The following is a 72,089-nucleotide window of genomic DNA, read 5'->3' as shown; positions in this document are numbered from 1 at the left end:
AAAGTGAAGGAATTGTCTGTTCGCGTTCCAACAATGCAGTGTGCTCAACGCGCTCGTCATTCGAAACAAGGTAGAGAGAAAGGCGTGATACGCATTAGTTCCGAATTTTCCTAAATTTCCCAAAGCCGATCCGAAGGCTCAAGCGCTGACCAGTGCAAACAACCAAAATGCTCTAACAAAATTGAACTTTTGAGGCCAAACGCAACAAATTACGAACTTAAACGGACGAGTTATAGAGGGTGATTATTTTCGAACTGACCTGCTTCATTGGGCTGTAGTTTTGCCACAACTTATTCGATTTTAATGCGATTTGCGGCAAAGCATTCGGGAAGAATGAATGTTTAATGGACCTCCCATTTTTTGATGTGCAACGCCAAAAAAAAAAAAAAAAACGACAACCGCGACATTCCGCTAAATTCTGTACAAGAGGGACGCCGGGCGCGCGAGTGCGCATACGTCAGGGCGACGCGGCGCAGAGCATGCGTGGGAGCATAGAGTGCTCGGTTTTCGCGTCAACGTAACGTGATGAACCTGGCTTCGGCAACTTCCGCCGCCGCTGGCTGGCGCGAACGCTGCGCCGGACTAGCCATCGCTCCTTGTATAGCATTTCGCTGTTTTCGTTATTTCTTATTTAGGACCTTTTTCGCGATTGCACATCATACAACGGGACGGGTTACTAAATTTTCATCCTTCCTGAATATTTTGCTGCACACCGCATTAAAATCGGATATTTTTTTACAAAACTACAGCCCAAGAAATAGGTCAGTTCTAAAAGGATCACCCAGTATAATCTCTGTGCGCAACGAATAATGACAGGTTGTCCAATGCGGCGCCTATGATTGGTTTACTTTTAGAGGCCATTTTATGATAGTGTATGCATTTATTATCAAAATGAATATTAAAGAAAGATATTAGGTCACCTAACACGTTGACCACAACTTCTTTTCGCGACGCCGTTGTAATGCTACGAAAATATGATACAATAAACACAGTAATGTTGCTAGCACAGAATGTATTTATTGAATCTTAGGGGAAGAAAATATGGAGCCTAACAACTAAGAAAATTATGATTGCTGATAAGTTTTCTAAAAAGAAAGGTAAAATTCGAAACCTGCTTGTCATGTGCCTCCTGATGAAAAACGTCCACGTAAGTAAAAGGCGAAAAAAAAAGTAACATGTGTAACGAAGAAGATGACGCAATACTTACGGCACAAATGCCCCAGGATGAGGAGAGCCAAGATGGCGTAGGCCTTCATAGCGAATAATCTGTGGCAATAAGTATCGTGTTACACCGTGTAGAAAATCAAGCGTAAGAAAAAGAAAATACAGCAAACGCGTTAAAGTTTTTTTTCTGGAATCTGTAGTTCTTACACACTTAGTGCGGTGACTTAATGTAAAAGACGAATCGGCCACATCTTTTGTAAATTTTTATTTTCTAGATTAGGAAACATATTGTTTTTGTGTACCGCACTGAGAATTCTATGTCATATAAAGTGGTCGCTCTTTGCAGACTAAATTTCAGTCTTGTTGCGAGCATTGTAGCACCACTGTAATACATGGTACATACATACGATCCAAAGAATGAGTTCAGTAATATCGTTTGGTAAGTGCATGCCCGCGACACTGTCACATAATAATATATCTGGGGCTTAACGTCCCAAAACCACGATATGATTATGACGGACGCCGTAATGGAGGGCTCCGGAAATTTCGACAACCTGGGGTTCCTTAACGTGCACTTAAATATAAGTACACGGGCCTCAAACATTTTCGACTCCATCGAAAATGCAGCCGCCGCTGCCAGGATGACACAGTCACCTACCACGCCTTCTACCGCTGAACATTTTTTCCTGGATACACAGAGGAATTTTCTGGTCTTGATCTCTACAGATGCATTTTGTGCGATTTAGTCACAACGTAACAGTATGTAACAGTAAATACTTACCTCACCTGTGGTTATGTCTGAAGCTAAATTGCGACGAAGATAGTGGGCCTGGTTTTTTCTTCTTTCCTGGGACCTCGAAGGCAGCTTTGTGATGTTCGGTAAACGCGCTGACTTCTTATACTTGCGAGCCACTAGAAGGTTTCTGACCCTTTATTACATGTCGGCCACGGATAACACTCAAAACAATAGCATGTGGCCATGCTCTCCCCATAATCGAGACGGAAGTCATTGGTAGAAAAAAAAAAAAAGAAATGGTGTTTACGTTAAGAGACAGCGCTGCGATAGTACTAGAACAAGAATACATGTTCTTTTTGATTGCAATGGCGGGTCAATGGCTCGGACATCTTTCAAATCAGTACAAGGGAATGAGTTTTACGTCACTGCGGTGACTGTAGCCGCATTCCGATAACGCATGTTGCAATAACGCTATTTAATGCTTTGATTAAGGTGCACATATAGGACACCGGGTACTTCTATGAATCTAAGGAGTTGCTGTTGATGAACACACTTTTTTTCAAGGTGTGGGTTCGAGCTAGTTGGTACTCCATGATCAACACTTGCGCAAAATTTGTTTAGACGACGGACGAAACAAACACGGACGGGCGCAAACTTCCAACGGAATTTATAAAGAACATGTGATATATATATATATATATATATGACTATGACAAAACAAAAACACCAATGCCACAGGTGGGCAGCGTGTCAGCGCGCATCAGCTACTCCCCCAAAATGTAGTGTTCCTTCGAAGTAGGCCATTTCCTTCTTTGTCAATGAAACTGACGTCATGCTCACGCAGTTGCTGCCCTCCCGTTGCATTTTGCCTCAACGCGCAGGTGTCTCGCCTGACGTCAGCCGGTTACCCGCAGGAGATGATAGTGGCTGTGGCTGATGCTATCAGGAGGACGCAGAAGAAAGCTGCGGCTGCTTCGCATGAAGACAATCAGGGTGACAATCAGGAGACCACGCGGCCTAGAAAGATGGCAGTGATTCCTTACTTGCACGGCATCTTGCACAATCTTAAAAAGATTGGTGCAAAAGCCGGCGTACAGGTAGTCATGTTTGCACCTGAAAAACTGTCAAAGCTATGCATCGCCACAAGCCCATTTATACCGAAAAAGGAAAAATGCGGCGTAAAACACAGAAACAAGTATGTTGACTGCACGAAGGAAGTCGTGTACAAGTTGCCACTCTCGTGTGGACGACCTTACATTGGGCAAACAGGTCGGTGTCTAAACCACCGCCTGCGTGAGCACGCGAACAGGGTGGAAGGGGGCAGGGATGGAAATTTGGCCATTCATTGCCACGAGTGTGGGTGCGAACCGTTGTATCAACAGTGTACTGCTGTTTTACATGACGGGGATCAGCGCACGCGAGAGATTGTGGAGGCAGCCAAAATGCAACGGGAGGGCAGCAAGTGCGTGAGCATGACGTCAGTTTCATTGACACAGAAGGAAATGGCCTTCTTGGAAGAATAAATTCAGTTGGAAGTTTGCGCCCGTTCGTGTCTGTTTCGTCCGTCGTCTAAAAGAATTTTGCGCAAGAAGTGTTGAACACTTTTTTCATTAACGAGAAAATTCCAGGGTAAACATTGTGAGTAATGCTGCAAGTCCCTCAATACCCTCAATTACCCTCCATTACCCTCTGATGCCATAAAGATAGATAGATAGATAGATAGATAGATAGATAGATAGATAGATAGATAGATAGATAGATAGATAGATAGATAGATAGATAGATAGATAGATAGATAGATAGATAGATAGATAGATAGATAGATAGAAGTATTATTTCAGAAAATGACAAGAAAATGTGCATTTTTCTTTTCTAGGAGGCGGACCAAAAGGCATGAGTACCTGACAGAAGGTCACACCCCTATCTAAACACTGGTCGTTCAAACAAAAGAGTTGATTACATGAGTTGAAACAGCAAAATATATGTAATACACAATACGACTGTGCAAATGTTGTCGTACAATCTTCACTCCTTCATGGTATCTGTGAATGCACGTGGGAGTAACACCATTTATCAAGCTTTGTACATGTAAAAAGATAACAAAGATGTAGTTTAAAAAAATCGTACGCTAGATAGTACAGTCAGCGGGGAAAAAGTCATTCCGGTATTGACACAAGGTACGAAATCTTTTTTTGAAGGCATTTCAGGTCAATCATTTCTTGTGCCGTATTAACAACACTAGGGTAATGGCTTAAGAAATCTGCCATTATGCCGGATTGTTAGGCGTGGATTCCCAGGTATTTGTATTTGTCCATGAGACCGTGCATATTGACCGCTACATCGCTAAGCCAGCGTGGAAGCTAATAGAGTTGACCGATGTTGCTTATCGTACGTCACCTGAGGATGTAACGTCGAGGCAACTGCGTAATGCTTGTCTCCCGCATCATATCACATACCATTTATTACTGAAGGCACGATAAATGTCATTGAACTATTTACTGCGTTAGAAAGGTTGGTACATAAGTACATCGCAGAAGAGCCAGAAATATATATATATATATATTTTTTTTTGGGGGGGGGAGGGGGTTGCGACACCGTATTTATGTGCGAACCTCTTTTCTTAAGGAGTGACACTTCCTTGCTGGAAATATAGTTAATGATGGGTGACTGATATAAGTTGACCCCTTAATGTGATTGTGAAACATCTCAGCCAGTTCCCGTGTGGTACGATCACGGTGCTTAAACCGAGTGAGTGTATCAGAAAAGCGCGCTACGCAACCACTCTGTGCAGAATGCATAGCTAAAGGCGTGAGTGGCCTTTTTTTCAGAGACGAAAGGTGCTCCCTTAAGCGTATATTTAGGCAGCTCTCTTGTGCGTGCCGCAGTTCACGCTTGAAGTTTCTAATTCACTATTTCCAACAAGGAAGTGCCACTCCTTAAGGAAAGGGGTTCTCATATAGATGCGGTGTGATAGTGCCTGGTGTTGCACCTAGAAACATTGCCCATGTGCAACGGGTGACGTGCTCTGGTTGGGTATATATGTCCGATCTTGCTTCATAAAGCTTTCAGTTGATAGTACGCGCTGGTGTCGTTCCCCCCCTCTCTTGTCCATGTCAAAGTTCGTGAAGTTTTTAATATGCATATGTACTAACTAGTTCGTCTTTAGGTCTTACTTTATGTATGTTCATGCGTACATTTGTATCTGTGCTTGTATGTACGCACATACAAAATTTAAAAAAATCGGGGAGGTGGAGTGGGTTAAAACACCCTCTTTCCCCCTAGCTACGCCAGTGGTATACCGCTTTAGAAACAGATATTACACACTGGTGCAGTGAAGTGCCTGCTTGGTAGCTTATATTCAAAGAAGATGCGGTACTTTTACACGATAGGCTTGAATATTGTAGGTAGAATCAAGCCAAAGATTACATCATCGACAACCTCAGTGCCACCAGAGTGCTAGTCTAGCTGTGACATTAAAGGAGGCCAGGGGCGTAGCCAGAAATTTTTTTCGGGGGGGGGGGGGGTTCAACCATACTTTATGTATGTTCGTGCGTGCGTTTTTATGTGCGCGTGCCTATATACGCAAGTAAAACTGAAAAATTTCGGGGGGGGGTTTGAACCCCCCCAACCCCCCCCTTGGCTACGCCCCTGAAGGAGGCCTCAACGATGTCTCTGACGAGGCGCCTTGAGGAAACTGCAAGGTGCAGACAACGAGAGAATTGCAGTAAAAGTTGGGCGAGTTGGTTCACATTCATCGCGAAATTTCAGCGCGCACGAAAGACGAAGGCACCGTGTAAGGGACAAACGTTTGTGCCCTACATTGTGTCGCTGTGTTTTGTGTTCGCTGAAATTTCTCGATGAACGAGAAAAGAGTCTAGGAGTACGTCAGAAACTTCTTTTCAACCGAAGGAAAACAGTAGGCCTTGGAATTCAGCCCAGTGACAACTCCGTAGTTCCCACAGAGAGCACATCTGAGGGATCTGTGATATCTACATTATATTTCAATATCGCAAAAGTGCACCTACTTGAAAGTCGGTGTGGTATCGCGCGACCGAGGCACGCCATTCACGTGGATGATATTACATTTTTTTGAAACGATGATATTACATGGTGCGTCAGAGTCTCATCTAAGTGTGGAACAAGACACCTTGGAGAAATAAGTGGATGGATCACCAGTGACAAGTCCGTAGTCACCGCAAAGAGCACAGCTGAGGGATCAGTGGTAATAATAATAATCGTTGGGGTTTAAGGGCACAGGGTAAGCCCTATACGTCCGATGCATTGGCCATATTGAGGTACCGTCTTCTCAGTGACTAAAAGGGATACATAGATAAGGCACATATCATTTTCTTCCAAATTTTTCGCTCTTTTAACTCAAGCAGATTTATTTAAATCTCACTAATATTAGAAGTTTGGTGAATTGTTTACGACTAGGACCTAAATGTTGAGTTAATTAGCATCATTGAAAATTTGTAACGCAAGAAGTGCAGCATTTCAATTCTGATTCAGTAGTTGTATGCATTTATGCAGAACACAAGAAAAAATAATCAACTGGTTATTTTCGAATAGATAGGAAACAATACTACCTAAGTAATAAAAAGCATGGTTTTCAGATAATCGAATTTAAAGTTAGAAAACATCTGAAAAGCGAACATACTTTGCCACAAACACTGTACAGCTTTTTTATTTGGTGGCTACAAGCTTGGCAATCACTGCCAAAGTCAATTGTTCGCTTTGGAACCTCTCGTCTTGCTTGCCTTGCTTTTTTGTGTGAGCTGTCGTGGAGCTCTATCCGCAAAGTATTGTCGATTGTGGTCAACTTCTTCCAGCAAATTGACAGTATTTTGGTCAGGCTTCAATCCTAACTATTTCAGAATATTGGCTCGTGCGATGCCGCCATCAATAAACGAAAGAACAACATCCGATGTCGCAATCCTTAAGACTCTGAAGCCAAAACAAAGACAGCAAAGACTCTGCGACGCAATTGCCATTAGCTCAACACTTGCACCGCACAGTTTGCTTGTGCAATTTGGTCTACTTGCATTACAAATTATATTCATGTCCATTAGAGCATACCCGTTGCCATCCTGCATACGATTCGCCTCGAAGGACGCTGAAAAGGCTGTGAGGTTCAACGAAGAAGAGTTTGCTGATTCAGCGTTCAGCAGCTCAGTACGCCACCGGTAGTTATTCATGTTTACAAGAGAGATGTGTTGGTTGCCAGGAAATTTACACTTGCTGAACACCTCCTTTACCCTCAACATCTCAACTTATCGACGGGCACGACAGACACAAGGTGCAATGATGCTAGGAGCTGAAAGCGTTCGAACAGACGCGCCCCGAAGAACAAGTGCGAATAAAAAGGCGCACGGCATCTTCGGACTGCCTTAGAAGCTTTACCCGACAATTTCCTATACACAGCTTACTCCAGACAAGCACTTTGGCTTTAGTACGTGAAGTTTTTTTTTTAGAATAATGGATCGTAAGCACGGAGCGCATACGAGGGGCTTGTACTACAGACGGTACGTTCCTCGTCTTACTAACAGCGTGCTATTTATATACATCGTTTGATGGTGGCGGTACTCAGAGATCGGTGGTACATCAGCGTGTTTTCGTTATCACTAGCGAGATGGCGCGAAGGGCTCGAAGGGCGCGTTTAAAGGTCGTCGCCCCACGGGTTGAGATGAGAGTGTGCCTCTACAGGGCTTGGTCGCTCGTGCGCGCGCGCTTATCTTGTACGTCTTGCGCTCTCACTGCAAGATTGCGATGAAGTTACAGAGAGCGGGAAGGTCACTTCGCTCACTGCAGCGACCGCTTTTGTGAAAGGAGCGCGCTGCTCACAAACAAATAAGTTACAACTGTGGCAGTTCGCATCCTGTGTATACTTGTGCGTTCGTTACGTGCGTCCTCCTTTGTATTTGACCAGCGCGCTCGAACTGTCGAGCTGTGACAGTTGTTAGTTCGCGCTCATCCTGTGTGTGTTCGTTCCGGGAGTCCTTTCTGCTTGAGCAGCTCGTTGCAAGTTTCGAGGTGCTTGCCGTTCTTCGCGTGACATTACAACTTGTTGCTATAGCATTCATTCCTTCGCCTTCGGGGCGAAACAATGCACAACAAACGCTCGACTACGTCTGTCAAGATACGTTTTACTTTCGTATTATACCGATTCCTATGACAGAGGGATCAGCCATGAAAGAGGAAAGCATGCTTTCCTCTTTCTCTCCTCCTATCTTCCTTTCCTCTTCCCTCCTCCCGAAAGAGTAGGCAGGCGTTGTGCCTCTCCTGGTGGCAGTTGCCAGCTTGCTCCCTCCCTCTTTTCTCTGTGTCCTTGTGTATCTATGTATGCAAAACAAATAAAATAAATGAATACCCGGTGGCCTTAACGTCCCAAAACCACGATATGATAATGAGGGACGCCGTAGTGGAGGTCTCCGGAAATTTCGACCACCTGGACTTCTTTAATGTGCACTTAAATCTAAGTGCATGAACCTCAAGGAATTGCTCCTCCACCGAAAATGCGGCCGCCGCGGCCAGGATTCGATCCCGCGACCTTTGGGTCAGCAGTCGAGTGCCATAAGCATTAGACCATGCACCGTGGCGGGTCGAGGCGCCTGTGATATCTACATTATTCGCAATGCCCATAGACTGTCGCGCCACCGAGCGGAATTCAGGAGCGTCCTCTCGAGGAGGGTTAGTAGACGACAAAATGGCGGCACTGTGCAGTCGCTCCCTTGTTCGGCTGCGCTAGCCTCAGTGTTAACGCGTTGGCAAGAAAGGAACACTACGACTTTGAATGTTCCCTGTATCAGTGAACAAACCGGGCCCTCCGTGACACGAGAAATCTGATTTGTTCTTGCGAGGCGCGAAGTTTTCGTGAAAATACGTGGCAACTCGCGCTTTCAATGCTAGCCCACAGTGTACACATACTATCAGCTTCGCGAGGCTTTCCGTAGCCACGTAGGTTAGTTAAATGTTATCGTCTGACATATTCAGTTGAAGCTCACCCTGTTTTACTTGCATATATAATTGGTCAGCAGGGGCGTAGCCAAGGGGGGGGGGGGTTGGGGGGGTTCAAACCCCCCCCGAAATTTTTGCAGTTTTGCTTGCGTATATAGGCATGCAAACATACAAACGCACGCACGAACATACATAAAGTATGGTTGAACCCCCCCCCCCCCCCCCCCGAAAAAAATTTCTGGCTACGCCCCTGTTGGTCAGTGTTTCTTGTAGTCCCTGAGTCCCATAACACTGTACGCGGGAGGGAGGTCGCGCGGGCTCGCGATGTGCTCATGTATAACTGAGCGATCTCAAGTTGGCGATAGATTAAAATAGGGCCTCTATCCTTTGTCAGCAAAGCGCTGTTACGAATAGTGCGAGCGACGTTTCAATCATTCGAGGACGCGTCTGCTCGACGCCTTTCGTGGAGCGAACGCTTTCCATCCACGCCGTCCTTCGCCAGTGTGTTGGGTTTCATAGCCACCGCTGCGCCGCTTGTTTTTGTACGTTTGTTGATAGGTGGCAGCACACTGCAAGCGATTTGCTTGTTGACCGGTCTGAGAGCAAAACGTTCTCCGCGCCCAGACGCCTCTCTAATTGTAAACGTGGTGACGCGGAGTGGTCGAAGTCGTTCGGCGGAGGAAATTCTTCAGATTGCTTTCAGCACTGATGTTGAAAGAAACCATCTTGACGACGAGGATTTTCACTGGACGTAGAAGACTGTGAAAGCACCGAGAGTGACAGCGACGATGAACCACCAGCTGCTAACTCACGAGGAGCGAGTTGCACTTCACGTCGCCTCGTGCATTAATGTTCTTTCACGCTCGTAAGTCACTTTGATTGCATTTAATGCATAGTATCCTTGAGCGAGATCAAAATAAAAGCATAGTTCCTCTTGTGCATTGCATGTATCACAATTATTGTGGATATTATGGAGCGCGCCGCATGCCGCCAACATGCTCGAGCTCGACCAGCGAAGCGAAATGGTTAGAGCGATGGAACGTGCAGTCACGGCCACAATCCACGCCTCTCGGCGAACTTCTTCGACGTTGCGAAAAGCATACGTGTGCATTCTTTTCGATATTCATGTTTCGATCGTGCTGATCGAACCTGCAACATGCGAGTGAAGTGCACACGGCTAGAGTCTCAGCATGGCTGTGACACAAGCGCTACTGAATGGCATGTTAAATGCTTGTGTTCCGTTGGAGACGTAACTACGCCTTTCCGACTGCGCAAGTAATGACGACGGGGTATTATCACAGAACACTTTTATGTTTGCAAGCCATCATCACGCGCAGCAGCGATGGCGCTGCTCGCTGGCGGCCTACTACTGCGGCAAATCTGTCAGGAACGCTCGGTACGTACTACCTCGGAGTGCCGTTCAGCTCATACGTCAATTCTAGTTCATACAGGTTTATGTAGCACGCACAGGATTTCGCAAAGCATCGTTATGCACGTACGGTAACGGAGCTGAAATATAACCTTTCACTTCGTAGCAAATAATTAGGTGGCGAGTACTTAGCACTTTCCATGGTTTGGGAAAGTATTTTAGTCTCATATCCATTTCAGCGCAGCTCATGACTTCATCCGGTGAAAATGGCACGGTCCATACGTCCGCACGTCCTATCTGTTCCTATGCTAACAAACGGGTTGACCCTCCTCCTGGCGCCATCTTGAAAAGCACGGCGCGCCACCTATAGTTCGTGGGCATTGCGAATATTTCAACATTGCAACAATGACCCTACCTGAAAGACGGCATGGCATCGCGCGAGCGAGGCACGTCATTTACGTGGATGATATAGCAACATTTTTTGAAACGATAATATTAAATTGCAGGTCACATTATTAAGGGTGGAACAAGACACCTCAGAGGAAAACATTGATCACACGGAGAGAAATGGCAAAGCGTGTGGCGTCTACTGCGCACCCGAAAATGTAGGTCTACCTGTATTGTGGAGAACAACGAGAAGACGACCATCGAAGACAAGGCGAAACGCTGAAGTCGAACTTAACAGCCACACCATCCCAACGATCGATAAAAAAGTCACAGTTTCACCGCGAGGGTGAAGCAATGAATGCGATAGCAACAAATTGTAGTGTTACACGAAGTGAGGCTGGCAGCTAACTGTTTTATATCCGATCTCGCGTAACTACAAAACGATGGTGTAAGAAAATACAGCCGCTCCAGGGAGCGATGCTCTCCGCATAGTCACTTCGCGTTGAGAGCGCAGCACGTAGAAGGGTATACGAGCCGCCCGCCCCGCTGTGATGGCTTTCGAGATAGCGCGCGCGCCAGCGATCACGACCGCGCCCTTCGATTCAAAGTTCAAAGTTGCTCCTCGCGCGACACTGCCCCCCCCCCCTCACTCGTGTCTTCACTTCTTTTAAGCCTCGTTAAAAACGGGCGCGGCGTTTCCTGTCTGCTTCGACGGCAGGCCTCTCGAGCGGGGTGATGTTATCGCATGCACCCTGGTGGTGTTCGTTTGAACTCTGCTTCAGCCGCGTTCGTCGCCGCCGCTCGCGCGCTTTTACCCACGCTAGAACATACAATTCGCGGGGGGATCTTATCAATTTGGACTTCATACCGGAAGGACATGACGGCAACAACGCCTAAGGCCCATACCAGGCGCATATTTCAGAAAAATTCCAACTTCGTGAAAACGTAATTCCTAACCCGCGTTTTCACGATTGCGCGATGGTTCTTTCGTTGGGCCTTTCTAGAGGCTGACGAACGATGGAAAGAAGCAGGACACGCGGATTAAGCCCGAACACAGCTTTTTGGAGACGACGGCTCCCTATCAAAAACTGCACGCTTAAGTTAGGTGGGAACATCGCGTAATGAGAAACAAAGAAAGACAGAAACAAAGAAAAAAAAATAGCATTGCATAATGAGAGAGAAAGAAGGAAAGAATGAAAGAAGCACCTCCGGCACGCCCACAAGCTTCGCCTGACATCGTTAGCCCGATAGGAGAGGGCGCCTGATTTTTCGTATCAATGAACTTACCCCGACTCGGAGTATTGCATGTTTACAGGCTATTGTTTCAAGTTATCCTTCGCTGAATCACATAAAGGGGTCAGAATCCTTCCACTCGCTAGCAACTATAAAAATTCAGCGCATTTCCCGAACATCATAAAGGTGCCGTCGAGGTCTCAGGGAGGAGAGGAAATCAGGCCCGCGATTTTCGTCTTCAATTTGCTTGAGACATACTCGCCGGTGAGCTGAATCTTTACTGTCTGTATTGTTACGTTGTGATTAAGTCGCACTTAGAAGCTGGTGCACAGGTCAAGGCTTGAAAAATGCTTCGTGTACTCACGAGAAATCTTTAGCGGTTAAGCGCGTTGTAGTCGCTGTGTCGGTGGCATGCACTTTTTAAACACTTTTATTGAAATCATTCTTCGAATTGAAAGTCGCCCTTGTATTACGGAGTCGCTACATTGCTTACAATTAGACTAACAATAGCGACCAGTCTATACGAATGAGAAATCTTGATGCCGCATGCAGAGAAACACAACGTGTTTACTAATCTGGTAAATGGACGTTTAAAAAAAAGGAGGGGGCGAAAAGTCTTTTACACTGATCACCACACTAATTGCGCAAGTACTACAGATTCTAGGAAAAAAACCCTTTCACGTGTACACTGCGTTTAGTTTTTCTTTCGTTTGATTTGCTACACAGCATGACATGATTTTCTTCACCACAGATTATTCGCTATGAAGGCCTACGTCGTCTTGGCACTCCTCATCCTGGGCCATTTGTGTCGTAAGTACCAACACTGTCCACTGCCTCCTCTTCTTCGTTATGCACGTTACCTTTTTGGTTACCTTTCACTCATGAGTATGTTCTGCATCAGGAGGCAGATGCCAGGCGGGTTCCAGATTTTGCCTTTGCATCTAGAAAACCTACTAATATTCGTGATTTGTCTAGTGATCAGCCCTCAGAAGTACTTCCTCTGACATTCTGTAAATACATGGCGCCCCTATCCCATAAATTTATTATTTTAAAATTTCTTATTATTATAACTTTTTCGTGAAAAGATGTTGCCATCTATGTTATAGGTGACCTAATCTATTTGTTTTATATTCAGTTTCATAGTAAAGGCATGTGCTATTTCGAAATAAGCCCAACTAGTAAGAAAATCATTGGCGTCAAATTGAATAACTTGTCATTATTCGATGGGCATAAAAATGATATTACCTGTCCGGATAAGTTTTGTAATTTCGTCTCTTTGGCTTCAGAAGTTCAACTTTGTTGAAGTATATTGCTGGCTTGTTCTGACCTGCGCACGAGTCTGCGAGTCGGCTTTGGGGAATATAAAAAAAATTCACGCAGAATATCCTTTGGTAGTTACCTCAGGGATGCGTAAGCGTAGAATTTTACTGTAGGTTGTATCATTCCCTAGAACGTTATTTTCAGGCGGCATCGACATGGCGTCTTTCAACTTCTTTGTAGCGTTCGTCAGCCTCTGGAACGGCCCCAAAGAAGGTCATCCCGTGACCACTGAAATGCTAGTTTGGCTTAAATTTCCAAGAAGTCTCAATTTTCATTGTGTGTACAATCCTCTGTGTAGGCTTTACATCCTTTGTCCTATAGAGAGGTCGTGTGTTCCATTATCACGAAAGTCAAAGGAGCCTAAAGCATTCTTTTAGATTTTTTATTGCACCGCGGGTCAAACGTATTCATATCGTTCCCATATATTCACATGTATTCACATTGGTTCACACACAGTGGTTAAGACAGTGCCTTTCGTAACCAGGGTGCTTCGTTTCCAACCCTAAACCGCCAAGGCAGCTCATTGCGTTTTACAGATTTTTTTTTAGAGCAGCGATCGTTTAACGTGACTGTTGGACGGACGGACAGTTTTTCTGTTAAGTCCGCATTGAAATACGTACTATTTAGAATTTGGAAATAATATGTATCCAGCCATTGTCTCCACCCTATTTCGTATGAAGAGCGTATTCAGCACATTGGATTGTTGAAACGTGAGAAGACTATCTCATTGCCAATCGTGCACGCAGACCCCTGTCGAAGGCAATTAATCAGGCTATCTAACGCGATCAAAGTACAGTGCGTTATTTTGCGCCAGTGTTTTGTGTAGCGGAGAATTCATTCCATTGATGCAATGTCGTTACTGTATTGAAGCATAAAACGCGTGTCTGTAATAATGGCCACTCTGAAATACTATTTCTTCATTAATTATTCTTTCACCATCTTCCACGCATTCATTTGAATGTCAGTGCAATTCACATGTGTGTGTCATTTTTCTTTCCGTGCAACAGATATTCAAGCAGCCACGCTGAGCAAGCCAGCAACGAGCACGGACGACGCGAAGAAGCTGCTCACCGAGAAACTTTCCCATTCCATCATGGAACACCGTGAAGAACTTCTCGATGCTCTCAAGGCAATCGACAGCACAGGCGACGGAACCGATGAGCAGATCTTGCCAGCCCTACTTGTGCCCATAATTACGGCAATTGCCGGCGGCGCTGTATCCGGAGCTGTTGGAGCCGGTGTGGCGATAGCCGTTCAGAAAGGCTGAATGTATCTTCCATGGCATCATTTTCAGTACAATAAATTATTCCACATTTACCATCCGGAAGTGGTCTGTAATTTAGCAATGAACGCGTTCATAAATAAAACATATTGCGATGGTCAACCACTCCCGATTTGCAGTGGAATGCACAATTTGCAGTCATAACATTATTTCTGCTACATCCAACTGACACACTGGTACAAATGTGTGCCCATGTGAATGCAAGTGGACCGGATTCACTGGAGAGTGGTGGCATGTGTTGGGGAACGGTCTGTCGCCGACGTAGCCGGTGGTCGTCTTCCGTAAACACTCAATGAGAACACCACAGTTTTTTAGGGGCGTAGCTCCTCTTAATCTAACCTTGTCCCATGTCAGGCGTAACCGGCAGTCGGCAGTTTCTCCCGAACAGTATAATAGATGGCGCTGTCTCATAGAAGTACATACAAACTGCAGTTGACTGATGATATTCTAGATGGCGCTGTACACAATCTGTGTTGGTCCAATAGAAGTGTGTGCAATAGTGCGCTTGTGTGAATCGTCACTAGATGGCGGTGGAAGTGCCGCTACTCTCCGATCGGCTGCTGCGCGGGCTGTGCCTGGGTGCGCGGGGAACGAGTGCCTCTCTCTGTCTCCTGGATCGTCGCCGTACGTGTCGGATCGTTGGTGGGGCATGGACGAAGGGGAGCGGCGGGCGCGGAGGGCCGCGGCGGCTCGTGCTCGTCGCCAGGATCCCGCGGTGCGAGCCTGAGAAGCGGCGGTGAAGCGAGCGCGGCGCCTGGCGGATCCCGTGACTGTGCGCGCCAATGACGCCGCGGCGCAGCGTGCACTCCGAGCATCGGACCCCGAAAGGCGAGCCCAAGAAGCGGCGGCGAACCGAGCGCGGCGCCTGGCAGACCTTGATGGTGCTCGTGCGCGGGAAGCGGCGACCAAACGGCGCCAGCGGTCTCACATTCAAGGAGCTGACGCGCGGTTCGAGCGGGAATTTCTCGCTCATTCGTTTGGCCACAGTTGCGACGTGTGTGATCGACTTTGGTTCGATAATAACCTCACCGCGGTGTTTCACACTCTTTATATGATGTACTGGGCGAATTTCACGGAATAGGAACAGTTTCACGGTTTACCAATGATTCCCTCCGGAGCTTCGCCCGACTCATCATCATTCACCCCGTGGATATGCTGTGATTTTTTACAATGTGTTGTTTAGAAGAACTGATTGCTGGGGCGAGATGGTAATGCATTATGTGAAAACTGCGCGAAAAACGTAAAGATGCGCTTGTGTCGTCCGTTTCTCCTTTTCTCTACGTTTTTCGCGCAGTTTTGACATAGTGTTGTTTAGGAAATATTTGCGCTTCTATATAGCGCCGGCTACTACTTCTCACACATAATGTGAATAATGGAAACGACATACATTGTAAAAAGTTAAATAAGATCGCATCTATATAAAGAGAGCTTCTATAATTCAGTCAAGCCGAAAAAAAGAAAACACCTAAGCACGAAGTCTAGGACACCAAATACAGTCCTTGAACACGGGATGTCGTTGGAGCCAACGCTTCGTTAAGCGGACTTGCCTTCTTTAAGGCTGCCGTTGTAGCCTTGAAGGAGATAAGTCCGTTTGTCGAAACGTCGACTCTTGCGACCGCCTGTGTTCAAAAATTTTTCATCTCTTCAAGCTTCCATCGTACCCTGAACGTCTGTATTTTTCGAAAATACAATCCAGAGACATAACATATAGCCACACGAGCACCAAACATTTAACTAATAACGCTGCACATAAAGTCCAGTCGCATGAGAACAAGAATAAAAAAAAAATGAAGACAGTTTCGTACCAGGGGTGCCAGACCTGATGGAAGTGCGGAGCTGGTGGGCCGTCTTGGTTTCTTTTTAGTTCTCCCTTCTTCTTTTCTCTTCTCTTTGTTTTCTCTATGTCTTTTTTGTCTCTGCTTATTTCTATTTATTTATTTCTCTCTCTCTCGCTTTCTTCCCTTTCTTTCTTCCTATTTCTCTCTTTCTCATTCTTTCTGTGCGATGTTTTACTCTCTCGCCTCCTCCTTTCCTCCTCACCCTCACTTCTCTTTCTCAACTCCTTGCTATACTATACTATACTATACTATACTATACTATACTATACTATACTATACTATACTATACTATACTATACTATACTATACAAGGCCATACTATACTATACTATACAAGGCCATACTATGCTACGCTCTGCTAGCGTGCCTGTAAAGCAGACGAAATCAGTTGGTTTATAAGCCCAACTGATTTCGTCGGCATTGCACGGTCCTGTGCGCCACCGAAATACCTTGGCGTTCCATTGGATGCATATAAGTCAAGCGCACATTATTGGAAAGGACGTGTACCTAGCCTAAAGCGTTACGCCCAGACGTTTATTCCCCATAACCTCTCCATTTTTGGCAGAGCTAAAGCATGCAATCTATTCCTGGTGACAAAATTATTCTACGTACTGCAAATACTACATTGTTCCAGGGTTTACATTCAGAAGTTTCACCGAATCTTTGATACCTTTATTTGGTCATCAAGTTACGAGCCGATGAGGCGTGGCAATGTTTTTAGACCAGTTTGTGCAGGTGGTCTTGGGTTGGTGCATCTCTCTATTAGACAATTGGTGTCTCGTTTTTTCTATTTTCGGGACTGTGATCATCCGCTGCTTCGAACATTCTTACAAGTGAATCTCGTCGATGTTTTACCAAGTTTAGTGGTATCTTCTAATTGTGCCTCGCCTCCCTATTTGCAAGGATTCATGCGTGAAGTGTATGAATCAGTGCGGTTTTTGACAGTAAGATTCTATAATGACTATTTAGTCTCTAGTTCACGAAAAGATCTATGTAATGCCATATTAGATATGTTGTTTCCTGCACCTTTGTACTGCTCACTATATGTTGGATTGCCTGGACACGACGTGCTTGTGCGTGTGAAGAAAATGCCTATTTCACCAATATTCAAGACATTCTTTTACAAAGTGCATACACAGACGCTGCCTGTAAAGACATGGTTAAGCAGCAAAGACATCTTTTATCTTTAGTTAATTGTCACCTCTGTGAAGTTCCGGAAACCATAGAACATTGCTTCGTCAGTTGTAAAGACGCCATACTCTTTTGGGACGTTCTACAAAGGGCTTTAAAAAAAAAACTCGATTTAAATTCGTATAGCATACGTTATCTCGTGCCACCCAAAAGCCATTCTATGCCTGTTGACATGCTATTACTAATGGGTATGCACAGTTTATGGAAAACTCGCATGTTAGAAAGGCATATGCGGAACCCATGGTATCGTCAGAGTTGCATTTCATTCAAATGGCTCCTCAGCTAAAATACTTTTATCAACAATTAGAGTTTCAACCGGACTGGTTTCCACTCTTCATGAAATGAATAGCTTTAATACCCTTTTAGGACTTCTGTGTAACGCTTGTACGCTGGTAGAGGCCGCCTTGAGTATGTTTGCTATGTATGCTAACTACGCACATTTGTAATAAATACCATGACAAAAAAGCCCGTATAGCCGAGCGGTTTGGACGCTCGCCTTCGGATCGTGGGTGCGCGGGTTCGAATCCCACCTCGGCAGGTGTTTTTTGCCATCAAGAATTTTTCTGTTTATTGTTTTTTCTATCTGTTTCTTTCTCTCTCTCTCTGTACTCGTTGTCTCGTCCTTCAGAGTTACTGCATCCAGCGCCGGACGAATCGGCGCACGTGTTCTGGGAGCAAAGCAGGAGGGGAAGAAGAGGACGAAGAGAGCGCGTGCCGGTTCATGATAACGATTATTTCTGTTCACCTGTCCCAGACCAATGCTCGGCTTAACTGGAGCACTGATACTTTTTTTTTTGTAAGGCACTGACTTCAGTGACTGTTTCTAGACTTGGAGCGGGTTTGGCTGCATGTACGTGGTGCTCATTTTTTCTTCCTTTTTTTCTATTGACCCTCTTTACATTTCTTCTATCATGATCGTAGTTAAACAACTAGCGCTTACAATTGGCACAAACTTTGGTTACATGTGCAAAGAAATAATTTACAGTCAAAGCGACACATAATGCGCCATGGTTAAAGTATATATACATTAAATGATTTGTAACCATGTCTAGTAAATTGTTAGCTCAATAATTTCCGACAATATTACTCGCTTTTAGAAATTTGTTAAATGAAATAGTGGCCCTTATTGTATTGCATATGCTAGCCATCGAACAAAGATATTCATGTGACTGAAGGGCCTTCGATGCAGTGCGAAAAACTGTGTATTACTTGTAGCCTTTGTTCGTCGTATCGAGGGTATTTTAATAAGAGAAGTTGAATGTCCTCATCCACGTGGCTGCAGGTATGCCGTGGACTTTGTGCCCGTGTAATCTTGTATAAAAGGTTATTTGTATACGCGGTACATAGACGGCGGTAAGGTCCCTTGATAATTTGCAAGTAGTACCGCCACTCCTTGAACTCTGCCGCCGCGCGACCTCCTCGGCCATCGCACCTGCAGCAAGAAGGCTTAATATAGTTGTGCATATTTTATGATATCACAAGGAGAGCGTCACGGCTTGGCGAAGAAGCAGTGGCTACACAGAACTGGCTGGAAGAACTTTGTTCCAAAAAAGCACAGTGTTGTTTCATGATAGTGATATTGAAATTAAGTAATGCACATATCGCTGATCCCTGAGCTGTGCCTTCTGGGAAGACTGCTAACTTGTCGCTGGGCCACCTTCTAGGGCCTACTGTTGACATTCGATTGAAAGGAAGTTAATGACGTATACTTCTAGTCTCTTTTCCCGTAGTTTGTGCCTTGCAGGTTCTTCAACGCGGCCTCGTCGGAGACCTCGTCGACACCTCATTGCAGCTAGACTAGCACTCTGATAGCACTGAGGTTGTCGATGACCCAATCTTTGGCGGGATTCTAGCTACAATGTTCAAGCCTATCGTCTAAAAGCACCGCATCTTCTTTGGATAGAAAGCTGCCGAGTAGGCACCTCACGGCTCCAGTGAGTGACATGAGTTTCTGAACAGGATATTTATGTATCTTCCATTCTGACCCAGCAAACATTTCGACAATACGTACCATGGCATCAGGAATAATTGGCATGGAATATGATGCGGGAAACAACTTGGCAGTGAAAATTTCCATCTACATTATATCAGCGTTCGACAAGATATTTAGGCCAACCTTATCAGTTCCCATGCTCGCTTAACATTGTAATCGTTATAATCTACAGCCATCTGGCGGCACTAGTGTGAATTTCCGCCATGTTCAAGGCTAAGCGCAGTTCGTATGTGCATCCCACCAAACGGCACCCCCAATTGTGAAACTCCACACAAAAAAAGGACTACAAATAAGACGCTTCAGCACGATCATCAGCTCGAACTCGTCATCAGTTCGGGGAGAACTGATGACGAGCTCGAGCTGCCCGTTTTGCATGTTCCGTACGTATCAACGTGCGATGGATGATAAGAACCACGATGCCCTCTTGTTACAGTGTGCCGTCTTGCTGCGATACAGCAAATGGGGATCATGATAAAAATATGAATGAAGGCTTCCGGGAGACCTTATCTCCGTGAAATATTTCCTGGCTGCCGACGATAATCAGCACAGCCTTCCCGTCCTCCGGCTATACCGCCCACAACTGGCGCCATGTTTCCGTGCGCCGTTCTCATGAAATACAACATGTGACAGCATCGGCGCTCTTTATCAGGGAACAGTGTTTCACGCCATGCCAGAAACAGACACTTTTTTGCTGCCGTGTGCTTGCGCAGAAAAGGCGGCTTCACTTATGAGCTTTAAAGCCGCATGGCGGCTGCTCGCGCATAGACGCGTTGCCCTTTTTGTCTTTAATTTGTTTATTCTATCGCGATAAGAGGCACATGTCATCGATTCTCCCCGAACGGGCCAATCGTGCTACAGCGTGTTGTTTGTACAGTGGAATCTCGTATACGTTTTTCATGGGAACCGTTAAAGAAAACGTATTTCGCAAAAATCGTATTAACCAAAGATGATAAAAAAAAAATGAAAATATGGATACGAAGTCAGCAACTTACTTTTATTGAGCAACATTGAAGTATCTGGCCAATTTGCGCAGCACTTTCTTCTTTTCAACACCGGACACAGCGGCCGCGCCTGGCAGCGATCTCTTCGCCACAAAACCGATGCTGCTGAGGCCTCAGCAGCACTGCAACGTACAAGTCATGGCTTGTTGGAACGCGGTTTGAGCAAGTATACTGAAGAATAAACATATAATTTATAAATATATCAGTCAAGGTCCACTTTCGCGGTCGTATTGTCCAATTTCTGGCAGAAATGTGGTTGTACTAAACGCATGAAAATGCACTATTTCCAAGGGACGTTGGTGGGAATGAAAAGACAAACGTATTAGGCTGAAAAACGTATTATACATAATCGTATCTAAGAGATTACACTATAGTTTGTTTTAGATTGTGGAGTTCCACCACAGTTGGCACCGTTTCGTGGGGCGCTTTGCACGCACATTGCTTCACTGTGCATAGCTTTCAAGCATTCCATGTGGCGTGAAATGTTATCAGATGCTTCAAATATGTCTGACCCTTTTGCGGATAAAGCGGAAAAATGCTCTTCCGGGAAATGGACTCCATTCGACTGTGGGTGCGGTATTGTTGGTTGGCCGAGGTATTTTGGCAAGCATTGAAGCGGCGTCGCAAAAGCTGGGTCTTGCTGAAACGGGTTGGCACTGCAAGGCGCCCGAAGGCCACGAAGGCGAGGGTGTGAAAAACGAATTACCTTGACCTATCATGTTATTAGCATATATCTGAAAGACGCTACATAACATAACCAGCCAATCCACATATACGTCTTGGAGCAAGTACGCTTCTGATGTTCACTTTTCACGTGGGTGAGGTGCAAAAATTCTTGAAATCTTAATTGTGTGGCAGCTATTCTATATATAACTTATATGCCAATGATGATCTGTGCTTGCACTAATTACGCCAATGATTAACAAGGCCTTGCACTCGAGCCACTAAAAATTCGTCGTGACATTTTCCTTTTGTCACTATTCCACAAAATCATCCGCACCAACATGATGTCATCTGTTCACCTTAATCATGGTAATCTAACTCCACGTCGACTACATAACAACTTTAGCTTATCACGCATGTAGTACGGTGAAACTCACGTTTAAACCTATCGGCTCCTCCACGAGCGATTCGTTTGTGGAATAACCTATTAGGTGGTCTCGCATCAGAGCGAGATCACGCAAAGTTCTTAAACAATCTTAAAAAAAAAAGATTTATGCACCGAAATTTGATGTATGGCGTTTTCACATTCATCCGGGCCTGAAATACTGTTACCGGTATGTTTTTTCTTCTTTTTTTCACCTATTTTTATTTTTTCCTTTGTGTTCATTTATTCGCGTAAAACTCTTTCGGCAGTTTTCATTTTCTTGTTAAACTGTTGCTGTTTAAATAGGTACTTTTATGTTATCTTTTGTGCAACGCCTTCACACACTACACTTTGTTTCTTTAGTATATTTTGCATATCTACGTTCGTGTGTTCATTCACATTTTCTGTAATAATCAATATTTCACCTATGTATATTTATCTCTATTTTGTGCATGCAGTATTGCCCCCCTTACACAATGCCGCACGAGGGCCCTGTAAGGTACTCATCAATAAATAAATACTGGAGAGAAGTATCAGTTTTGAGGAACAAAGAAGGGAATACAATTATATTTACAAGAATATGTACACTGCACAAGAATATTGCAGATGACTTCTGCGGAATCCCGCGAGGTGGCGTGCTACAAAAGGGTGGTTGTCAATTATTCATTTCATACATAGTGCACAAGAATGTACTACACTGCCGCTTATGAAACACGCTTTGAAAGAGGTCAGTAGCGCTTTCTTATCTCCTATCGTCGCTGCGCCTAGTCGTGTCACACGATAAAGCCTCATCGCAACGATACTTCCCAGAACGCAGGAGATGGCTAGAAACGCTTTATTCCAAACATTCAAAACAGAAATACAAAGATTATTTCCTACCGCATTGCTTCGCTCTCAACCAAGGCACGCTTAAATAAGACTCGGTGACGAACATTTAGCTTCGTTGTCGTTGCGAGGCAGTTCTTTACAAATAATAACTGTTAACGAAACCGGTAAGAAATTCCAGTAATGCGGCAAGGTCCTTACACACTCGCCTGGCATTTCTGATGCACCGAATGCATATCAAGAAAGCAGACAGAAGCAAACAGTTGTAGCAGCGACAGCAATACGACTCGGACAGAAACCTCCAACATGGCGCCGCATCGGTATAGCTTCTTCAAACCTCCGACGGATGGCAGCGATTTTGCATAAGGCTTTTATAGGCCTTATGCAAAATCGTTTTTGCAACGCTTTTCAGGTTGAATTGTGAACGGCTTTCGCCGTTAAGGCTCTCACACGCGCTGTCGCCAGGCGCACTGCATTCATACCACGCCTGAATGCAGTGGAACCTTCTTGAGTGTTTGCGAATCTGCGATCAGATTCTACGCACGACCCGTGTGATGGGATTATTTATAGATCTAACGGAAGCACCAGCGATTAGGCTGGAATTTACGATCACGCATGTAAAAAGCCAATGTGCTTTCCGGACGATCAGGTTATCGACGACCGACGAATGCGCTCGCTGCTCCCGTTGTATGCGGTGTGTCACGTCTCTTGCTGCGGGCGCAAGTTCGCCCAGTAAAGCGTACAATACAGTATTTACCGGATCTAGTTTTGCACTCTTCACCTCCGCAACCACGTGACAATATGAACAGCCCCATGGACGTCTCCAACGTCCATTTTATAATATAACTGCTCGGGTTTTATGTGCTAAAACCACGTTATGATTATGACACGGGGGGGGGGGGGGGACTACGGAGTGAATTTCGACCACCTAGGGTTCTTTAACGTGCACCTAAATCTAAGCACACGGGTGTTCTTTGCATTTCGCCTGCATGCAAATGCGGACGCCGTGGCCAGGAATCGAACCCGGGCCTTCCAAATACAATTTTGATTTCACCACAAGAAAATAACACGCTGCGCAGTATTACAGGCATTTACCGTGGAATTTTCTCGAAATGAAGGTAAAATGCTCATCAATAGCAAATGATGGGATTCCTTAATTTAAGGAGCACCTGTGGTTCTTTAAGTGCTCCTCAATGAAAGTATGCAAATCCGTTTTTGCTACCTGCGTCACTGGAATGCAGCTGCGGGTGCCGGATTTCAAAGCCGTTGCCTTTTTCTCTGTAGTAAATCGTCATCCCCACTGAACCATGCATGCACCGTCTTGATTAGTAAGAAAACACAACAATAAAGAATCATTAAACTTCTAGAGCTTTTCATTTGTTGGAGAATATGTAGGAAAGGCAAACTAGCATGTAATCATCAATAGCAATCTCTGAAATCTTACGCATGCCTATGCAATCATTACGCATTACGTATTACGCCATTATCGCGCACAGGCATGCAATAATTGCACACCTTTGCATTATAAATACAGCACAAGGTAATGGGTTCCAACTGTGCTGACTGCAGGCACATTGCAATAATGTGTATTGCAAAACGTTATCGAATATTTTGACCCTGGGTACAACAAAAAAATCTAAGTAGTTTGAGCTTGAGAGCTTCACGTTGTATTATTCGGTGTGCATGTAGATCTGTTTTATACCTACTTCAGATCACAGGAATGCTATATCTTGTAAAATATAAAAATAAAGGCATTTTAAAGGGTCAGAATTGACCACATACTGCGGTGACCCACCACTTTTTCACCCAAAAATTTGAAAACGTGTGTTACAGCAGTTAGCCGCAGCCTTATGTACGTAAAGGATTAGTGTGCATGCTAAGTGACATCCGATAATTTCACGTAAAAGGCGACGCTTGCGTAGACGTGCAACTGCTTTCTCGTTGATATTTACAGGGAGAGGCCTTATTGTCTTGCGTGTGAATGCAACAAGGCAGCATTTTCCAGGAGACAGCTCTAAACACTCATTTTGCAAGTACAACGCTGTCCTCATAGATGCCTTTTAAATCCAAGCTCGCGTTGAGGCTTGCCACGACACACGGCCGGATACGTGGTATCATCTGCATAGATAAATACTCGGAATGTCTTGAGCAACCCACCGGATAAGGCGATAGTCAGTGAACCCAAGCAAGCGTATGAGAAAAAGGTCAAAACAGGATAAATTACACATACTGAGTGGATTCAGTGCGATACAACGAGGACAGAGGTGAAGAAGGGACACCAGCGCTGGTGTTCGTGTCCCTTCTTCACGTCTGTCCTCGTTGTATCGCGCTGAATCCACTCAATATATTTAATAGAATCCAACTCAGCCAAATGTGAGTTCTTCTATATGATAAAAAACACCACACAGTACCCGAGCAAAACAGCACATATATATCTGAAAGAACGCATGAAAACTGCGAAACAGCCCGTTTAAAAACATTTTGCTGAGTCAGTTTATTTTTCACCCATGGCAAATATTTGCACCGAGGCGTTGGTTCGAATCTCGATGACAGTGTGCTAAAGGGTGGTTAAAAAGAGATGTTTTTTTTATACTGAACATTTATTATGAACAACTGTGCAGTTTTTATTAGGTTTTATGGAAGACGACCGCCGGCAACGTAGATGATCGACAGAGCTACTAGGTATCTTACCACTGTGCAGAGAAACCTGTCGATTTTCATTCTTGTTTTAGCGCAAGGGCACACATTTGCGCGTGTGAGTTTGATGGATGTAGTAGAAATATGCTTTTTGACTGCAAATTGAGCGTCCCACTGCAAAATCATGAGCAGATGACAGACGCAAAAAGTTTTAAGTACGCACAGTAAATAAACAGACCCCTTTTGTAATAATAAATGTGAAATAATTTATTTTATTGAAAACTGCGTCGTAGAACATACGTTCAGACTCTCTTAACTGCCTACCCCACTGTTGCTCCAGCACCTGCTGCCATAGCGGGTGTTAAAATGGACGCCACTATAGCCGCAATTACGAGCGGAAAGCCCTGCTCATCGGTTTCGTCGCCTGTGGTGTCGATTGCTTCGAGAGCCTCAATGAGTTCTTCACGGTGTTCCATGATGGAATGGGAAAGTTGCTCGGCGAGTAGCTTCCTCGCGTCGTCCGGGCTCGTTGCTGGCTTGGTTAGCGTGGCTGCTTGAATGTCTGTTACGCGAAGTGAGAAAAAAATGTAAGAACCATGCGTGAAGTAGGCTTGCATCCAAATGGATGCATAGAAGATGGCAAAATAATAATTAATGAGGAATCAACTTCCAGAGTGGCTATCATGACAAACTTTACAACACTTCATAACTTTATGACAGCTTTATAATTTTAATTTTGCCATCAAGTACATGAATAGCGTAAGACGCAACGACAGCACGTTTCTTAATCTATGCAGTCTAGAACAGCCCTGTGAACTTCCGTACGATATTCGAAATCGGCAAGCCTGGGCGGTTCCTTTCTCGCGAACTGGGCAAGGCTGTAATAGAATAAAATGTAGATTGCCGCCACTACTGAACAACCTTTGAAAGCCGATCCGTGGACCCTTACGGATATCAGTACAAGCGCCCATTTTTGCTCCAATAACATTGAGCTCTTGAAGTCAAAAGGACTGAATTGCAAACTTAGACCGGCCGGTTTAAGTGAGACAATTTAAAAAGATTGAAAAAGTATTGAGTCTGACCGCCTGTGATTACCTTACTGCTAATGGCCAGTTTATCCTAGCTAATGACTTTATTGTGAAAATGAGTGTCACGAGCGATAGCAGACGACGCTCGGTTTGTGTCTCGCGCTTTCGCGCGAAGAAAACGAGGAAGATCGACGCCGAGCTCGTGCGCGCTCGGGCAGCTTCGAGGAATAAAGAAAGGGGTCTGGCAGTCCCTTCCTGGTCTCCAATGTGTTCGGTCGTCTTTCTTACGTCGTCTCGGAACCCATAGAAACCGACGGCCACAACGGCACGTCACACTGAGTATAAAAGAAAAAGTGGAGGTCACCGACAACGATGACCACTTCCTTTTACGATATACTTAAATAATAATAAAACATTCTAATAAAATAGTAACATCACAGTCTCAGGTACAAGATGTATGTATAGAATTCGATAGAGACTGCTTAAGGAAGCTGACCATTACGCAAACGATGAATAGTGAGAGGTTTTGTAGACATAGAGCTAAAATTTGAAGTCTGCTTGGTAGTTACTACCTTGTAATGCAGGGGTCTCAAACTCACGTCAACTCAGTCACGAAGTTTAGTCCCGCAAGGGCAGGGACAACACATGGAGTGTTTCAACACATGGTGGTCGCACGGGTTGCCTCAAGAAAAAAATATGCTTGATACTACTCCCGTCTTTGTGCCTTACCCGAACAAAGCGTTAGTAATCGCAATAGGGGAGAAAATAATGCGAGCACCATTTAGCCAAGTCACAAAACTTGTGATTTGGCTTCCTTGTCAAGCCACGTCCTTGTGAAGCCGCGGGCCGCGTGTTTGAGACCCACAGGTGTAATGGAAAGGCAACAAAGACGTTAACTTGTGTAACGAACAAGAATGCACATTTTTTTTTGTACTTACGGCACAAATGCCCCAGGATGAGGAGAGCCAAGATGGCGTAGGGCTTCATAGCGAATAACCTGTGGTGGAGAATATCATCTTATGCCGCGTAACAAATCAAGCGAAAGAAAAGGGCGACGAAGAACACGTGTCAGAGGGCATTTTCTGGAATCTGTAGCTCTTACGCAATTAGTGTGACGATTTAATGAAAAAGACCAGTCGACCTCCACTTTTGTGAATTTCGTCTTTGTGATTCGGAAACTTATTGTGTTTCTATGTGTACGGCGCTAAGATTCCTCATGCATGTAAATTGTTTGCTGTTAGTAAATGGTACATTTCGAAGATTTATAAAGAATCTGGCAACTTTGTAATAGACGAAAGATATAAGATCATATAAATGATGTCAGTGATATTGTTTGGTAAGTGCACGCAACCTACACAGTGACATTTAGAAGTCGAACTACCCCGTGTTTAACAGTAGAACAATTTTCCCGAATACAGGAAGCTATTCTGTACTCTTTAGCTACAACGGCATGTTGTGTTACTTAACTACAACACAACATTACGAACAGGAAAGGCTTATCTCACCTATGTCAAGCGAATTCGGCAAAGGAGGCGGTGGGCTTGGTTTTGGCTCCGTTTGCGTGACCTCGACGGTAGTAAGGTCAACTTGTTGGCTAGTTGGTAAAGCATGATGAAACGGGAAACAGCGCTTCGTGTGGTGTGGTGTGTGTGTTCCTTCTTTGTCGTCGTTTACCGCGCTGTTTCCCGTTTCTCGACGGTAGCTTTGTGATGTGAGGGAAATGTCCTGCATTTTTATATTTGCGAGCAAGTGGAAGTTTTCTGACCCTTCGTGCAATGCAGCATAGGATATAATCAAACAATATCATTTAATGATGATTTCCTCACAATAGGGAGAAGTTCATTGATACGAGGTGAACAATGAACAAAGGCAGTGCTTAGGTTAACAAAGACTTATCAGCGCCGAAGCGGATGTATCCAGACCATAGGTCGGCAGAAAAGTTGGAGCTCACTCAGGATCATTCAACAAATATATCCTGCTTCGAGGGCTCACTCGGACTCCGACTCACCAAAATTTTCCTCAACCGGACTCACTCGGACTCAGACTCACTAAACTTTTTCTCAACCGGACTCACTCGGACTCAAGCTCGCCAACATATTACTCAGCCGGACTCAGATTAATACTCACGGCTTACCTTGAGCCTGAGTGAGCCTGAGTTAGTCGACTCGTGAGTCTATCAGCGTAAAACCATCTTTTTTCGATCTTGGTGTCAATGCGCATTAATGCCAATATCTCACCTAATCGGTGCTCTACGATACGCTTTTTTTAACACGAAAGTGTTTTTATGTCGGGGTCCACCAAGACTTTCATGACGTATTTCTGTCACGGATATACGTCTCCAAAATAAACGCCATCAGAAGGCAAATAAAAAAAGCAAAGAAAAAGTTCCGTTGACAGTAGTCGAACCCACGACCTCCCGGTTCGCGACGATGGCTGGCGGGCGTTTACCCCATTGAGCTACCGCTAAACACATAACGGAGGGTGCATGGACGCGCCTTCTATCTTTCACACTTTCCTCTCGCAGTGCTCTTGCATGGATGGATGGATGCTATGCACGTCCGCTTTATAACGAGGCGGTGACATGTGTGCCACCAGACTCGAGAAAAAAAAACGTCATTACCTCCGCAATTAGCTTCGGCAACGCGCCGTTGCTACGACCATCCCATTCGGCGCGTTTCAAATAGGAGAAGCGTAATTTCGTCAACGCTTTAACACACCACAGGGGGGCAGCTTCAGCCAAAATCTCGCTTACAGCATCCATCCACATCGAAAAATGGCTCTCCGACAATCGCCTGGCAAATATTCTAGTACACTATACGCGTGGCTGTCGCACCGCGTTCCCGGCTGGCGAGAAATAACGGCCAGGCTAGAGGAACACACGACGCTCTTCGCGTTTCTCTTCGCGTTTGATTTGCTTTCAAGGAGTGCATTTCGAGTATCGGTGTTGACTATGTGCTTGTTGATGCCATCTTTGCGCAGGATTCACCATATGCGGTGTTCAGGTATATCTTGACAACCTCAGTTACCGCAAGGATTGAATCATGATTATGGGCGTTAGTCGTCGGTACGAAGACGTGCCACTAGGCGTCAACGTGGGTGCGTCCACATGAAGCGGTGCTATATCTGCCAAACAACAATAAACATTGCACAAGCTCTCATATGCCAATGCACTATAAACAATAAACTACTTCTGTGACGACACGTTTCACTTTCGTGTTATACCGTTTGATATGACGGAGGGATCAATCTTATCTTTTTTGATCTTATGCTTTCAAATACAAGTTATCCGCAATCTAGTAAGGATATGTTTATGAAATACGCGACAGAGACGAGATATTTTTATCAGGAACTTTCCGTGAAGAAGTGCGAGGGGAGGTCATGGCACCCCTCCCAATTCACGTCTCTAACCAATAAGTATTGAGGTGGCGCATGAACGTGAATGCGTTGAGATATGTGCGAATAGACGAGCATAAAAATAAGCCGACATAAGGCTGGCAGTAATGCTGAAAATGAATGGATAGGACCATAGATCGGCAATAAAAGGTGGAGCCCACTCAGACTCACCCAAGAAATATATTTTGTACTTAGGGCTCACTTGAACTCAGACTCACCAATATTTTCAACAACCGGACTCACTCGGACTCAGACTCACTAACATTTCCTCAACCGGACTTACTCGGACTGAAACTCGCCAAAACATTACTCACCCGGACTCACTCAGACTCAGACTCACGGGCCGATCTGAGTTGGAGTGAGCCTGAGTGAGGCGACTTATGAGTGAGCTTGCCCACCTATGATCCAGTCAGTACTTGAACGAGCACATGTGTGAATGCAAATAGATTTAATTAAGAATTCGTTTTGTAAGTCAAGGGCCGCTACGAAACGGATTCCGAATGAGGCAACTCTGTATTATAATATACATATGTCATATAATGCACAGGTGTGTAATTACTACATGCCTGTGGGCAATGATGGCATAATACGTAATACGTGATGATTGCATGGGCATGCGTAGGACTGCGCTGAATGCTATTGATGATTATATGCTTTGATGAAGGTGCGCTTAAAGAACCACGGGTGCTCCTTAAATGTAAGGAATGCCAGCATTTGATATTGACGAACATTTCACCTTCATGTCGAGACAATTCTACGGTAACTGCGTGTAATACTGCGTAGCGCATTACATTCTTGAGATGAAATCAAAATGGATGTTGAAGGGCCTGGCTTCGACTCTCGGCCTCGGCGGCCGCATTTCGATGCAGGCGAAATGCAAAAAACACCCATGTGCTTAGATTTAGGTGCACGTTAAAGAACCCAATGTGGTCGAAATTCACTCCGTAGTCCCCCCCCCCCCCCGTGTCATAATCATAACGTGGTTTTAGCACATAAAACCCGAGCAGTTATATTATAAAATGGACGTTGGAGACGTCCATGGGGCTGTTCATATTGTCACGTGGTTGCGGAGGTGAAGAGTGCAAAACTAGATCCGGTAAATACTGTATTGTACGCTTTACTGGGCGAACTTGCGCCCGCAGCAAGAGACGTGACACACCGCATACAACGGGAGCAGCGAGCGCATTCGTCGGTCGTCGATAACCTGATCGTCCGGAAAGCACATTGGCTTTTTACATGCGTGATCGTAAATTCCAGCCTAATCGCTGGTGCTTCCGTTAGATCTATAAATAATCCCATCACACGGGTCGTGCGTAGATTCTGATCGCAGATTCGCAAACACTCAAGAAGGTTCCACTGCAATCAGGCATGGTCTGAATGCAGTGCGCCTAGGGACAGCACGTGTCAGAGCCTTAACAGCGAAAGCCGTTCACAATTCAACCGGGAAAGCGTTGCAAAAACGATTTTGCATAAGGCCTATAAAGCTTTACGAAAAATCGCTGCCGCCTGTCGGAGGTTTGAAGACGCTATACCGATGCTGCGCCATGTTGGAGGTTTCTGTCCGAGTCGTATTGCTGCCGCTGCTACAACTGTTTGCTTTCTTTCTACAACTGTCTGCAACTGTATGCTTTCTTCGTATGCATTCGGTGCATCAGAAATGCCAGGCGAGTGTGTAAGGACCTTGCCGCATGACCGGAATTTCTTACCGGTTTCGTGAACAGTTATTATGTGTCTAACTGCCTCGCAACGACAACGAAGCTAAAGGTTCGCCACCAAATCTTATGTAAGCGTGCCTTCGCTGAGAACGAAGCAATGCGGGGTGAAATGATCTTTGTATTTCCGTTTTAAATGTGGGTAAGAAAACGTTTTTAGCCATCTCCTGCATACCGGGTAGTATCTTTGTGATGAGGCTTTATCGTGCGACACGACTAGGTGCAGCGACGATAGGAGATAAGAAAGCGCTACTGACCTCTTTCAAAGCGTGTTTCATAAGCGGCAGTGTAGTACATTCTTGCGCACTATGTATGAAAGGAATAATTGACAACGATGGATGGATGGATGGATGCTATGAGCGTCCCCTTTATAACGGGGCGGTGACAAGTGTGCCACCAGGCTCGAAAAAAAAAAAAAACCTTTACTCTTTTTTTTAGCGTTGGCCTAGTGTCTTTACTTCAATTAGAACTATTTTACTCCAGAAGAAAAAAAAACCTTAAGTTTTCAGCTCCGTTCTGTGCCCTTTACGGCAGAATGTCCTTATTTTTTCCCCCATTATTTATTTTTGTCCTTTCTCTCTAGTTTTCTGCCACCAATACTCTAACCGTCTCTTACTTGTTTCAATCGCGGGTGTGTTCAGCTTTCCATTGTCTCTAAAACCCAAGGCGTCATGTAGGCTCGTGCCCAAACGTACACCTGGGTGGATGTCTCCACATTCAATCAGAACATGCTCCGCCGTTACCTGATCTTCCCCGCAGCACGTGCATTGTTCTTCTTCTTTACTGAATCTCGCTTTATAACTACCCGTTCTAAGGCAACCCGATCTCGCTTCAAACAGTAAAGCGCTTCCCATTGAATTGTCGTAAAATGCCTCCCTCCTTATTTCATTTTTGCCCTTTCGGTAGTTACTCAAAGCCGGTTTTTTCTCCATAGCTGCCATCCAGTAAATCCTCTCCGCCTCTCTGACTTTTCGCTTAACGCTCTTTGTTGACATACTGCTTACACTACCAGCCGTATATTTACTAGTGAGCCTCCTAGTTGTTTTTCTCCACTGTGTGTCCACGCTCTTCCTATACAAGTAACGGAACACCTTCTCTGCCCATCTACTCTCATTCATATTCCTTAGCCTTTCTTCGAACCTTATTTTGCTCTGAGCCTCCCTCGCCTCAAAACCTGCCCATCCCATATCGCCCTTTACAGCCTCATTTGTCGTTTTCCCGTGAGCACCCAACGCGAGGCGTCCCACAGTCCTTTGATTTATATCCATTCCCGATTGCATCTCTGCCCGCATGCACACCACTGAGTTCCCAAAAGTAAGCCCCGGAACCATTACACCTTTCCACAGACCTCGAAGCACCTCGTACCTATTGTATCCCCACAATGCTCTGTGCTTCATTATTGCAGCATTCCTCTTTCCTTTTGCTGCTGAGGCTTTTTCCTGTACCTCCATGTACCTGTGACCCTCATTTATCCATACTCCGAGGTACTTGTATTCGCTCACCCTCGGTATTTCTTGGCCCTGTATTGACACCGCCTGATCACAAGGGTCATTGTATACCATCAATCCACATTTTGTTACATTAAATCCTAGTCCTAGAGCTTCCCCTTCCCTTCCGCATATATCCGCCAGCTGCTGTATATCCTCTTGACTGTCAGCAAATAAGCTTACAACCACCCTTTTGTAGCACGCCACCTCGCGGGATTCCGCAGAACTCATCTGCAATATTCTTGTGCAGTGTACATATTAAGGTAAATGAAATTGTATCCCCTTCTTTATTCCTCAAAAGTGGTGCTTCGTTCCTCTAGTGATAATTGACGTAAGTTATATATAGAATAGTTACCGCACGTTTAAAATGTCAAAAAGTTTTGCATCTCACGTACTACAAAATAAAACATAAGATGCGCTAATTGCTCCAAGACGTAGACGTCGATTGGATGGTATGTTTATCTCTCCGATATGTGCTCGTGAATAACGTGATAGGTCAGTACAATTCGCGTGTCCCATCCTCGCCCTCGTGGCCTTACAATGCGAGCCCGTCGCAGCAAGGACTAATTTTGCGACGCCGATTCAACGCTTGCCGAACTACCTCGGCCAACCAACAATACTGCACCCGAATGGAAGCCATTTCCCAGAATAGCATTTTTCCGTTTCATACGAAATATGTGAGGCACCTAATAACATTCCATGGCACATGGAATGCTTGAAGCGCATGCACAGCGAAGGAATATGGGTGCAAGGCATCCCACGAAACGGTACCAACTGTGGTGAACTCCACAATAGAATACAAACTACAAATAACACGCTCCAACACAATTGGTCCGTTAGGGGAGAATCGATGACGTGTGTGAGCTGCCTATTTAGCGTGTGCCTCTTATCGCAATGTAATAAACGAATACATAAAGAGCAACGCGTCTATGCATGAGCAGCCACCATGCGACTTTAAAGCTCCTTTCTGAAGCCGCTTTTTCTGCGCAAGTACACGGCAGCAAAAAGTGCCTCGTTCTGTTATGGTGTGAAACAGTGTTCAGTGATAATGAGAGCTGATGCTGTCACATACTGTGTTTCTTAAGAACGGCGAACGCAAACATGGCGCCAGTCGTGAGGAGTATAGCCAGAGGACGGGAACACTGTGATGATTCTCGTCGGCAGCGAGGAAATATTGCACGGATATACTGTTTCCTGGAAACCTTCATTCATATTTTTATCATCACCCCGATTTGCTCTATCGGAGCAAGACGGCACACTGCAACACGCGGGCATCCCGGTTCTTATCATCCGTCGCACTTTGATACGTACGGAACTTGCTAAACGGGCAGTTATGAGTGCGTCATCAATTCCCTCCGAATTGACCGATTTTGCTGAAGCGTGTTATTTGTAGTTGGTTAATTAGTGCCATTTGGTAGAATGCTTATGGCAGACCGCGCTGAGCCTTAAACATGGCGGAAATGCACACGAGAGCCGCCAGATGGCTGCAGATTTTCAATAAATACTAAGAGAGCATGGAAACTGATAAGGTTGACCCAAATATCTTATCTAACGCTGATGCGATGTCGATGGAAATTCTCACTGTCAGTTCCCGCATCGTATCACATATAATTTCTGCCGGAAGTTTCGGTATACATATAGACGAACTATTTACTGGGTCAGGATGGTGTACCTGCAGTTGCACGCGCACTTGTAATGGTTGAGACCTGGTATATCGATAACAGTGGTAGCGCATGCGTGAGTCAACCATCGGTTAACCTTCATGAAGAAGAAATCAAGTGTCTGAATAGTTATCTCTCACGTAGACCATCACGCGTGCCGGATTGATAGTTTCGCCTATTGCATGGGCATGCACAGATAAGTTTTCGTGCCCCATTTCTTTCCCGCCGTTGTGCGCATTTTCAGTTGTTAGTAGGTGTTTGTGGTGTCTTGACTTGTCTCTCGTGTCCGTGCTTGCACGCCGTCTCTTTAACATGAATGCTTACCAACTAGCTCAGCTCTCTGTTATTCTAAGGACCCTATTCGTAGCCTTATTTGTTAAAATTGTGGTGTCCTCGTCACTGCATTATATGTGACCTGTAGTATTATGTGCCTGGATTGCATTTTCAAAAAAAGGCAGACGTTCAGGGGACGATAGAAGCTCGAAGAGAGGAAAAAATGGGTGAAGCTTGCACTATAGGCCGCGCAGTGCTTGAAACAGCGAAACTGGACGATTTTGAAGACTAATCTGGTTACTTATAGGTTGTTTCTAGGCCTTAGCTAGGTGATGCATGATGTCTCTAGGTAGCTTCTAGGTCGTTGCTAGGTTTTAGCTAGGTGATGCTAGGTTGTTTCGACGCGTCCGAACTCCACAGTCAGAAAATCGCGCTGAAACCAGGCGTCCGCACCTCTCAAAGATATGCGGGCCCGTCGTCGTTGGCGTAGGCCTTCCATCGCTTCGGCGTCTTCTCGCAGCCGCCGTTGCCTTTCCCGTTACCTAGTACTCTCTCGTTGTACGTACTAGGGGTCTTCGGCTCGCCGCCGTCGCTTCGCAACCATTTGTTGTTAGGCTAACTGTTGCCTCCTTCATATTTAGTGGACCAGTGGGGAGTACTGAGATTTAACCAAATTCTGTGGCACATACCCGTTTATGATGACGATACTTTTTTGGTTCGTCAGACAGGGAACGATTTGCTAAACAACTCCGCTGTTAAAAGTTCTTGAACTCGGGGTGTCGTTGGAGCCGACGTTTCGAGAAACGGACTTGTCTTCGTCAAAACTGCAGTTGCGGCCGTTGCGACTTGTCGAAGCGTTGGCTCTAGCGAACCCCGTTTTCAAGGACCGTATTTTGTGTCATAGACTGTGGTGACGTGTTTTTTTCGGCTTGACTGAATTACAGAAGCTGTCTTTATATAGGTGCGACATTATTTAACTTTTTGTAATGGATGCCGTTTCCACTACGCCTGTTATCCGTGAAAAGAAGTAGCCGGCGCTGTATAAATGCATCAATATTTCCTAAAGAAATGCTACCACTGTCTAGTGAAACCTGTCCACTTGCAAAACATGGACACACATCTGCACCAGTGCGTCCGATGGATGCACTAAAAGTATCATTTTAACTACAAATTGTGCGTTCCACAGGAAATCACGAGTGGTTGACTGCCGCAAAATGTTTTATGTGTGCTCGCGAGCATAGGCGTACGCAGATTGGGGGGGGGGGGGGGCAGGGGGGCGCCCCCCTCCCTAGTCACCTAAGAAGAGGGGGGCACAGAGTCTGCCCCATACATTGAAGAATTAATAGGGAGGGGGGGTGCCATGAACCTTCGCCCCCCCCCCCCCCCCCCCGTAGGGGATCCCTGCGCACACCTATGCTCGTGAGAGTTTCGTCCACTGGTATATATACAGACCACTTCCGAATTGTAAATGTGGAATAATTTATTGTACTGAAAATGATGCCATGGACGATACATTCAGCCTTTCTGAACGGCTATCGCCACACCGGCTCCAACAGCTCCGGATACAGCGCCGCCGGCAATTGCCGTAATTATGGGCACAAGTAGGGCTGGCAAGATCTGCTCATCTGTTCCGTCGCCTGTGCTGTCGATTGCCTTGAGAGCTTCGAGAATTTCTTCTCGGTGTTCCATGATGGAATGGGAAAGTCTCTCGGTGAGCAGCTTCTTCGCGTCGTCCGTGCTCGTTGCTGGCTTGCTCAGCGTGGCTGCTTGAATATCTGTTGCACGGAAAGAAAAATGACACACACATGTGAATTGCACTGACATTCAAATGAATGCGTGGAAGATGGTGAAAGAATAATTAATGAAGAAATAGTATTTCAGAGTGGCCATTATTACAGACACGCGTTTTATGCTTCAATACAGTAACGACATTGCATCAATGGAATGAATTCTCGGCTACACAAAACAGTGGCGCAAAATAACGCACTGTACTTTGATCGCATTAGATAGCCTGATTAATTGCCTTTGACAGGGGTCTGCGTGCACGATTGGCAATGAGATAGTCTTCTCACGTTTCAACAATACAATGTGCTCAACGCATTCTGCGTACGAAACAGGGTGGAGGCAACGGCCGGATACGTATTGTTTCCCAATAATAAACGCGCACATATTTCGATGCCGAATCAACGGAAAAACTGCCCGCCTGTCCAACAGTCACGGAAGATGAACATTTCCCGAAAAAAATCTGTAAAACAAAGTAAAATGTCTTGGCGGTTCTGGGTTTAGAACCCAGGCACCCTGACTCTGAAGGGGAGTGTCTTAAACACTGGGCTAAACGCCTGTGGGTAGGTGAATGTGAATATTTTTGAACGTGAATGCGAACACATGTGAACATACTTAGACGATCTGAATACGTTTGACCCGCGGTGCAAAAAATAATCTGAGAGAATGCTTTAGGTTTCGGTGATTTTCGTGATAGTGGAATAAGAACCTTCTTTAGGATAAGATGTAAAGCCGACACGGAGGATTGTATACACATGATGAAAACTGAGACCTCGTGGACATTTAATGCCAAACTAGCATTTCAGTGGTCACGGCATGTACCTTCCGTAGGGCAGTTTCAGATGCTCGCAAACGCTAGAAAGAAGTTAAAAGACACCATGCCAATGCCGCCAGAAAAACACCTTCTAGGGAATGATACTACATACAATAAAACTGTACGCTTACGGATCACTGAGATAACTACAAAAGGATAGTCCGTGCCTTTTTCATTTTATATTCCCAAAAGCCGACCCGCCGACCCGTGCGCAGATGAGTACAAGCAACCAATATGCTTCAACAAAATGGAACTTGTGAAGCCAAAGGGACGAAAGTACAAAACGTATTCCGACAGCTAAAATGATTTTTATGCCCGTCAAATAATGGCAAGTTATTCAATTTGACGCCAATGATTGTCTTACTAGTTGGGCTTATTTCGCACTAGCGCTTGCCTTTATTACGAAACCAAATATGAAACAAAGGGATCAGGTCACGTATAACATAGATGGCAACTTCTTTTCACGAAACAGTTATATTAATGAGAAAATATTTTAAAATAAGAAAGTTTTGTCGCAGGTACGGAAAGTATTTATCGAATTTGAGAGGAAGCACTTCTGGAGGCTGATAATTAGGCAAATCATAAATATTATTAGGGTTTCGAGAAACAACGGCGAGATTTTAAACCTGCCTGCCATCTGCCTCCTGATGAAGAACATCCACAAAAGTGAAAGGTAACCACCAAAAAGGTAACATGTATGACGAAGAAGAGGAGGTGTTTGTACTTACGGCACAAATGTCCCAGGACGAAGAGAGCCAAGATGACGTAGGCCTTCATAGCGAATAATCTGTGGTGAAGAAGATCATGTGACGCCGTGTAGCAAATCAAGTGAAAGAAAAAGGAAACGTAGCGCGCATATATCAAGGGGTCGTTTCCTGGAATCCATAGTTTTTGCACAATTTGTGTCGCGAGTAATATAAAACACTATCTCCCACCCCCCCTTTTTTTTAATGTTTATTTTCTAGATTAGGGAACAATTTTTTTTGTTTACTGCACTAAGAATTCTCAATCATATAAACTGGTCGCTCTTCGTAGGCTAAATGGTCTAATTGTAAGCAATGTAGCAACCCTGTAATAAAAGAGCGACTTAAGATTCAAAGAATGAGTTCAATGGTAACGTTTAATAGTGAGCCGTGGTGGTGTAGCGGTTATGGGGCTCGTCTGCTGACTGCGAAGGTCACGGGTTCGATACCGGCCACAGCGGTCGCATTTCGATGGAGGCGAAATGCTAGAGTTCGGTGTACTAGCTGTGCGATGTATGTGCATGTCAAAGAACACCAGATGGTCAAAATTCCCGGAGCCCTCCACCACGGCTTGCCTCATAATCATATCGTGATTTTTGCACGTAAACCCCGGTATATTATAATCGTTTAATAAGAGCATGCCAAGTGTCTCCCACATTTTTTAGAAGCCAAAGCTAAATCGACACAGAGACCACCCCGCGCTTAGCCGCTGAAAATTTTTCGTGGATACACGAAGCAATTTTCCAGGTTTGATCTCCATAGCCGTATCTATAAGTGCGACTTAGTCACAACGTAACAATATGGACAGTAACGATTTAGCTCACCTGTGAATATGTCCCAAGCTAATTGGCGACGAAAATGGTGGGCTTGATTTTGTCTCCTCCGAGCCCTCCCTGAGACGTCGACGGCAACTTTATGATGTTCGGGAAATGCGCTGAATTTTTATAGTTGCGAGCCAGTGCAAGGTTTCTGACCCTTTTATGCAATTCAGCGAAGGATAACTTGAAACAATAGCTGACGAACATGCATTCCTCTGAATCAAGAGAAGTTCATTGATACAAAAAATCAGGCGCTTGACCCTATCGGGGAAATGGGGGCAAGCGAGGCACGGCGTGGGCTTGCAGGTCATACTGCTTTTCTTTCTTTCTTTCTTTCTTTCTTTCTTTCTTCTTTCTTCTTTCTTTCTTTCTTTCTTTCTTTCTTTCTTCTTTCTTTCTTTCTTCTTTCTTTCTTTCTTTCTCTTTCTTTCTTTCTTTCTTTCTCTTCTTTCTTTCTTTCTTTTCTTTCTTCTTTCTTCTCTTCTTTTCTTTCTTTCTTTCTTTCTTTCTTTCTTTCTTTCTTTCTTTCCTTCCTTCTTCCTGTCCTTCCTTCCTTCCTTCTTTCTTTTCTTTTCTTTTCTTCTTTCTTTCTTTCTTTCTTTCTTTCTTTCTTTCTTTCTTTCTTTTTCTTTCTTCTTTTTTCTTTCTTTCCTTTCTTTCTTTCTTTCTTCTTCTTCACAGAAAGGGTTTGTGGTGCGGGGCCATCTTCATCGGCAAGTTCCATCTAGCAGTGTTGGTTGGCCTCAGTCCAGGGCGCTACAGGCAGTTGCCGCCCTGCGTGCTCTGTCGATCAAACTGATTTGATCGTCAAGGCTATCGCTGGGCAGCAACTCCTTCCACCGCTCCACTCTCGCTTGGTCAATGGGGATGGCTCGGCAGGTCCATGTAGTGTGTATTAGTGTGGGGTACTCGGAGAACCATGGGTAGCGCGCAGGGTATTGTGTTGGGGGAATTTTATGGACAAAAATTCGGCAGACCCCACGTGTTGTGGTAATCGGTTTCATGCGAAGCAGCCAGCGAGAACTTCTATGCTGTATTTTATGGCTTTGAGCCAAGCGTTACGAGGTGGATCGACGTGTTTGTGTAAGTGTATTCATTTTCAAGTGTAGTAGGTGTATGCACATAGTGGGCTTACCAGGCTCGTCGACAACACTGGCGTTTAAAGGGTAACGTTTATCTGAAAAATTTGGGCTTCATACCGGAAGGACATGACGGCGACGGCAAAAACCCGTCAAGACTGTCCATATAATTGCTATCGCAATAATAACACCAGCATTCACGTTAGGGTACATACGCCAGTATTATCGAAACTAAGTTCGCTTTATGGTGAAGTCATGTGAATATCATACGCAACTTTCGTTAATGTATTCCTCCGGGGTCCAGCAATGCTTCAATATACCTTGCTGAATTATAGCAATAGAAATGTAATGTTTATTAGACTGCTATAGAAGCGGAGCCAACACTGGAACCACCGACGTTAATCTGACGCTTGTATCGTAGGAGTACATATGTAGTGTTTATTGCTTTCTTGTAAAATTAGATAGCCAGCACCACAACCACAATTTACGTTGCACCGACATTACGCCTGCATAGGCTGTTTTTACAAACCAGTGTATCGACCTGGCGTGGCTCTGTGGTAGAATACCTGATTGTCACGCAGAATGCTTGGGTTCGATTCTTGTTGGGATCGTAATTTTCATTCTTTGCCTTCGTGGGGTCAACGCTGCCGGTGTCAGTTGTTTTACGCTCTCGAATTTAAATTACCAATGTCTGTTGTAGCCGTTCCTGGGTAGATATAACTTGACAATCACCTGTGGCGCATACCAATACACCGCTGCCCGTGGTAAACGGGTATGTGCCACACGTGTCCGAAGGAAAGGAGGGTTTGCCGACGTACGTGACAGGATTTTCACGTTATTCATGTCATGACCCGACAGTCATTTTCGTCAAATCCTCTTACCCTCCCATGTCAATTTTGGTCTATACCAAGGTTAGGAGGCGATCATGAGAGCACCCAGACTCACGAGTCCGTTAGTATATAGTTAGTTTTTTTCGACCATGGTGTCAATTCTCTTTAACACCAATATCTCGCATAATGGGCGTTCTACTAGGCTCTTTTAAATGCGAAGCATTTCTTAGCGAACCTCTGGCACGTTGAGCGTTCTATCTATCTATCTATCTATCTATCTATCTATCTATCTATCTATCTAGCCGCCTACATCTGGGTGCTCTCATAATCGCCTCCTTAACTTGGTGTAGACCAAAATTTGCATGGGAGGGTAAGAGGATTTGACGAATATGATTGCCGGGTCATGACATGAATAACGTTAAAATCCTGTCGCGTACGTCGTCAAACCCTTTCCACTAGTCACGTGAGGCACATACCCGTTTACCACGGGCCGCGGTGTACGGCTTTGCGCCACAGGTGATTGACAGTTTATATCTACCTAGGAACGGCGAGAACAGTGGTAACTTACATGCTAGAGCGTTAAGGAAAACCAACATCGGCAGCGTTGACTCAACGAATAGAAAGAATGAAAATTAAGATCGCAGCAGGAATTGAACCCAAGCATTCTGCGTGGCAATCAGGTATTCTACCACTGAGCCACGCCATGTATATAAACTGGTTTGGTAAAACAGCCTACGCAAGCGTAATAGCGGTGACAGTCAATTGTGGTTGTGGTGCTGGCTATCTAATTTTACAAGAAAGCAATAAACACTACATGATACTCCTACGATGGGTACTCCTACGATACAGGCGTCATATCAGATCAACGTCTGTAGTTCCAGTGTTGGCTCCACTTTTATAGCAGTCTAATAAACTTTACGTTTGTATTCTATGATTCAGCAAGCTATATTGAAGCATTGCTCGAGCCCGGAGGAATATATTAACGAAAGTTACATATGATATCCACATCACCGCACCGTAAAGTGCACTTCGTCCACCAGAACGACGAAGTGGCCTCTTTATTTCTAACGAGGCTGGGCGATGGCCTCATGCTGACCGAGGGTGATGACAGATTGCTTGACAGCCGCTTTGTAGACTAGGCTACGTAGGACACATACGCTCAGGTAGCGTACGAATACGACAAACACCATCCATTGATGTTGGTCTACGTAGCACTATCCAGGCCTACCAGCCTCGACGGCTCATACGTCACCAACGCGAAGGGTGGCTTCAGGTTTCGACATGTCGCCGGCTTTGTCGACAGACAATTTGTCGATGAAATGACCGAGGCATCAACGAATTCCAACAGCTCTACTATACCACATACTTCACCACACATGGACCCCTCGTCACCACGATCACGACCGGATCCTATAACAAGTCATGACCAGCTGCTGGTGCTCACTGATCACGGTGATTACGCCCTTGTTCAAGAACTGTCAAGAACTTCTTGCACACATGCACACCGGTTCGTAAAACGTGCGTGAGTTCTCGGGACACGTATAAGCACTACATATCAGCTTACCGCTTCTGGTGTTGGTAACACCCACGTTGCCATTGGCAGCGTTACCCAACCGTAAACAACTGGTTATATAACACACATGCGGCTTTTCAACATATATATGTGTGCATATAAAATTTATACAAATCTTTAGCGTCATTTTGTAACGTGCCGCTCAGTAAAAAAGTTACGCCACAGTCACCTACCCGCCACATGCTTCGCATAACATCGACTCCCACGGTACGTGGGATCTGCCGAACTTTTTTTTTATCTCGTAGCTTGAAATACGAGTTATCGGCGGCTGCAATCCAGTACGGGCGTTTTTACAGAAAGATATGACTCCCACGATATATTTTTATCGAGAACTTCCTGTGAAAGAGTTTGGGGGAGAGAGGTCAAGGCACATTCACCCCCCCCCTCTATTGTTTGTCGTAACTCAAGCCTCAGATCAATAAATATTTAGCTGGCCTATGATTGCTAGTGCGCTCAAGTATGTGTAAGCAGATTTCAGTATAAACGTTAGCCGACACAAGGTTGATTTTAATGGTGAAGCTTAATAGATAGGACATAGGTCGGCAAAAAATGTGGAGCTCGCTCACTCACTCACTCACTCACTCACTCACTCACTCACTCACTCACTCACTCACTCACTCACTCACTCACTCACTCACTCACTCACTCACTCACTCACTCACTCCTACTCACTCACTCACTCACTCACTCACTCACTCACTCACTCACTCACTCACCCTCACTCACTCACTCACTCACTCACTCACTCACTCACTCACTCACTCACTCACTCACTCACTCACTCACTCACTCACTCACTCACTCACTCACTCACTCACTCACTCACTCACTCACTCACTCACTCACTCACTCACTCACTCACTCACTCAAGAAATATATCTTGCGCGTAGGTCTCACTCGGACTCAGACTCAACAATATTTTCCTCAACGGAACTCCACTCGGACTCAGAGTCACTAAACGTTTTCACAACCGGACTCACTCAGACTCAAGCTCACGAAAATAACTTTCACCCGGACTCACTCAGAATCAGACTCACGGCACGATCTCAGTCTGAGTGAGTCCGAGTGAGTCGACTCATGAGTCAGTTTGCCGACCACCTATGGTGTGGTGTCTCAGAGCATCATGGGCAGCGCGCAGTGTATTCTGATGGGTGGATATTATTAACGACAAAATGTTGCACGGATATACGGTTTCCTGGAAACCTTCATTCATATTTTTATCATCACCCCGATTTGCTCTGTTGGAACAAGACGGCACACTGCAACACGAGGGCATCGTGCTTCTTATCATCCGTCGCACGTTGATACGTACGAAACTTGCTAAACGGGCAGATCGAGGTATTCGTCAATTCTTTCCGAACGGACCGATTTTGTTGAAGCGTCTTATTTGACGTCTGTGTTTGGTTGTGGAGTTTCACAATTGGTACCGTTCGGTGGGTTGCACATGCGGACCACGCTTAGCCTTGAACAGGGCGTAGAATTTCAAAAACGCTTGCGTTGCTAAGTGAGCTTGGAAACTGATAAGGTTGACCCATAGGTGTTATCGCACGTCGCCCGCTGTTAAAATGTAGGTGGAAATGCTTACTGCCAAGTTGTCTCCCGCATCCTGTCACATATAATTTATTCCGAAAGCCACGGCACATATCGAACTATTTATTGGGTCACAAGGGTACACACACGGATGTACTGCTTAGAAACCGATGTCGCTCAATGGTGCAGTGAGGTGTCTGCAAGGTGTTCTCTTCTCGCTATCTTTCTTTATAAAAAAGATGCGGTGCTTTTACAAGATATGATTGAATATTTTGTGTAGAATCAAACCAAATATTGCGTCATCGACAACCTCAGTACCATCACACTGCTAGTCCAACTGTGACATTAAATAAGAATTCGACAACGTCTCTGGGGAGGCTGGCTGTATGCGTTGAAGAACCCGCAGTCCCCAGAAAACGAGAAAAGAGTCTACAACCACGTTGTCGGCCCAGTGACAAGTCTGCAGTCTCCCCAAAGGCCACATCTCAAGGCCCAAGGGGAGAGGAGGTGACGCGGCAGAAAGGAGCGGCGGTATGCTTTCAGACTATCAAGGGACCGTACATACCGTTAGGTACCGCGTACACAAATAACCGTCTGCACAAGATTTCACGAGCGGAAAGTCCACAGTACACTTGCGGCCACGTGAATGAGGATATCGAACCTCTCTTATTAAAATACCCGGGAAAACACGAACAAGGGCAACAATTAATGCGCAATTTTTTGTACTGCATCGAAGCCCTTTCAGGCACATGAAAATCCTAGGTCCATGGCTAGCATACGCATTAAGAAAAAAAAAGTGCACTATTGGCATTTAACACATCTCTAAAAGCGTGCAATGTTGTCAGAAATTATTGACCTAAGCATTTACTATACAAATACAGTGACAGTTCATTTATTGTATATATACTATGGCCATGTCGCTTTAAGTGCCACTTAGCGAAGTTTTCGGTGTCCGCGTAGCCTGACATTGTGCAAATTGTTATTTCTCTTATATGAGTGAACTTTATGTGTAGGGTCATTTGATGAAATGTTCCTACCCGTTTGACTGCATTTTATGTGAACTCTAGTGTTATGCGCGAGGATATTATTTTGTGTCATCTTCACTGTCGCTATAGCGATGGACTTAGTGCTGATGTGTCTTTTTGGTTCGATGGAATTATAGAAGCTTTCTTTAGGTGCAATATTACGTAATTTTTTGCCATGAATGTCATTTGCACTAATCCTATTATTTGTGAAAAGGAGTAGCAGGCACTATGTAAAAGTGTCAACATTTCCTAAACAACATATAATTAGAAATATTATAGTGGCTTAGCTCGGCTATGCCAGGATATATGTAGCGTGTGCTAAGGTTCAGCTGTTTATTCTAGCTCTCCTGGTTGTCTAATTATCTTGATTATCATGCTTACTACTGCTTCAATGACACACACACGGTATACACATTATGTGACTCATGTATATCTATTTATTTTTTTGCTCAACGCCATTTCTCTATTGCCACAAAGACGGCTCGGTGGTCAGTGTAGTAACACGCTGCCGTCTCTATGGCCCCAACGCCCGGCGCAGCGTCAGACGGCTACTGCGCAACGGAGGCGCACACCTGGGTGCGCGCCGGCGCCAGTATGTCTGCCGGTCTACTGCGGCTATTATGTCGCTCCTCTGGAATGCGCAGATCGGCGAGGCGCGCGAGGCGGCGGCTCGGGTGCGCCGTGTGACGTCACTGCTCCTCGCGCATGCGCAGCACGGCTTCTGTACGCGCACGCGAAACCGCTCCGGCTCGGCCAGTGTAGCTAACGCTACAAAACTGTGGCGCTTCCATTGGGAGTTTATGGAATACGACTGCCGGCTAAGTCGGCGATAGAAAGTTAATAATAATATCTGGGGTTTTACGTGCCAAAAACCACGATATCATATTCAGGCACGCCGCAGTGGTGGGCTGCGAAAAATGTTGTCCATCTGCGGTTTTTTAACGGGCACCTAAATTTAAGTACACGGGGCTCTAGTATTTCGTCTTCATCGAAGGGGGACCGCCGCGGCCGGGTTCGAACAGCCGACCTTCGATTGAGCAGCCGAGTACCGTAACCAATGTACCACCGTCGCGACATGATAGAACGTTCTACAACAAATGCAACCACTGTCCAGTGAAACCTGTCCACTTGCATTCTTTAACACAGGGACCCACATTTGTACCTGCTTGTTTGGTGTGTGTAGTAGAAGTATCCTTCTGACTGCAAATTGTGCTTTCCATTGGAAATCACGAGTGGTTGAATGTCGCAAAATCTCATTGCTAAGTATACAGGCCACTTCCCGATTGTAAGTGTGGAATAATTTATTGTACTGAAAATGAAGCCATGGAAGACACATTCAGCCTTTCTGAACGGCTATGGCCACACCGGCTCCAACAGCTCCGGATGCAGCACCGCTAACAATGGCCGTAATTATGGGCATAAGTAGGGCTGGAAGGACCTGCTCATCGGTTGCGTCGCCCGTGCTGTCGATTGCCTTGAGAGCCTCGAGGAGTTCTTCACGGTGTTTCATGATGGAATCGGAAAGTTTCTCGGTGAGCAGCTTCTTCGCGTCGTCCATGCTCGTTGCTGGCTTGCTCAGCGTGGCTGCTTGAATTTCTGTTGCACGAAGTGAGAGAAAAGAAAAATGAAAGGCATATGTGAATTATACTGACATTCAGTTGCATGGCTAGATGGTGAAAGAATAATTAGTAAGAAAATAGTTTGCCACAGCAGAGTGACCATTATTGCAGACATGCGTTTTACGCTTCAATACAGACGACGTTGTATCAATAAAATGAATGCAAAATAATGGCGGAAAATTGTGCACCGTACTTTTATCGCACTAGATACTTTAATTAATTATCAGTGCAAGGAACCAACACCGAGCAGTACAAGGAACCGATATGGTTCAGCAAAATTGAACTTGTGAAGAGAAATAGACGAAAGTACAAAACTTATCCGGACAGGTAAAATAATTTTTATGAGCATGGAATAATGACAAGTTATTCATTTCGACGTCAGTGATTGCCTTACTACGTCGGCATATTTCGCACTAGCACACGCCTTTATTATGAAACCGAATATGAAACAAAGTGATCAGGCCAAGTATAACATAGATCACAACTTCTCTTCACGAAACAGTCATATAATAGGAAAACATTTTAAAATAAGAAACTCAATTGTGTCATAGGTACGGAAAGTACTTATACAGTGTTACTATAGAAGCACTTCTGGAGGCTGATCACTAGGCAAATCATGAATATTAACAGGGTTTCCAGAAACAAAGGCAAAATTCGAAAACGGCTTGTAATCTACCTACTGATGTGGATCATCCACAATAGTGAAAGGTAACCAAAAAGGCAACATGTATAACGAAGAAGGTGATGTAGTGCACAGTGTTGGTACTTACGGCACAAGTGTCCCAGAATGAGGAGAGCCAAGATGGCGTAAGCGTTCATGACGAATCACCTGTGGTTCAAGAATAGCATGTCATGCTGTGTAGGAATAATAATAATAATAATAATATTTGCTGGGCATTAACGTCCCAAAACCACGGTATGATTATGAGAGACGCCTTAGTGGAGGGCTCAGGAAATTTTGACCACCTGGAGTTCTTTAAGGTGCACCTAAATGTAAGTACACGGGCCTCTAACATTTTCGCTTCCATCGAAAACGCGGCCGCCGCGGCCGGGATTCGATCCCGCGACCTTGAGGTGAGCAATCAAGCACCTTAACTACTCGACCACAGTAGTGGGTGCTGTGTAGAAAATCCAGCTAAAGCGAACTGAAACGCCGTGCCCATACCAAAGGGTCTCTTTCTGGAATCCATAGCTTTTGCACAATTGGTGTGGTGATTGTTCTAAAAGTCTTTTCGCTGTCCCCCCCTTTTAATGTTTATTTTATCGATAAGGGAACATATATCTTTCTCAATAATTCTCAATCATATAGACTGGTCGCTTTCCATGGCCTACACATTTGATAGTCTAATCGTAAGCATTCTAGCAACTCTGTATTTCAAGAATGGCATAAGATTCTAATAATATTTTCAAAGGTGTCGTTTAATAAAAGCACGGCAAGTTTTTTTCCAAATAATTTAGTTTTTCCAAACCAAATCAATATTGACACAGTGAGTACCACACGCTTAACCGCTGAAAATTTTTCGTGGGGGCACGAAACAATTTCCCAGGCTTGATTTCTATAAAGCATATGTAAGTGTGACCTAGTCACAAGGTAGCAATATAGACAGTAAAGATTTAGCTCACCTGTGTGTAAGTCTCGAGCTAACTGGCGATGAAAACAGTGGGCTTGATTTCGTCTGCTCCGTGAGACCTCGGCGGCAGCTTTATGAAGTTCGGGAAATGAGCTGGATTTTTATAATTGCTAGCGAGTGGAAGGTTTCTGACCCTTATAGGATATTCATCAAAGGATAACTTGAAACAATAGCCGATGAACATGCCTTCTTCTGAATGAAGTTCATTGATACGGAAAATCAGGTGCCCTCCCCTATCGGTGAAATGGGAGCAAGCGAGACACGGCGTGGGCGCGCCGGACATATACTGCTTTTCTTTCTTTCTTTCTTTCTTCTTTCTTCTTTCTTTCTTTCTTTCTTTCTTTCTTTCTTTCTTTCTTTCTTTCTTCTTCTTTCTTTTTTCTTTCTTTCTTTCTTTCTTTCTTTCTTCTTTCTTTCTTTCTTTCTTTCTTCTTTCTTTCTTTCTTTCTTTCTTTCTTTCTTCTTCCTTTTTCTTTCTTTCTTTCTTTCTTCTTTTCTTTCTTCTTCTTTCTTTCTTTCTTTCTTTCTTTCTTTCTTTCGCATTACGCAATGTTCCCTCTAAACGCAAGCATTCCGTTTTTATAGGAAGGAAAAAAATTCACGCATCTCCACGAAGTGTGTCATGACGAGTGGGCGAATGTCTGGGTATGGTATGGGTGAGTAACCGTACGTTACCCGAGCGTTGCCCCATATAATGTAACTTGAGTGACATGAAGTGACATAAGGAGTCGACGACAAAACTAGGTCCTAAGGTCCATAATGTCTACGTTGAAGTCGCCGTCTAGTATAAAGGGTTCGTGCTCGTAGGTGTTTTATACTGTTCTGTCAGAATTACGATTGATGTTCGTCCATTGTAAACTTTTTTTGATTGACATACACACGTACATGTTTCGACTATAGCAACGGTTTTCTATGTACCATTACAGTGGACAGTGAGAGTCGACGACAAAGCTAACTCCTAAGGTCCATAATGTGCACGTTGAAGTCGCCGACTAGTATAAAGGGTTCGTGCTTGCAGGCGTAATATATTTTAGTCAGAATTATGATTGATATTAGTCTACTGGTAAACATGATGCTGCGATTTCACACGGTGCTGTGCTGTGCGCACGGACGCCATACGGACGGACAAGCCTCGGCCTTAAGGTGCTTCGCCCCTAAAACATTTATTCACATAAATGTTTTAAAGGTGCGGGGCCAGCTTCGTCACAGAAATGTTTTCGTGGTGCGGGGCCAGCTTCATCCGCAAGTCGCATCTAGTAGTGCTGGCTGCCTTCATACCAGGGCGCCACGGGCAGTTGCCGCCCTGCGTGCCTTGTAGACCAAACTGATCTGATCCTCAAGGCTATCGCTGGCCAGCAACTCCTCCCACCGCTCCACACTCGCTTGGTCAATGGGATTAAGGCCGGGGATGGTCCGGTAGGTCCATGTGTTGTGTATTATTTGTGGGGCATAGGCCGGTAAAAAACGTGCAATTCACTCAGACTCACTAAAGAAATATATTTTGCGTGTAGGGCTCACTCGGACTCATGATCACCAAAATTTTCCCCAACCGGATTCACCCGGACTCAGACTCGCTAAAAATTTTTTCACAACCGGACTCACTGGGACTCAAACCTCGATCTGAATCTGAGTGAGTCGACTCATGAGTCCGTCAGCATATAGTTAGATTATTTCGACCATGGTGTCAATGCTCTTTAATACCAATATCTCGCATAATGGGCGCTCTACTTGGCGGTTTTTATCTCGTAGCTTCAAATACGAATTATCGGTGGCTGCAGTCCAGTAAAGGCATTTTTATAGAAAGAGATGACTCCCGCGACATATTTTTATCGAGAACTTCACCTGAAAGAGTTTGGGGGAGGGAGGTCAAGGCACATTGCCCGCCCCCCCTCTTTTTTTCGTAACTCAAGCCTCAGGTCAATAAATATTTGGCTGGCCTATGAACGCTAGTGCGCTCAAGTATGTGTAAGCAGACTTCAGTATAAACGTTAGCCGACAGCCGACACGAGGTTGATTTTAATGCTGAAGTTAAGAAGATAGGACCATAGGTAGGTAAAATATTTGGAGCTCACTCACTCACTCAAGAAATATATCTTGCGCGAAGGGCTCACTCGGAGTATGACTCAACAATATTTTTCTCAACGGAACTCAGTCGGACTCAGAGTCACTAGAATTCTCCACAACCCGACTCACGCAGACTCCAACTCACCAATATACCTCTCACCCGGACTCACTCAGAATAACTCACGGCTTGATCTCAGTTTGAGTTAATCCGAGTGAGTCGACTCATTAGTCAGTTTTACGACCTATGGTGTGGTGTACTCAGAGCATCATGGGAAGCGCGCAGGGTATTCTGATGGGCACCTTTTAAGGACAAAATGTTGCACGGATATACGCTTTTATGGTAACCTTCATTCATATTTTTATCATCACCACGACTCCCTCTGCCGGAGCAAGGCGGCACACTGCAACACGTGGGCATCGCGGTTCTTATCGTCGGTCGCACGTAGGTGCGTGCGGAACTTGCTAAACGGGGAGGACGAGTGCGTCATCAGTTGTCGCCGAACGGAGCGATTGTGCTGAAGCGTCTTATTTGACGTCTGTTTTTGGTTGTGGAGTTTCACAATTGGTACCGTTTGGTGGGTTGCGCATGCGGACCACGCTTAGCCTTGAACAGGGCGGAAATGCACACGATAGCGGCCAGATAGCTGTAGATTTTCAAAAACGCTTACGTTGCTAAGTGAGCTTGGCAAGTGATAAGGTTGACCCAAATATGTTATCGCATGTCGCCCGCTGAGATATTGTCGATAGAAATGCTTGCTGCCTGGTCGTCTCCTGCATCATATGACATATAATTTACTCCGGAAGTCCCTGCACATATCGAACTATCTATTGGGTCAGAATGGTAGACACATGGATGTCCTGCTTAGAAACTGGTGCCGCTCACGGAAGCAGTGAGGTGTCTGCAAGGTGTTCTTTACTCGCTATTTTTCTGTCCAATGAAGACGCGGTGCTTTCACAAGATAGGTTAATTGGAATGTTGTGCGTATAATCAAACTGAAGATTACGTAATCGACAACCTCAGTGCCATCAAAGTGGTAGTCTAGCTGTGACATTAAAGGAGGCTTCGACAATGTCTCTGACGCGGCCACGCTGAGAAACCTGCAGTCCACAGACAACGAGAAAAGAGTCTACAACCACGTCGGGAACTTCCTTTCTAACCGAATGAAAACAGTAGGCTTTGGTAGGCGGCCCGGTCAAAAGTCCGCAGTCTCCCCAAAGACCACAGCTCAGGGCCCAAGGTGAGAGGAGGTGACGGGACAGAAAGGAGCGGCGGTATGCTTTCAGACTATCAAGGGACCGTACATACCATTAGGTACCGCGTATACAAATAAACCTTTTGCACAAGATTTCACGAGCGGAAAGACCACAGTACACTTGCGGCCACGTGGATGAGGATATCGAACCTCTCTTATTCAAATACCCGGGATAAGACGAGCAAAGACAACAATTAAGACGCGATGTTTCGTACTGCATCGAAGGCCAATCAGTCGCATGAAAATCCCAGCTTCATGGCCAGCGTATGGATTAAAAAAAAAAACAGGCACTATTGGCACTTAACACATTTCTAAAGCCAGCAATATTGTTGGAAATAATTGAGGTAAGCGTTTACAATACAAGTATAATAACAGGTTATTTAATGTGTATATACTATGACCTTGTCGTATTATGTGTCACTTAGTTTACAAACTTGTTCCGTGTCGGCATAACCGTATGTGGTTCCAGTTTTTATTTCTCTTATATGAGTGGACTCTATGTGTAGGGCCATTTGTTGAAATATTGGTGCCCCTCTGACTGCATTTTATTTGAACTATAGTGTTATGTGTCTGGATATTATTTTGTGTCATCTTCAGTGTTGCTATTGGAATGGACTTCGTACTGATGTGTCTTTTTGGCTTGACTGAATTATAAGCTGTCTTTAGGTGCGATTTTACGTATTGTTTTGCCAGTAGTGTCAGTCGCACTAATTTGTGAACAGGAGTAGCTGGCGCTATGTCAAAAGCGCCGACATTTCTTAAACAACATATAATAAAAAAGCTGTGGCACTTCCATTGGGAGTTTATGGAAGACGACTGCCGGCTAAGTCGGCGATAAGCCATTAATAATAATATCTGGAATGTTACGTGCCGAAAACGACGATATGAATATGAGGCACGCCGTAGTGGAGACACTCACACATCCTACTGCCGCACGATTCGTGGCCGATCCCCCGTGGTGGGTTGTACCATTCCTCTAGGATCAACCAACCAACCAAGCAGCGAAAAATTTCTTCCATCTGGGGTGTTTTAACGTGCACCTAAATCTAAGTACACGGGCCTGTAGCGTTTCGCGTCCGTCGAAGTGGGACCGCCGCGGCCGGCTTCGAACCGGCTATCTTCGGGTCAGCAGCCGAGTACCGCAACCAATGTACCACCGTCGAGGCGTGACAGAGCGTTCCACAAGATATGCGAGCACTGCCCAGTGAAACCTGTCCACTTGCATTCTTTTGGCACAGGTATGTAAATTTGTGCCTGTTTGTCCGGTAGATGCAGTAAGTAAGTATACCTTTGACTGCAAACTGTGCGTTTCACTAGAAATCATAAGTTGTTCACTGTAGCAAAATGTTTTGTGCATGCACGCGAGAGTTTGGTTCATTGGTAAGTGTACATGTCATTTCCCGATTGTAAATGAGTAATTTATTGTACTGAAAAGACGTACTGAAGATACATTCAGCCTTTCTGAACGGCTATCGCCACACCGGCTCCAACAGCTCCGGATACAGCGCCGTCAGCAATGGCCGTAATTAGAGGCACAAAACTTCTTTGCAGACTAGTTGGTTCATACTTGTAAACTCGACTTACTGCGCAACCAGCAGGAAAGAAGAATGGAGACAGGAAAGAGCTCTTTCCTGTCTCCCTTCTTCTTTCCTGCTGGTTGCGCAGTAAGTCGAGTTTACTAGAGGCACAAGTATGGCTGGAAGGACCTGCTCATCGGTTTCGTCGCCTATGCTTTCGATTCCCTTGAGAGCCTCGAGGAGTTCTTCACGGTGTTCCATGATGGAATGGGAAAGTTTCTCGGTGAGCAGCTTTGTGGTTTCGTCTGTGCTCGTTGCTGGCTTGCTGAGTGTGGCTGCTTGGATTTCTGTTACGTGAATTGAGAGAAAAAATATTAAAAAATATGGCAGGCAAGCTGACATTCGAGAGCATGAATAGAATGTGATGAAAACATAATTATTAAGTATTAAGGAAATAGTTTCCTAGAGATGCTATCGTCACGCGTCTAATGCTTTGATCCAGTAAGGATGTTGTATAAAGAGAAGGAATATTCGGCAACAAAGAAATATTTTTAGAAATTAACGCACTGTACTTTCATCGCACCGGAAAACCTGTTTAAGTGCCTGTCAGAGGGCGCTCCATGTAATTTCGATACTGAGATGGTCTTTTCGCGTTCCAACAACGCAGTGTGTCCAACGCACTATCCGCCCTTAAAGGGGAGAGACAACGGCGACATGAGTATTTTTTCCGAATGTGTTCCCCAAACACCACAGGCGGACTCAAGCGCAGATTAGTGTAAACAAAAAATATGTCCAAAGAAATATGAGCGTTTGAAATCAATGGGAATGATTGGTAAACTTAGACAAGTAACGTAATCTTTATGTATATCGAATAATTACAAGTTATTCAGTTTAATGCCTATGATTGCCATACTGCAATGTGTAATTTTATTCTTGCGCACGCCTTGACTATGAACCTGAATATAAACGAAGGAGATTAGGTCACCTAGCACGACGACGACGTCTTTTCGGGAATAAGTTATAATAATAAACAAACATGTTAAAATAAAGAAAGTAATGTCCTAGATACGGAATGTATTTAGAGAATGCGACAGCAAGCAATTTTTGAGGTTGGCAATTGGGAAAATTACGATTACTCATGGGCTTCGCAAAGGATGCGGTAAAATTGGAAACCTGCTTGCCATTTTGCTTCTGACGTGGAACATCCACGCAGGTGAAAGGCAACAAAGAAGGGAACATATGTAAAGGAGAAGAGGAGGTAAAACACGGTGTTTGTACTTACGGCACAAATGCCCCAGGATGAGGAGAGCCAAGATGGCGTAGGCCTTCATAGCGAATAATCTGTGGTGGTGAGTGTCGTGTTATGCCGGGTAGAAAATCAAGCGAAAGTGAAAAGGAAACGAAGTACGCATGCCAAAGGGTTTTTTTTAGAAATCTGTAAATTTAAGAGATGCAGTTTGCCGATTTAATGCAGACCACTAGTCGGGCCTCTTTTTGCATGTTTTTGTTTTCGAGACAAGAAAACATACCGTGCTCGTATCCAGGACTAATATTTCCAATTCACATGAATTTTTCTAGCTGCGCAGCCTGTACAGTTTACGGTCATGTTGTAAGCAATATGGCCCCTGTGTAATACACGAAAGATAAACTAGTCAACAAATTAGTTCAGGAACAATGCTAACAAACGCACACCACCGACCGAGTGACTAGCGTGTGTTTAACGGCTGAACATTTTTTCGGGGATACAGGAAGGAATTTTTTAGGTTTGATCATTATAACGCCATCTCGTAGGACTTGGCCACAAGGTAACACTAAGGATAGGAAAGATTCATCTCACCCATGTAAAGCTAACTGGCGACGAAGACCTGTGGGCTTGAATTTGCCTCCGTTCCTCGGGCCCCGAAGGCAGCTTTGTGATGGTCGGGAGAAGCGCTGTACTTTTATACTCTTGAGAAACCGTAACTTTTCTTAGCATTTGTGCGATGCAGCAGGAGAAAACATAAAAAAAATAGCCCTTAAAAACGGCGTCCTCGTGATCTGCAGAAATTCACTGATAGAAGAAATTTTGAGTGCTCATATTAAGAGATATCGGCGCTGGGGTAGATTGTATACGTTCTTTGTTTACCCAGGCAGTACTTGAACATTCGCATTTTTCAATCCATGAAGGGCTATAGATTGGCCTATTGTTCATTAGGTATGCCATTGTTGTTGCATACATAATGCTCCAAGTACACTCTATGCCGCCTTTCCCATTGATTATCCTAGAAATGTTAATTTCGTTAATATTGTTAAACTTTCTGACTGATCGCAATGGCGCTTCGGTGGCTGTGACATTTTTTTGCTGGGTACGAGGTAATGGATTTGAAATAATGCTACTGCAGCCGCATTCTAATACGTAGGTGGGCACTTCAAGCCATTGGCCATACTGGCCCATCAAGACACCCTTGTGCGGCTAACGATAGCTATAAGCTACTTAAGAGTACTTCGGTGCTTATCTATCCAAATACGTTTACGTTTCCACTGCACTGTGCCGCCCTTTCGTGAGTTGCGGCATGTATTAAAAACGCAAGGTAACTTGGTGTTTTTATGTTTATGTGTTCATTTCTTATTGACTGTTCATCTCTCTCCCCCCAGCCCAGTTTGAATGAATGAATGAATCGAAATCGTTTCACGGGAAGCAGTCAGCGAGAAGAATCCTATGATGCATTTCTTGGCTTTGAGCCAAGGGTTACCAAAGGTGGATCGACGTCTTTGTATAAATAGTGTAATTGTGGGCATATCGCCGTGGCTTACCAGGCGCGTCGGCTACAATGGCGCCAAAAGGTAGCATTTGCTCCGACGTAACCTCGGCACTGTGTTACAGCGCAGATGTCAGTTTTATCAAAACGAAGTGCGCATTATGGCGAGTCCATGCGCATATCATAATAATATCTGGGGTTTAACGTCCCAAAACCACGATATGATTATGAGAGACGCCGTAGTGGAGGGCTCCGGAAATTTCGACCACCTGGGGTTCTTTAACGTGCATATACGCTCAATAGAAAACCTTGGATACCGAGATCATACGGCAAATGTATTCTTAAAACATGGCCTTTTAAAAATAACTGCCTTATACAATCTTAGGCTCGCCATATATATACGAGGTGAATTCGAAAAAAATACAACTGTTTTTCTTCAAAGGTACCTTTCAACTAACACCCAATACAATTTCAGACATGATCAGTTTAGAGTTCCCTTTTGTAGGACAGTTTATGGTACAAAACAGCTTGCATACTTAATTCCGTCCTTTATAAATGCACATCCTAGCACTCTCAGTATTGCGCAAAACTGCAAGTCTTTGAGTTGTTTTAAAAATGCCATGAAGATGTACTTGCTTTCTCTTAATGACTGAATTCATTGCTAGGTCTATTTTGTTGGACGTATCATTTTGGTTTAGTGCTGTATACATAATTATTTCTTGAATTTGTCACATTGTCAGTGCCGCATTGTGCTTGTAAACATTTTTTTTGTTATTACAAATTGTATTAGCGTATTGTGTCGTTTTGGTTCAGCGCTGTATACATAATTTTTTTTTTGTCAAGCTGTCTGTGTCATATTGCGCTTTTAATCATTTTCATTATTGTAAATTGTATTAGCGTATACTACTTCTTATTTCTTAAAAATTGTGTTACTTTTTTCATTTACATGTAACAAATTTATTATTGTTACTCTTTTGTAGAAATTTGTCTGCCCTTGTGTTCTATGCTGCCTCACTGTTGGAGCAATGTATGGGTGACAAGGCCTCAGTCAGGCAGACAGTGTTCTGCCTTTAGCCTTGCCATCCAAGACCCAATCTGTGTCTGAAACAAATCAATAAAATAAAAAATAAATAAAATCTAAGTACACGGGCCTCAGGCATTTTCGCCTCCATCGAAAATGCAGCCGCCGCGGCCGGGATTCGATTCCGCGACCTTCGGGTCAGCAGTCGAGCGCCATAACCACTAGACCACCGTGGCGGGGCGTCCATGCGCATATCGTAAGCAGAATTTATTGGGCATTCCTGAGGAGATGACAAACGCGTGACTATTGCTTGTTGAGTTATAGGAGTGCATAATTACGTAACGTTTATTACACTGTTATGAGAGAAGGTAATTAACACTGGAACCACCGTAGCAGTTGGTTAGTTGGTGAAACATGCTTTGATTTTGAAGAGCGAAAACTTGACCATGTAACACATCGACAAAAACCGAGGTCAGACAGGAAGGACGTTCAACTTGGAACTGAGATAAGAATTGACAACGACTGCGCATTCGCCGGAACCAGTGGGCCTTTTGAGAAACGGGCTGACCAAAAGGAAAAAAAAAAGTAAGATTTGATCTCGATACTTGTTACGTCAAGAAGTGAACGAACCATGAATGCTACGCTTTTTTTTTTCACAGCGAAAGCGGTTATGAGACCACAACAAGGGCCGTTTTCGGCGCCGTAGTTGTCTGCCGCCGCCACCGCTGGTGTTCGTAACGGCTGGCGCGCGAAATAAGAAAAAATATTCGGGATAGACCACGGTTCGAAAGTGGGCTCTCTGCTTAGGAGCTCAGTATTCTACCTCAAAGCCATGCCTGTGCTTGAAGCTGCTTTGCAAAAAGACCCTATACAGGCTTCATGTCGGGAAAAAACCGCATTAATATGTGTAATGCAGCGTGGTAGAAGAGTAAAATAACAACCGGGCGTCGCACAACGCCAATTCTGAAACCAGGCGTCACACAATGCGAATTGCGCAACCAGTGGGTTGTTGAATGCTTCCAACCCATTAGAAAGGGATCAGCCATAATTCTTCTTCGTCATCAGCCACAGGATCAACAAAGTGCACATAATGCCTTACAGATGATACCTCGCTTCTCCGCAGAATGACGAATAATGGCGTGGTGGGTGCCTCCCAACTTCACAAAAATTTGATTTGTGGCGTATTGGGTATGCTGCTAATGTACAATCGGCGTCAAATGAAACCCGAACAGCTGCAAGCCTTCGCATGGTATAGTGCGCGCCGTCGTGTCATTACCATTGACAGGCGCGCGCATCCGGTTTGACTGCAATGTGCATATGCGCGCCTGCCCATGGTGACAACTGGACGTCGCGCACTATACCATTGCGAAGGCTTGCCGGTGTTCGGGTTTCATTTGACGCCGATAGTACTTGTACAGTAGCCCATCGAGAGTTCATAACGGGCTCTAGAAATGCCGCTCTTCCAGCTTTCGCTGTGACTGCTGCTCTTTCCGCGCAGGCCTGGCGTTTTTTTATCGGGGATAGGGTGCTTAGAGTGAAATGGCTTGAAGTGTGAAACATAAAACGAACAGCATTGAATTAGAGGGGATAACAAAGTAAAATAAGTTCTTATTTTCATTTCTGGCTACGCCCCTGACTGACGCCCTCTTATTCGAATTTTGGGATATGCCAAGTTAGGGAGACAACCACGAGAACACCCACATGCAGACGGTTGGATGGAAAGAAAGGAAGAGAGAAAGAAAGAAAGAAAGAAAGAAAGAAAGAAAGAAAGAAAGAAAGAAAAGAAAGAAAGAAAGAACCAAGAAGAAAGAAAAAAGAAAAGGAAAGAAAGAAGAAAAGAAAAGAAAGAAAGAAAGAAAGAAAGAAAGAAAGAAAGAGACGGTCAACGTGCCCTGGTTCGCCAAGGAAAGCTTTACATTTAGAAAGTCCAGAACACATATCAAAGGGGTTTTTATTGCGCTAGCAATTATATGGACAGTCTCGGCTGGTTCTTGCCGTCGCCGCCACCGCCGTCATGCACCGTATATATATATATATATATATTAATATTTGATTTGTATACATACAAGCACAAGGACACAGGGAAAAGAGGGAGAGAGCAAGCTGGCAACTGCCACCAGGCACAACGCCTGCCTGCTCTTTCGGGAGGAGGGAAGAGACAGAGGAAAGGAAGTTAGGAGGAGAAAAAGAGTAAAGGAGATAGGAAAGCGAAGAAAAAAATTGACGAAGACTTGGACAAAAATAGGTAAACACACACACACACACACACACACACACACACACACACACACACACACACACACACACACACACACACACACACACACACAAAAAGGAACGCTTAAAAACGGGTGGCCAGATCTGTTTGGTCCATGAAGGTCAGCAGAGCTCGATGGGCCTAGTCGCGTCGAGATACACAACCTCTCGGAAAGAGGTAATCGTCGATGGTCGCACATTCAAGTCCGAGGAATTTATATTCCTTAATCAGCAAAGCCCGCTGCGTAGCAAACGCGGGACAGTGTATTATAAGATGCTCAAGTGTTTCACATGAGCCACAAGCTGCACACCACGGACTGTTCACACGTCCTTGACGAAATAAGCGTTCACGCACCAATACTGAACCGACTCTTAGTTTATATAACAGTGCTCTGGAACGACGAGGCAAGCCACGACCACGAAAGCGGGGAGGAAACGATCCGTTCGCGACACGCTGGTCTGGGTGTTGCTTTAGGAGGTGGCGGCGTATAAGTCACAAAGAAAAATAATTCAGAAAAACTTTCCGGAGCGCGGAATCGAACGGGCGACCTCTCGCTTCGCAGCGCGCGGCGTTAGACGGATAGGCCACGAAGAGTACCGTCTTTCAGCCTACTAACGGCGAGCTATAATATACACCATTTACTTCACCATGCTTTCTTGGTCACCACCGAGATGGCGCGAAATGCGCGCTGGGCGCGCTTTAAAGATCGTCGCCCCGCTCCTGCGAACGCCGTTGCTCTTCGCCCTACAGGGCGTGATTGCCTTCGTGCGCTTATCTCGAGGAAAGAAGGGGGCGGCCGGGGGGGTGGGGGTGGAGCGGTGGGTTGCATGTCTTGTGCTTTGCCCGCGGTGTCCGCGCTGAAGTCACAGATCGTACGAAGGTCACTTCGTTCGCTGCAGCGGCCGCGTTTGCGAAAGGAGAGCGCAGTTCAAACAGAAATAAGGAACAACTGTGACAGTTCGCGCCCGTCCTGTGTGTACCTGTTCGTTCGTTTCGTGCGTCCTGCTTTATGTTTGAGCAGTGCGCTTCCAGTGTCGAGCTGTGACGCATGATAGTTCGCGCTCGTCCTGTGTGCGTTCTTTTCGTGCGTCCTTTGGGCTCGAGCGACGCGCTGGCAATTTCGAGCTGCTTTCCGTTCTTCGCGTTACATTCCAATTTATTGCTATCGCATTCATTGCTTCGCCGTTGCGGCGAAACTGTGACTTTTTTCTCGAACACGTAGTTCTTACAGAATCAGTTTGGTGAGTAAGACTGATTTGGGCGAGTTGGTACATGCTTAGCTGGGGAAAAACAGCGCAGTCTACTGTGTTCCTGTGTCCTCGTCCTTTATTGCGCTGTTTTCCCCCAGCTAAGTCAGTTTGGTGATTTAGTGCGAAGGGCCGATCTCCTTCGATTTTATACGAGTTATTTTCTTGATTAGGAAACAGGCTGTGTTTATCTCTGTGAGGCACTAAGATTTATTTCACCTTTAACATCGACTCAACTATAAGTGAGTAGCTCTAAAAGCAAATGGTTTTTATTTTAATTAATTTTCTTCTTGATCGCAATGGCGGGTAACCGGCTGTGACGTTTTTCTGCTAACTACGAGTCAATGAGTTTTAATACACTGTTATTCATGGTGCCACTACGCAGGCGTCTTTCCCCTGGCGGGAAAGGCGCGAAACGTTTTGGTATGGTCTCCGCATGCCTCACGATCTCGGAGGCTTTCGTTCTGGCGATCCCGATTGTCCCGGATCACCGCGAAAAGCTCCAGGCAAAGCTGCGCGCCCCTAAGCGAATCCTGTCAGAATGGCAGATTGCGGCGACTGTAGCCGCATTCCAATGAAGCAAAGTACAGAAATGTTGTTAGATGCTTTGATCGAAGTGCGCTTCAAGAACTCCTGGAAGTGACTGATTGCACAACTTGCTGTTAAACGTTTTCTCCTAACTCCGAAAAAAAATTCCCTGTGAATATTGTAATTGTGCGTGGCCCATTATTATTTTTCAGTTGAAATCAGTACACGCACTAACTCGCAGGCATTTATATTTGTCCGTGATATTGTCCATAGGAATTACTACATTTATAAGCGAGCATGCATATCGATAAAGGTGACCTACATGTCTTATCTTACGACACACTCATACAACTTCGGTGGATATGTGTACAATGCAAATAGCCTCCCGGAAGACGTCATGGTCAGCTTATCGCGCATGTGACAGTTCTATTCAGAAAACTATTATCCGGCTCAGAAGGGCAGGCACGTAGACATCGGCGGACGCTGTCATTGCACTGATTAGAAACAGACATCTCACTCGCTGGAACAGTGTTGGGCGCGCAAAATCTTCCGTACTCGGCTGCTTTCTTTTCAAGGAAGAAGCGATGCCTTTATGCGGCTATCTTTATAATTCTATCTACAATAAAAGCAAGCGAATGCCGGGTTTGAATAGCAATGGCTGTAGCGATGCTCAGGCTTGCAAATGTTGAGGCATTTTCTACCTAGTTCGCGAACGCGCATTAAATGCAATAAAAGCGGTTGTCATGGTTACGTAAACACACACACACACACACACACACACACACACACACACACACACACACACACACACACACACACACACACACACACACACACACACACACACACACACACACACACACACACACACACACACACACACACACACACACACACACACACACACACACACACACACACACACAAACTGCAACGCCTTCAGCAGAGTATGGCTTTGGGCGAGTTGGTGCGTAGCTTAACAAAATATTTGCGGCGCAACTGAGACAAGCAAGGAAAAAAAGACAAGGCGGGATAGGGCGCCAGACTTTCAACTAGTTTATTTTCCTCACATCGCCCAAATATATATGCTTCCAGATATGCGCACAAAGTGGGGCGGAGCACAAGCGACTATCACATAGCACAAACAGAAAAAAAAGCTATCGCACAGCCCTATCTAGAAAGAGGCATTCCTTCTTGTACAAAGTGATCGAAGGGACACTGACGCATTGATTCCCCTTCCTCTGTAAGTGATATGCCTCAAGCACATCCCTGGGCTGTATTTTTACAGTAGCGAGTAATTGGGAGGTTTATGACCCGATGCAGCTGTGGATAACACCAAACGATAGCCTTTAAAGATGTTGCCCTCATAATAGAGAGAGGGTCATTGATACTAGTAAATAGTGCTTGCGTTAAGAGATATCAGCGCTTGATTATCTCCGTGTGTTTTACACACGCCGTACTTGAACATGCACATATTACAATCCACGAATGGCTACAGGTTGGCTCAAAAAACCCATTGTTCATTAAGTATCCCTTTATTGCTACATACCTAATATGACAAATGCATTCTATGTCACCTTTCCCACTTATTCGAATGCTAATGCTAATTTCTTTTATTTTGTTGTATTTGCTTTTCGATCGCAATGGCGGGTCAGTGGCTACGATTCTCTTTTCTCTTTACAAGGTGATGGGTTTGAATGGTGGCGACTGTAGCGGCATTCCATTGACGCAGGATACAAACGCTGGTTAAGCAAGTGCTCGGGCGCTTATCAGTCCAAATACTTTCACGTTTCCATTACATTGCCCCGCGCTTGTGCTTGTGTACGTAATGTTCAAACATGCGAATGCATTAAAAGACGCGTTTGTTAAGCAAAGTAGGAACAACGCAATGGCAAATTTCATTTTTAAGCGATACTTCTTGCCGTTCTGCAGTGCTTCTTCAAGTTATTGCAGTAATAGTATGCATCTCCCTGTTTCTATGCTAGTATTTTCATTTCCTTCAGTGTAAAAGCTCTACTCCGCTAGCTAGAAGCCCAGAAAACGCCTGGTTCCGCGAATCCTAGCCCGTATTCACAGAAACGCCTTACGCTAAAAATTTTTGTTAGAGAAAATTTCAGCGAATCACGATGCTGGACATATCACTGTGAAACAGGCTGAGCAGTGGAAAGGCGCACTTGCGAAATAGCTGAGGCGAGGTCAAACCAGCGTCCCCTACGTACGGAGCGCCGAAGAAATTTGCTTACACATATTGCCCACCAGATGGCGCGAAGTTCTCGCTATCGAGTTCGCCCCGACATTTCTACAGCGTATCATCGCGCTGACCACGTGCTTCTTCAGACGGCTCTCGCGTGCGTGTAGTCGCGACGCTGACGTTGTCGTAGGTAAATGAATGAATGAACGAATGAATGAATGAATGAATGAATGAATGAATGAATGAATGAATGAATGAATGAATGAACACCTTATTGCGTAGCTTGTCTGAGGTCAGTGTAAATTACAACAAGGCTTGCAGGATACCGGGAAGTTCGAAATAATGTAAGTATCCTCAGAATTTGCTGTTCATAAGTATTTTCCCTTAATTTCAAGAATATTTAATGCTAAATATTGTGAGTGATACTGAATAGCACTTTACAATCCTCACATGAAATGCATATATATATCACACCTTGTGGCACTCATTATCATGCGAAGCAGTCAGCGAGCAGTGTTCTTTGCAGCATTTCTCGGCTTTGAGCCAAGCGTTACAAGGTGGATCGGATATTTATTTATTTATTTATTTATTTATTTATTTATTTATTTATTTATTTATTTATTTACCTTCAGGGCTCCGAGGGCATTACAGAGAAATGAGTTGCACCGATAGTTAGTTTCTTTCTTTCTTTCTTTCTTTCTTTCTTTCTTTCTTTCTTTCTTTCTTTCTTTCTTTCTTTCTTTCTTTCTTTCTTTCTTTCTTTCTTTCTTTCTTTCTTTCTTTCTTTCTTTCTTTCTTTCTTTCTTTCTTTCTTTCTTTCACTACGTAATGGGCGTGCGCGCCCATTACGTAGTGTTCCGTCCTAATATAAGCGTTCAGCTTTATTATAGGCAGCGGTCTTCCCCGGAAAGCCGTTTTCGGGCTGAATCGGCGTGGCGTCTGTCATGTTTTTTCCAGCTTACGTCAGCCTCTAGAACGGCCCAACGGAAGGCCCATCTCGCCATCGTGGAAACGTGGGTCAGGAATTCAATTTTCTCGAAGTGAGAGTTTTCCTTAAATGTGCAATTCCTGAGAGCGACCTTGCGCGTAGTCCAGCAGATCGCTTTTAGTCCGTCAACACGAAATATTTCAACGAAGCTCCCATAGCACTCGTATGCTTCAGTTCACTTCACATTGCACAAGCATGGGCGCGTAGCGTAGTCTTTTCTGCATTTATTGCCTAATGTATATGAATCTCCACATACTCATTACATACCAAGAAACAGCACAATGCTGTAGTACAATGATCAGCCGTGAGCTACATATTCAACTACGTACTGAAACCTTGGCATGCGTGACAACGGTTCCTCTCTGGAAAACCACTGCAGCACGTCCATATGCACTTTCTGCATTTCAAGAAGAACGGACACAGATTGGCAAAAATAATCGCGCACAGGATTTCAACACTTGCATTGTGAAAAGCCGTACGGGTTTGCCATAGGCTATGCAGGCACACGAGCATAATAAGGTCATAAGGTAAGCCATCCTCATTTTCAGCGGAAAGATATCGGATTCCGTGCAGATTTAACGGCAATTACTTCTCAAGAGTTCTCTGCAATATATCTAAGAAAAAACGCACGCCACTCCTGCAGTCTAAAAACACGTGTTCAATGGGGTGAAGGCACTCGCTTTCGGACCGGGATAACCCGGGTTCAAACCCCAGCCCCGGAAATAAAGTTTGTTTAGACTTATTCAGTATTTCTTCGGTGCGCACCCGCTCTGATGGCAGCAGGTTTCAAATTTTGCCGCTCTCTTTACAAGACCTATCATTAATCCTAATTTACCTAAGGATCAGACTCCGTAAGTGCTTCCTCTCACATTCCACAAATACATTCCGTACCTCTGAAGCTGCTTTTTTTCTTTTACTATGGTTTGTGACTATTAGAACTGTTTCCCAGAAATATCTTCCTGATGGGGTGGGGGGACCACTCTTTATCTATGTTCGTGTGTGCCTTTGTATGTGTGCGTGTCCACATCAAAATTCAAAATTTCCGGGGTGGGCTGTTCACCCCCCCCTCCCCTGTCTACATCAGTTATGTGTTTCGTGAAAAGAAGTTGTTGTCGAGGTTATAGGTGACCTCATCTCTTTCCTTAATATTCAGTCTCATAATAAACACATTAGCTAGGATAAAAGAACCTGTTATAATAAAGCAAACGGAAGGCATAAAACGGAATAACGTTTCATTGTTCGGTGCGTATCAGGATAATGCAACTTGTCTGTTTAAGTTTGAATTTTCTTCCCTTTCACTTCAAGAGATCGATTTTAGCTAAAACGAATGTTTGGGCGAGCTGGCTCACACTTGTGAAAGATTTTAACAGCGTGAAAAGAGAGAACGGCCAGAGAGAAGAGAAATAACAATCTTTAATGGAATTCTCGGAGATGTTAGCCTGGTTAGCCGCGTGTCGGCTATGGAGAGCTTAAATTGGAAATAATATAGATCTCTCCGCTGCCTCTGCACTGTTTCGTATAATGGGTGCGGTAATCACACTGAATTGTTTGAACGCGAAACGACAATTTCAGTATCAAACCCACAAGGAGCGTCATGTCAAAAGCACTTAATGAGGTTTAGTGCTATGAAAACACAGTGCGTTTTTTAGCAGCAGTATTTTGTGTCGCTGAGAGTTTTTTCTCTTTATACAATGTCATTACTATTTCTAAACATATGACGCTTGCCTGTAATGATAGACAGTGTAGAAACTATCTTCTGATCGATTATTTTACCATTGTCACTGCGTGCGCTTGACTGTCAGCATGCCTGCCATACTTCGAATATTTTTCTCTCGTTCGCTTAACAGAAATTCAAGGAGCCACGCTGAGCAAGTCAGCAATGAGTACAGACGACGCGAGAAATCTACTCACCGAGAAACTTTCGCATTCAATCCTGGAACACCGCGAAGAACTTCTCGAGGCTCTCAAGGGAATCGACGGCACAGTCGACGGAACCGATGAGCAGATCATTCCGGTCATTATTCCAATAATTGCAACCATAGTTGAGGCTGCCGTTGCACCCCCGTCCTGAATGTTGTTGATTACAGGCAATTCGGGATTTATCCTGTTCTGCTCCCACTCTCCTATCTTCTTTCCCGTTTCCCTCCTCCTTTCCTCTGTCTCCTCCCTCCTCCCGAAAAAGTAGGCAGGCGTTGTGCCTCTCCTGGTGGCAGTTGCCAGCTTGCTCTCTCCCTCTTTTCTCTGTGTCCCTTTGTATCTATGTATGCAAATCAAATAAATAAATAAAAAAAAATGTGGAAAACAATATGTCGGACAAGCCAGCAGGTGCGTGAATTAGCGATTGAGAGAACACAGTTACAAACCAAGTAAACTGGCGCCTGAAGGGTTTCTTGCACTCCACGTTCATGCGTGTGGTTGCCGACATTTTTTTCACAACACAGTCACTGTTGATCGATGTCAAGGAGAGATCAGCTGTCCGATTGTTCAAGCCAGACTTATCGATGCACCCAGTGGGTGACTTGTGTATTAGCAAGCCATCGATAACGTTGTCGGCTAAGGAGTTTGGTTTCTTCCGTAAGCGGTGATTTAAGGTATTATCCTTGTCATGACTTCGCTTATGTAGAATGACCTTTTTGCGCATGTCTCTGAGTGATCCCACGTGGTCAACTATCTGCCTGGCGATTGTGGTATACAAGCGGTCTGATTTTGAAAATAGACACGTTGTTGCTAGTATCGCTGTGCAGTGTCCTTATGTGCATTCTCGTTACCGTGTGCCGTTTAGCGCTACATCATTTCTGTTCTAATCCCCCAACAAAAGATGATTGAGCCCGTGTGGGGTAGATAATTAAATGTGCCTGAGCACTTTGTAATGTGTCGGCCCTTAAGCGCCTTGCGTGTGACGCCTGCTGCAATTCGACACTTCTGCCATGCAATATTACACGTGTTAACGGGACTCCTAGCACGACATGGCACATCTATAGACCAATTTTTTTTTCCAAAGCAGCTATGGGCACTAGCGTGGCTCTGTTCTAGAACACCTGACTGCCACGCAGAAGGCCCGGGTTTGATTTCCGAGCGAACCCACGATTTTTATTATTAATTTGCATGTGTGGTGATCTTTTGCTCGCGGACAATGCTGGTTTCTCGCTCCCAAGCAACGCCGCCGCCTACACCGGAATTTCTGCGACACTGGCTGTTTAAATCTATCGCGTTAAATTTGAGGTATGATCGCTTGCGGCGTCTTTACAAGCTCTTACGCTCTAAAAAAAGAAGTCCTTTGACTCGTTTTTTCTGAGTCCTGACTTGCCACGTACATGACCCTCTTTAAAGAGACACATAAACTCTCTTTTGACACGTGAACTTGCCGCTGGCAGGGACCAAATCTGCGACCTTCGGAGGTCGCAGGTTAGGTCCCTGCCAGCGGCAGGTTGTCTTTTGGTACACTTTACTTTTCCTGTACCCTTTCCTGTAATTACGGCCGTTGTAAACCCCATCATACCGGGAGCTGTCGGAGCAGGTGGGAGAATTGCCGTTCAGGGAGGACGACTGTATCTTCCGTGACATCACTTTCAGTACAATAAACTGTTCCATATTTAAAATCAGGAAGTGGTGTGCTTGGTTGCCAATGAAACGAACTCTCACGTGCGCACATAAAAGCTTTGTTGCAGTGGAACGCGTAATTTGAGGTGAGAAAGCATATTTATGCTTCATCAAACAGACCAGACGCACAAATGTGCGCCCCTTTGTAAAAGACAACAACAACAACAACAACAACAACAACAACCACGACGACGACGACGACAACACAATTTCACAGGTTTTACTGGACAGTGTTGTGGAAGTGGCGACCTCCGATGTGGCCGGCGTTTGCCTGCCATAAAACCGAGTAATATCTTTACACTTGTTCGTAATAAGTCGTCAGCTGGAACAACCTTTCTTTTTTAGCACCCTCTAGCACTGTCACTAGAGCTCGATCTAGAGTTCCAGCGGCAACGCGTGCTTTGGGACAGAAATGACGTACTTACCGAAAATGTTTTCCAACGCGCTCTTGTGCAGCGCTCATGCGTTCTATCATGTATATATGCGTCGTGATGCTTGAGTGCTGTGTGGCGTCTGCGTATCTTCTTTCGGCATCTTATACGCCTTCTTGACTGCATTGATTCTAGCTGTATCCGATATTTGCTCAAGAACGTTGAAATACATGTCTGTGCAAATGACATCATATATCTGGGCGTCTGCCGTGACTCTTTTTGATTGAGAGGAAGGATTCAAATTCGCTGCTACGCTGGCAACGTTGTACTTGCAAAACAAAAGTTTACTGTAAAGGCCCACCACAACAAAAAACAACAAAACTGAAAGGCGAAGAACGACACACGCAACAACTGATTCTTCACCTTTCAGCCCAGCTGCTTCGTTGTGATGCGCTGTTACGCCGAAGTAGGAACCTATACCAAGTCGCCCAAGTTGCTGTCCTATTGCAGAAAAGCTCAAAGCTGTCAGCAGAAAAGTGCGGTCTTGTTGAGATCACACGCAATACAATCGGGCCTTACACTGCAACGATATGAAGGTGCACGCGGTTGCACGCCCGCCGAAGCGCTGCTCTTCAGGTGTAATTATTATGCGCATCGGGACATCATGCTCATTGTGGTTAAAGAAGGCAGCTTACTGCTTCAGCACGCATTCTTCACTAAGAATCGCACGAAGCAGCACCCTTCAAAACAAGGCACCTTCGCTCACACAAAAGGGACATAGACAGACGCACACCCAGGGTACTTCCTTTGTGTGTAAGTGAACGTGTCTCCTTTCCAACTGCTCCTTTCAATCTCCTTATAAAGGGTATGGAACCATCTGCTGAGCTGTGAAACAGATAAGTTGTAAACTGCATGATTTTTAAACTTGTAAGACAGGATTTAAATGGGAAGTGTGATCCTTCGGAATGCTTTATAACAAAGTCGAATTAGCGCTAACTTGACTTTGTTATAATGCGAAACAACAAGGCCAACAGTCTGTCCTGCCGAAGTGTGTTTGGGAATGCTTGTCTAGCAGAATGACGAAGTGGTGCATTTGGTTCTGGTTCATTACGAATGCTGATGTCACAACGTTAAAGAACAAGAACTTTAAGAAAGATCACACGCACTGGATCTCGGCTAACTTCAACTAAGTAAAGCATCAGTAAAGAAAAATCGAAAGACAAGAATCAACAAAATGCGCACTTGCAACCGCACGTGGTCTGGAGCGTGCTTTCAGCTCAGGTATGGAAATAAAGGCTATAAGTAAGCACGACATGGTAGTGGTAAGTGATTATCTATATCTGCTGGTTTTCATGTATATTATGTTCTTGTGTCAATCAAATGAGATGACAATCATCAGACGGTAATACGGGGACCACTCACACTGAAAGGCGCGCATGTTTATAATCAATAAGGCGTATTCACTATCGGTTTTCTGCGGTTACCTTGTTCAAAGACTAAAGGTGTCCTGTTTTGATATACGTTGCGGAGAGGCTGAGGCAGAGAGCAAACCGGCAGCTTAATGTCTTCTGTCACATATGTCAGTAACTTCCACTAGCTATGTGGAGAGATGAAGCTATGCTGGCTGTATTCCAGGCCTCGATGACTTAGCGTTTGCGCATAAATAACTGCAGTAATCAGCAATCTTAAAAAAAGGACGGTGAGAACTTTATGTTTGGGATACGAGACCAATGTTGAGGATTATACCTATAATGAATACGATTAATTTAATTTTGTGTCGTTCAGAGATCTTCGGGTAAAGAACACAAGCTGAGAGGGTAATTATTCAGGAGGTAGGCTATATTCGAAAAGTGACGACGGGGATGGAAACGCTGCCTGAAATCTAGCGCCGCTTTACTGTGATGATGCTATCGCAATTCTTTTTCCATATTGTACTACATGAGCTATGCGAAGGCCCATCTGCCTCATACGTTGCCTCAAGAATCCGCTTATTATAGATGGTAGACGGCACGGAAGGAATATAATATACCGAACTGAGCCCTTACATTATAATTGTCCCAGAAAACACGAACTGGGAGGAGGTGCGAGTAAAAAGACATCAAAGTGTGTACAATTCAGAATATATGAGAGTTTTGAGGTAAAGAAGGAGACGGTTAGTAAAAGATGGCCCTTTTGTGTGCATATATTGTGGAAGAAAAGCATCATTCCTTAAGGCTCATCAGTCATAATCCTCTCGGGTTACCTGCTCCCATTCCAAGTTCCAGAAGAGCGTTACGTAAGGACCCGGTGATTCGGAAACGAATATTTGAGTACGATTGCGAAGTATAATTCAGAGCTTTCATTACTGCACAAATCCTAGGAGTAAAATACATTCTCCTTCATCTAATGGATCGATACTCCACGAAATGGGGCTGCCGCTACACGGTAGGATTCCGCTCCCGCGGCGCAATCTCCTCTGATGAGTTTCCTTAACGACGGCGTGCACTCTTTGGCGAGAATCACTTTCTTCGCGCTGGCGGGCGTACCCGACAACAGCATCCAACTATATATGAGCACTGCTTGTAAGCAATTTGGTGCGTCATCTTCCAGTGTTGAAAAAGAAACAAACAAAACAAACAAACGTAATGCCTGCTTATGGTGTCGGTGTATTCTATCAAGCTCTCAGCCATGCACGCGTTTGTGAGCTGGATTTATAATCACGTGTTACCGGGAATAAATTTGAATAAAAAAGTCACACCATCTCCCGCTAAAGGGGACCATGAGGCGATGCGAAGCAGTGTTTCGGCATGTAGAGCCCGCGTTCTAGAGGTGGAGTGGTGAGGGAGAAAGGGGAGAGGGGAAGGGGAGGGAAAGGAGAGGGGGAAGGGAAGGGGAGAGGTGATGTGGAGAGGGGAGGGGAGAGAAGTGGAGAGGGGGAGGGGTGAGGGAAGGGGAGAGTTGATGTGGAGAGGGGAGGGGAGAGGGGAAGTGGAGAGGGTTTGCGCATGCGCAGTAAGGGTGGTCACGCCGCACATCACCACCACCACCGGATTGAACTCCGCCATAAGATGCTTCCCATCTAAAAATGTTTGGGCGTGCAGCTTCAAGGTACCTTCTGTTCGTACATTTGCTTACCTCCGCTTCTTTCGATTGCGCGTGCTTCGACGCTGAGCAAAAGCACCAGCTGCATCGATCCATAGATTGAATAAATTGTTTACGTTTCTTTCTGCCTTGCCTTCGAAATTGTGGTACATTGCATCGATGGTCTGCATACAACACTGGATTTCTTGAAAGGAAAGAGGATTCATGCGAACGAAGTATGCCATTGCGTTGCTTTACTTGCGTGCGTTTTGAGGGTAAGAATGAACAAATTCATTTCCTCGTATTATCGGCTTTCTTCCGTTCGCTATTGCGACGCTTGCCGTGTCTTGTTTCAGTAAGCATTTTTTTTCCAGTCCAACGTTTTTATTCTTGATAACGAATTTTTTATCCCAAGGTGTTCATCGCTATGTTCCTTTATTATCTTCCTGTACTCCGACTCGTCCTTTCAAGGCGTTTCGTTACACTCATCCTGAGTCCACAGAGTCTTGGCGCGTGCGCGCACACACACACACACACACACACACACACACACACACACACACACACACACACACACACACACACACACACACACACACACACGCACACACACACACACACACACACACACACACACACACACAAACGCGCGCGCGCGCACAGACAGACAGACAGACAGACAGACAGACAGACAGACAGACAGACAGACAGACAGACAGACAGACAGACAGACAGACAGACAGACAGACAGACAGACAGACAGACAGACAGCGTTTCAGAACATTCTTTGGAAAGTCGGCAATATGCACCATCGCCAAATTCTGGTTGTCCGTTCGCGCTTCTCGCATCTTGTTTCGAATAAGAGAAATGCAAAGGTACACCCTGAGAAGAAAAGTTCATCGCAAGCTTGCACTAAGCCACGCAAAGCTCATACACAGCGAAGGTGATCGGTGTTATATGCTTATTTATTGCTTTAACGTGGTTGAACTCGGCTTTATCTAGGCCAAACTTCGCTGTAACGAGGTCGAACTTGGCTTCAAACGACTTTCCGGGGTAGCACGGGTCTCTCACGCAGTGCACATTCATACTACCACCCGGTACGAACCCGCGATGCCAGTGTACACTCGCATTCGGCCGGGCTGTGATAGCCGCGTATGTACAGCTCGCCCGTCTTGGCGTCAACGAATCGACCTCCGCGACAGCACACGACCTGTCCTTCGTCATCAAGTAGCGCCGGGT

The 72,089-nt window shown here is 44.9% G+C and overlaps 3 protein-coding genes and 1 long non-coding RNA gene across 5 annotated transcripts; 1 reads left to right on the top strand and 3 right to left on the bottom strand.

Moving 5' to 3' along the window:
• The first annotated feature begins 12,582 nt into the window (after positions 1 to 12,582).
• LOC119406896 (uncharacterized) lies at positions 12,583 to 14,485 on the top strand. Its single transcript, XM_037673670.2, has 2 exons — positions 12,583 to 12,653; positions 14,171 to 14,485. Exons 1-2 carry the CDS (start codon positions 12,605 to 12,607, stop codon positions 14,428 to 14,430), a joined length of 309 nt encoding a protein of 102 aa, XP_037529598.1. The 5' UTR covers positions 12,583 to 12,604; the 3' UTR covers positions 14,431 to 14,485.
• A 10,845-nt stretch (positions 14,486 to 25,330) lies between these two features.
• LOC119406899 (uncharacterized) lies at positions 25,331 to 27,568 on the bottom strand. The gene is made up of 3 exons (XR_005186579.2): positions 27,551 to 27,568; positions 26,984 to 27,042; positions 25,331 to 25,579 (listed from the first exon to the last, which is right to left on the bottom strand). It is a non-coding gene; the product is annotated as an uncharacterized LOC119406899 (long non-coding RNA).
• Positions 27,569 to 36,032: 8,464 nt separating this feature from the next.
• On the bottom strand, positions 36,033 to 38,788 carry LOC119406897 (uncharacterized). Its single transcript, XM_037673671.2, has 3 exons — positions 38,735 to 38,788; positions 37,896 to 37,954; positions 36,033 to 36,346 (listed from the first exon to the last, which is right to left on the bottom strand). The coding sequence occupies exons 2-3, from the start codon at positions 37,942 to 37,944 to the stop codon at positions 36,087 to 36,089; spliced, it is 309 nt and encodes a 102-aa protein (XP_037529599.1). The 5' UTR covers positions 37,945 to 37,954; positions 38,735 to 38,788; the 3' UTR covers positions 36,033 to 36,086.
• Positions 38,789 to 46,046: 7,258 nt separating this feature from the next.
• Positions 46,047 to 54,205, bottom strand: LOC119406895 (uncharacterized). 2 transcript variants are annotated; one of them, XM_049419561.1, is made up of 3 exons: positions 54,132 to 54,186; positions 53,039 to 53,196; positions 46,047 to 46,203 (listed from the first exon to the last, which is right to left on the bottom strand). In XM_049419561.1, exons 1-3 carry the CDS (start codon positions 54,178 to 54,180, stop codon positions 46,102 to 46,104), a joined length of 309 nt encoding a protein of 102 aa, XP_049275518.1. In that variant the 5' UTR covers positions 54,181 to 54,186; the 3' UTR covers positions 46,047 to 46,101. The 2 variants fall into 2 exon arrangements, with proteins under 2 accessions (XP_049275518.1, XP_037529595.1); XM_037673667.2 differs by lacking the exon at positions 53,039 to 53,196 and having other exon boundaries at positions 46,047 to 46,361; positions 54,132 to 54,205.
• Positions 54,206 to 72,089: the final 17,884 nt, after the last annotated feature.

This window comes from Rhipicephalus sanguineus, chromosome 10 (assembly GCF_013339695.2).
Source record: "Rhipicephalus sanguineus isolate Rsan-2018 chromosome 10, BIME_Rsan_1.4, whole genome shotgun sequence".
Classification (NCBI taxonomy): Eukaryota; Metazoa; Arthropoda; class Arachnida; order Ixodida; family Ixodidae; genus Rhipicephalus; species Rhipicephalus sanguineus.
Note: the sequence above shows the minus strand (reverse complement) of the source record. Positions and strands in the feature narration are given on the sequence as shown.

What these genes read in the sequence shown, in the direction of transcription:
- LOC119406896 (XM_037673670.2), top strand. Translation starts at nt 12,605, where the DNA reads ATGAAGGCCTACGTCGTCTTGGCACTCCTCATCCTGGGCCATTTGTGT. An exon ending in CATCCTGGGCCATTTGTGTC is followed by an intron (nt 12,654 to 14,170) that starts GTAAGTACCAAC and finishes TCCGTGCAACAG; the next exon opens with ATATTCAAGCAGCCACGCTG.
- LOC119406897 (XM_037673671.2), bottom strand. Translation starts at nt 37,944, where the DNA reads ATGAAGGCCTACGTCATCTTGGCTCTCTTCGTCCTGGGACATTTGTGC. An exon ending in CGTCCTGGGACATTTGTGCC is followed by an intron (nt 36,347 to 37,895) that starts GTAAGTACAAAC and finishes TCCGTGCAACAG; the next exon opens with ATATTCAAGCAGCCACGCTG.
- LOC119406895 (XM_037673667.2), bottom strand. Translation starts at nt 54,180, where the DNA reads ATGAAGGCCTACGCCATCTTGGCTCTCCTCATCCTGGGGCATTTGTGC. An exon ending in CATCCTGGGGCATTTGTGCC is followed by an intron (nt 46,362 to 54,131) that starts GTAAGTACAAAC and finishes TTCGTGCAACAG; the next exon opens with AAATTCAAGCAGCCACGCTG.